The 72,089-nt window shown below is 45.5% G+C and overlaps 1 long non-coding RNA gene across 1 annotated transcript; it reads right to left on the reverse strand.

The window, feature by feature from the left end:
• Window positions 1-22,202: 22,202 nt before the first annotated feature.
• Window positions 22,203-57,790, reverse strand: LOC144681372 (uncharacterized). Its single transcript, XR_013576773.1, has 3 exons — window positions 57,732-57,790; window positions 28,378-28,461; window positions 22,203-22,546 (listed from the first exon to the last, which is right to left on the reverse strand). It is a non-coding gene; the product is annotated as an uncharacterized LOC144681372 (long non-coding RNA).
• Window positions 57,791-72,089: the final 14,299 nt, after the last annotated feature.

Consider the following 72,089-nt stretch of genomic DNA (forward strand, 5'->3'; position numbering starts at 1 on the left):
GGATTAATATCATTCCCTCTAAGTGGACATTTCCTCCAGAACCCAAAGACACTCTTGTATACATCTCTGTGTTCCAACCTCCCAAAATTACCCACGATCATGTACCCTACACCCTAGAGATTTGTGCCAAAAAATTGACTTCATACTCAATCACACCCTGTTTTTATTGGATCCTTTCACATGGGTTCATTTTGCAATGTTGGCCTTAATGCACGCGCCCTTCAGATCACAGATCTGAGAACAGATAGGCAACAAATATCTATAGGGAACCAAAGGATCGGTATTTTTTTTTGACAGCATCCATAGGATAAACAGCAGAGCTGGAGGCATTCCGGCTACTGCTTTTGGATAACAGCTAGAAGACTCTGAAATCCATTGCCATTATTGTTCCCGTAGGCTTCTGTGGCCTGCAGTAGTGGTACAATTTCTTGCTCCTATTTTTGGGCATAGGTCCTTTCCTGTACTGGAGGAGCACTGGGGCCTTTAAGGCAATCCGAACATTTAGACATGGGCAGACTCTGATCTCATCAGGCAAAATGCACTACAAGTGTGCTCTGTCCATCCTGTGCTCAAGCAGGCAGGGAAGGGGAGTGGGAAACCAACCTTATTCAATTTACATTTTGTGTACGTCACATTTGATGGGCTTATCTCCAAAGAGCTAATTTTCTTGTATTTCCAACATCTATTATGTGCTATCCATTACAGAGTCAGCCATGGCTCAGCTGGCAGCATGCCAGGTTCTGGGTTCAAGTCCCACGCCACGGGTTGAGTACAAAAAGTCTAGGCTGATACTCCAGTGCAGTACTGAAGGAGTGTGGCACTGTTGGAGGTGCTGTCTTGCAGATGAAATACTAAAAGAGGCCATGTCTGCCCTCTCAGATGGACATGAAGGATTACACCTCATTTAAGAAGAGCAGCGGAGCTGTCCTAGCCAATATTTATCCCTTTATCGACATCATAAAAAATTATCTGATTGTTATTGCTTTGGGTTTATCCTGTGGCCTTCTTCCAAAATCTTGCCATGGGTGTTCTGTTGATGGCACCAATTCATTGTTAGGTTGGCATCACCAATGCTGCTACTATGTTTGTGGTTTATTTTGTGGCCTAATCTATACTGGGAAGGTTTCCTTCAACTTATGAGTGACTAGGGTCTGACTCAGGTAGGTTTCTTCCAAATTACTTTATTTACACTATATACATGATAAGCTACTACCTAAGTGCATCTCTCTGGTATACAGACTTTTCCATCTTTCTAACGAAGTCCCTAGGCATGATTACTGATGTACTTGTTACATCATAGTACACATCACTAATCACTATTACCATAACTATTATCCCATTATGCAACAGCTATCACATTGCTGTTTGTGGGAACTTACTTTGCTGAAATTGACTGCCTCATTTCTCACATTGCAATAATACTAAAGGAGCTTTTCATTGGATGAAAAGCACTTTGAGATGTCCAGTGGTCATGAAAGGCACCATATAAATGCAAGGCTTTCTTTTTTTATTGTGACTGGACAAGTAGGTCGACCATGTAGAATGGGATACAGGTAAATTGGTGGGAAATGACTGAATGCCTCTGCTGTGAAACTTTCAAAACTTTGTTCATTAATCAGCATGAAACCAGCATAGTCCTAGCACTGGACTTCATTGGGGATGCAAGGTGTAAAAGAGATGATGGTAAATCAAATCGTTGTGAATAGGTGAGGGTAAGATTTAAAAGCCGGCCAATTGTGGAAGGAAGGCAAGCCTATGGTAGATCAAAAATTCAACATATTTGACATCCTGGTGAAGAAAAATAGGTTAGAATAGCCTTGAAGAATCTTGAGTTCAACATGTGAGGATATAGGGAAGAGGATCATCATGTAGGATGGTGTTTTGGTGCTACAAAGGAACAAGGATAAAAGTGAAAGGACCACTCACCATATCAGATTCATAAATAAAATAAATAAAGGCAAGAAAGGCTGCATGGAGAGCAAGAAATGAAGGACAGATAAAGCTTTTCTTGTATCCTGCCCAGAAGCTGAAAGAGCCTCTCCAGATATAGTGAGAAAAGAAGTTGAGCTTTGTAGAGAATTAAAAGTTTTCAGGGAGAAATAAAGTTTATTATAATTTAGGGGTTTCTTACTTTTATTTTACTCAAAATATTTTTGCCATCCATGTTCAGACTTCCCCTGTAGGCGAGCCCCCTGTCACTGTTTCCCAACAAGTGTCTTCACTTGCCTAGAAAGCTTGGTAAATTTGAAGCATGTCCATGGAATGAACAGAAAAAATCTTCATTTTAATTTAGTTATTGTTTTTTTTATGGGACTTAATGCGATTCAACTTGTCTTCAGAAAGTGATAGAGTAACCTAACTTTGGCAGACTTGACTGCCAAAAGATTATATGAAATGGTGGATAAGAACTGAATAGTAGCAGAAACATGGGGCAGAATTTTGAGGTTGGCGTGTGGCCTTGATCAGCGGGCCCGAGAGCGGCCGGGGAACGGACCACTAACCACGATCGGTACCCGACCACGATTTCACGCTGGCTAGCCAATTAAAGGCCAGCCAGCGTGAAAGGCGCACCGAAAGGCTCAGCACTGCCGGGGTGGAGACGGGAGGAGGGCGAGTGCTGAAGTCAGCGCGGGCGTGGGGGAGCGCGGAAGGAAAGCTCCCGGAAGGCAGAGAGCTGCCTCAGGAAGCTGACGAATTTAAAATCAATAAAAACAGAATGTAAAATGGAGAGAAAATGTCCACGCATCTGAATGAGACACCTGAACAGACAGATGATGAAAGTTTTCTCAAAACATTTTAATCTTTATTTAATTAATCACGGAACCTCATCCTGCCCTTGGATGAGGTTTCCTCAAAAATGCAAAGGCCACCTGGCCGATTCGCCCACCCGTCCACCGTAACTTGGACAGGCAGTGAAAAATCACCATCAATTACTACTTTAATGGCTTTAATATGCCTCTTAATTGTCGGCGGGCATGCTGCCGACTCTCGCGCAAGCCCACCAACTGAAATATCGCGCAAGTGTGCAATGGCGTTGGGACGCTCGCCCGACGTGATCGTGCACTATTTCATGCTTGAGCGTGTCCAGCATGCAGGTGGAAAATTCTACCCATGATCTATATTAAACAATAGTTGTTATGCTGAGCCAGCAGTTTGTGTAGTTAAAAAAAAATAGATAGTTTGAAACCACTATGCCAAACTATGATATTGCACTGTGTGTGCAGATTTCATATGATATTGCACTTTTCCCTGGAAGCTACCAGAAGTATCTAGTCTATTTTCCTCTTGTCAAAGGCTAGACTATAATCAAAAACAAAACGTTCGCACACTGGACAAACTGACAATCCTTACTGGGCAAATTGAAAAATCTTATCGTACAGAGAATATGCTTGGTGTGGGCAAATGTAATGGGCACAACATTTGGTTGTGTAGCACTATGTGGTCATTTCAGGACTGAAATGGCATCCACACATGTACACACACTTCAGACGCAGGCCATTATTTGCTCTCCCATTGCACCAAGTGTAATTAATAGCACGTTAAAAAATGTGTGACAGTTGCCAACTCAAGCCAAAACTGGCAGAAGGAAGGATATATTGGCCTTGGAAGTGGTACAGCACAGATTCACCAGGATAATACCAGGGCTTAAAGGGTTAAATTATGAAGACAGGCTGCATAAACTGGCTTGTAATACCTTGAGCATAGAAGACTGAATGGCGACCTAAATGAGGTGTATAAAATGGTAAAAGGATTTAAGGGTAGATATCAATAGGGTTCAACTGAAGCTTTCAAAATTGAGGTCAATAGATTTTTGTCTGGTAAAGTTATCAAGGGATGTGGATCAAAGTCAGGTAAATAGTGCTGAGGTGCAGATCAGCCATGAGCTAATTGAATGGTGGAATAAGTGTGAGGGCCTGAATGGTCTACTTCAGTTCTATGTTTCAATTGGAACCTTCCTGGTCTATATGGTTAAGTATCATACCTTGCAGTGTATTTACCTACTGATCTACTGGGAGAGTTCTTTGTTTTTCTTCTTAATAAGTAGTTAATCTTTTTATGTAAGGCCTTACATTATGATGTTGTTCTTTCTTATATTTTATAATTCTAGACCTTAATCAGTGTCTGATTAGACACTCCATTTACTTAGAGAGAAGCTACAAATCTTCAAGCAAACAGTGGTTATAAAGGAACCAGCTGAGATGTGTTATCTGCACTCTATATAGAATCCCCCAAAGATGTAGAAAGGAAGGAAGGGAAAACCTTCATGCAAGAAAGATGTTGCTTGTGAACAGTTTTGCATCCTATGAATGATGAACCTTTCTCGTCTTTAGCACCTGTAAGGTACATCCACAGGACATAATCACTTTTGGGGCAATTTCCTTTAATTGGAATTAAAATTAGCAAATTATCTTGAAAGCTCTTTAACATAAAATTGAGGAATAACTGTACAAAGAACCTGCCGATTTTCTTTCGGTGATTCGAATATTTTGAATTTTTCTCCCAGATAGTCACTGAGGAATGCCGGAGCCTGGACCCACAAGACTGCAAATAATAACAAGACAGTAAAACCAGCTGGGATTTCCACCGATGAGCTCAACACCATCTTTCAATCTTTGAGTGACTCAGTGCAGAAGATGTATCCCTTTGCACTGTTCAGAATAACCAATTTCATATCATAATACCTTTTGAAATTGTTCCCACGGGGCATCAAATGACTTCTTCAGAATGTTAAATGAATATAACTGATAGGAAAGAGCCATTGAACAGATTCACCACATTATTCATCTCCACCTTCCTTCATATTACTCAGTTAAGGAAAACCCTATTAATCCCACCAGCTGCATTATCCATACAGGAGACTGTATATCGAGAGCTAAACTGAGTTGCCTGTCAGTTTGCTTATTTAATGAAAGACTGCATGAACAGTTTGCAAAATTAGATTTAGTGATGATATCAAGGTAATTTTCTTTCCTAGCAGCACCAGCTTTAAAAGACTGGGATGGGCCAAAGGCTTCTTGACAAAAAGCCACACTGGAATATGAAATTAGAAGGGAGACACTGGCAATGGATCAGCAGTCTATACTGAAAGATAAAATAAAAGATCCAGGGACCTGGGTTTCTCAGACTTTAAACTTCTTTATGAGGAAAGGCCTTGGCTTCCCATAAAGGCAAATATATTTCTGAACATCATTTCGGTATTGTGCCAGTCATCAGTCGTTCTGGAGGGAACTCTGTGCAGATACAGAAGCTATGAGTGCACTGGTCAATCACAAGGTCCAACCCTATACGTATTCAATGAATACTGTTAGTGAATAGAAAAAGAGCAGATGCAGTCTATACAATAAGAATGCTGGTGACTAGAGAGAGAACAATGTGTGTAGTGAGAGCTGTTGGTGAATGAGGAGAGATTATATGCAAGTGGTAGATGGTGAACAGGAATATATATACATATACATAATACATATATATATATAGTATGCATAATGAGGCTGTGAGTGAACAGAGACCTTGTTTTTCTTTGTATTCCTATGTTCTTACTTATAAATATTACGTGTTTTTAAATTTGCATTGATACAATTAATTAATATTAAAATAATTTAAAGGTAATTACCAAGCTAATTACATTGTTTCACCCAAAGAATGCCAACAATAAGGAATCTCAGTAATCTCACCTCACACCCATTATGTTGAGAGACCCTGATCCTCAGCAGCAATTGGCTAGGTTAGGCCGTCCCCCTCAGAGGGGGAAGGGGAAGAAACAGAGGAATAGGAATTCAGGTCAATCCAAAACTACCTAGGCCTGTCAGAGGCAGAAAAGCCTGTGAGAAGGCTGGAATGCAAGAGATAAGTTAAGCATTATCTTGTTTTAATCAAGTCAGATAACCCAGCATATGGGGAAGCATGGTATATTCATTATTTTGTATTAACTGGAATAATTGAATTATTTGAGTCTGACTATCACTGTTGCTCTGTATGTTCACTAAATATGAAATAGAACAGCTTAACAGTTTGTATCTGACCTCACTATCTTACTAACCATTTTCTTGGTCTGCTTCCAAGAGATTGTGCTAAACACACAAGTATCTGGTTCAGATCACAAGGGGATGTAGTTGCACCCCGGGGTTATGCTATTATATATTTAGATATTGGGCAGATTGAGCATACCCCTAAATGCAAGATACTCAAAGCACTTGCAGGTCTGACTAGCATTGTTGTATCTCAGAGACACTATCTGTGAACGTGTAATATTATAAAATTTGTTTCAGTACAGTGACTGGAAACTCTCCTCTCGCAACCTCCCACCCACACTGACGGCACCCCGCCCCCCATCCCAACTCCCACTCCCCACAGAATCTGAGACAGTTTCCACAAATATTTTTGAAAACCTTATAGAAGAAGTGGAGCCAAGTACTGAAATGAGCCTTTTTAACATAAAATCTGACTTTTTCCCTATTTTTTTGATTGCCTTAAAATCTATAAATAACAATTTAAGGTTTACTGCTGGGTTGGATCAAACCGTAGATAGGTCACATTACTAATAAAATAATCCAAATAACTAATCAAAGGTGTACATTTTGATTCATTAGGTAGATAATGGAAGCTACAAAAGTGTACTTTAATTTGATTAGGAGCCACTGGATTCTATCTATTCAAGCCCCTTACTATCAATTCTTTTTTCCAGTAAATGTATTTGAGAACAACAAATTCAAGGCTACTAGTTAACAATATAATGTTAAAAGCTTTTTTAAATTATTTTTAAAACTGTTCAATACAAGAGCACCATATGAGGGAACATATTTTGTCCCTTTAATTTAAACTTAACCCCCATCTTTCCTGTTTCATCATTTTCATTTGTTCTTTACACACTGCATTGGAATTTGCATTGAGGTATAGCCTGGGCCATATCCACAAGGTGGAGATGCTAACCTTGGGAGTATGATTAATCTATTAAAATTTCTTTGACTCTTTCTGAATATACCGCAAAATATCTGGATCCTCACTAATGAATCATTCAAAAAGCATATTTTCAACCTCTGGACTGCAGGGTTAATTAGCCATTCCAACTGCATTACATGCTAAGCCAACAGAACAATGTCTATCTGTGACCACAGCAATCCAGTGTGAACTCCTTGGAGACAGGTGCAGCATCAAGTGATGACAAGACATCGTGGTCTGGAATTTCCGGTGGGGTCATAATCACCCATTCAAAGACTGATTTTACCCATGCCAATTTATGCTGAGATTTCCAGTGGAACTGATTAGGCTACACCAGGGTGATAAAACAAAAGCTTAATTGAAACATAATGAAGAAATGTCCTCAGTTTCCATGATATATCAGATGATCCAATGTTGTCTCAATTCTCTGAAATTACATTTAAATTGGTTACCAAATCATATCGCTTTACTTGGTTCAGTACCAATTAATAGCATTTTTAAAACAAGTAGTGTATTATGGGCTGCTTGAGTTAATAGCTATGCTAATGTCTATCTGTTGAATTCCAATTATTAATTTCAAGTTTTTTTTACTTTAACACTTTGCATTCTTAAGCTAATGGGAACTCCAATCCATAACCTCTTATAAAAACCCTAGGGATGGTGAATATCTATGCTGCAAGGGATAGTTTCCTTGGAAGCTTTAATGTCCAAACTAAATAGTCACACTTGGAATCAGATAGATTGTAGCATTTAGGACCTGAGTGACTGTCAAATTTAAAGAAAAGTCTAATACAATACCAAAGGCGAAAGAATATTCCATTCAGCAAACAGATTTTGTACCATAATTTGGGGAGTGATGTTTCTCCAATTTCTTCCAAAAGACAATGGTTTTTATTTTTTATGCACTTGGTGTTCACCATAATTTAAATTCAAACCCCAACCCATTCATATTCTTCATCTTTCTCAAGTGAATTGAAGATTCCAAAACTTGCGTATTAGCTTTAGTATATTTAGACACAAATTGCAGCTGGTCACATTAACCCACCGATACCTCTTATGTTGACTGGTTTAATAATTTTGTGCCTTTAATAAAATAAGGCTGACATTTTTTTTTGCAGTGAATTTCTTGTATTTTTTACTCTGGGTGGAATTTCGTGATCCACACCACCCAATAATCTATTACGACTAAAGATTTGAAGGAATGGAATTGGCAAATGATTTAGAATCCAGTTTATCATTTGAGTTTTTCGGAAACCATTGCCATATAAACCATTATATTTTCTCTTAACTTGATTGGAATTCTTTGAATATGCAACACCGATGACTGTTGCATTTGGTGTTGTTTCATGAAAAACTGAAAACTGAGATTTCCAAACCTGCTTAACACAGCTATAGATGAAAAGCTGTACTAATATTTCTTCAATTAACCTATGAACTGAACTGTATCAAAGTTAAATGTACATGTCATCTTTACAGATCATAGTCATGATTTTTCTCTTCTAACGTGCTGCTTTACTGCCATTTTGGCAAGTATCATTTGCCTAGTCTGTTCCCGATTTGCTGAAGGTGAATTCTAATTGTTAGTTCATGCAGTGAGGCCCAGTACTGCCATGGTTCTGCTTTGCAGTAATTGCGTGCCAACTATCTTGACTAACTCAATGCAGGCTTTTATTTCTATGATATTGTTGTTTCATATATTTTAATTTGTTAACTACCTGTTTTATTAAACATGTAAATCTGCTATTTTGTCAAAGTGCATTCCAGAACTGGCATTGCTTTTACCAATCACTTGCATAAATTCAATGGAAGTCTGTGAGCCTAAAATTTTTACACCCATTTTGAACCCACATTAATGCGGGGAAATTACACTGTATCCTCTTTCAGATGTGGGCAGGTCAATGCTAATGACCAAGTGTGGTAACAAGAAGTCCCAGTAAAATTAAAGGCAATATGAGTTGGGGGAAACTCTCCAGTGGCTAGGGTTATACCTAGCCCTAGCACAAAGGAAGACAGTTGTGGTTGTTGGAGGACAATCGTTTCAACCCCAGAACATTGTTGCAGGAGTTCCTCAGGGTGGTATCCTAGGCCCAAACGTATTCAGCTGCCTCATCAATGATCTTCCTCCCATCATGTGGGGATGTGCATTGAGGATTACACTGGCTGGGATTTTCCGCGCCCATTCATGACGGGCATGTTCGGTGGTAAGACTGGGGAATCTCGCGAGAAGGCCCGAGGCGTGTTTCCCGGTGGTGTGAATCCAGGAGGCGTCTGTCCGCTCCCCCCATCAATGGCGGGCTGCGTTTTCCGCCGTCGAAAGTCGGGAACTTAATTTGAATGTATTTGCATCTCATTATTGTGGCCATGTGCCGGAATCTTCATGCGCACTAAACACTGGGCATCCATGTGGTGGCTTGGAATCTCCGACATGCATTAAGAGGCCTTGAGAGGCAGCCACAGGCGATGACTTAACCAAGAGTGGTCCTTAGGAGATAATTGCTAACCCTTGTGTTTCTCTGCTTGATACTGCAGTGAGGAAACCATCAGGAACATGGAGCCTGGAACATGGTGATCTCGCTGGCTGCCTGATTGCTTACAGGCAGAGGAGAAGGAGAAGAATGTGATGGAGGTGCCTGGCTTGTCAAAGGGAGGGGCAGAACCCTGAAGACCAAGGGGCAGCACGGCCTCCTCCGCACACAGAGGGTGAACCCCATAGAGCCGTCGTTTGTAGGCAAATCGCTAGAGACAGGGTCTACAGACGGCGCATGTGTCACCAGCAGATGAGTGAGAACCAGTGTCGCCGGTGCCTGCATATGTTAAGGGAACTAGTCACACACGTATGCCACCTTCTGCAGGATTTGGCACCACGGGGACTCAGAGGGCATCCGCTGCCATTGGCAGTAAAAGTTACCATCACACTCAATTTCTACAGCAGGGGCTCCTTCCAGGGCCCCATCGGGGACCTTTGCGGAACTTGCAAACCTCCACCCACCAATGTATTCAGGAGGTCACGGATGCCCTTTTTGCCAAGACACACAACTTTGTCAACTTTGACAGAGATCAGGCGAGCCAGGAAGCAAGCGTGCTGGGATTTGCTGAGATTTCCGGATTCCCACTGGCCATCGACTGCACTCATGTGACTCTTAAATCTCCCTGGCAACAAGCAGTCCAGTGTGTGAACCGCAAAGGCCCCCACTCTCTCAATATTCAGCTGGTCTGTGACCATAACAAACAGATCATGCAGGTTTGTGCAAGATACCCCTGAAGCGTCCATGACTCGTACCTCCTCAGCAGGTCTCTGACCCCTGACACCTTCCAGGGACCACACAGAATGCAGGGTTGCTCCTTGGGAAACTAGGGCTACCCACAAAGGGTGTGGCTGATGACGCCCGTGTGGTGGCCTCACACTCCTGGTAAAAGAAGGTACGACGAGGCTCATGACACAACCCTGAGTTTGGTTGAGCACAGCATTGGCATCCTGAAAATGAGGTTCTGGAGCCTGGACAGATCTGGTGAAGCACTGCAGTACACTCTCCAGAGGGTGCCACATATCATAGTGGCTTGCTGCATGCTACACAACCTGGTGATGCAAAGCGAGGAGGATCTGGATGATGAGGAGATGCAAAAGCTGCATGTCTCCTCCAATGAGGAGGAAGTTGAGAGAGATGAGGGTTATGAGGTCCTAGAAGGTGAGGGTGCAGGGTGATGAGACCATTGCACTGGCCAGACAAGGCAGGCGTACACATGAGGCCCTCATTGTCACAATATTCCAGGAGGATGATGATGAGATGCAGTGAGGACACTCCTGAGATGTTCACATTGCATCTGGGAACATCTGACACTGTCTGGTTGAGGGCAGTGCACATACGCTCTGTGAAGAGGCTCATATCATGGAGATGCTGCTGAGAAATAGCAGGCACATGGACTTTCAGACAACTTGATCCTTTGGCAGGCTTCAACATCTGTTCCCTTCAACACCACACCTTCAGCTGTCAGGAACGGTGTTGAGATGGTGGGGGGGGGCAGCCCTGTCTCTAAGGTGCTGACAGCACGCAGAGAACATTACAGAACCCAGTGATGCTTGTGTATGAGATTCTTGCAGCAAACGGCCACATGGAGGTGCACGCATCACTAATCTGGACAGTGACTTTAAAGCCGGACAATCACTGTGCTCAAAAGGTTGCACTCTGCACAGGAGAGAGTCCCTGGACAGCGACACTAGCCTTCATTTTGTGCAGGAAGCGAGGTTTCCCATCTGATTGACTACTCATCTTAACAAAGGAGCCATAGACAAGGAGACATTCTTGGGAATTTATTTACAATGGGTCAACATGAAGTACAAGTGATTAACACCCATGCCCATGTTATGCAGCTACATCTTCTTGCTGGCGCATCACGCGTCAATGGACGTCCATCTCACGGCCAATGCCATCCATGACCTTAGGATGGTCGTGCTCAGCCCCAAAGTGGCGCAGGTACGCGGTGGTCTTCCGTCTGAGCCTACCCCTGTTCGGATGGAATTCCACATTGGCCCCAAACCCCAAACCGTCCCTCAGGAGCCAGTGCCCTGCAACCTGAGTTACCTCGCAGAAATGTTCTCTGTGTCCCTTTGCATGGCGCGGAGGGGTTTCCTGTATGGGCTGCTGCTGCACACCCTTCACTTCCTTGCCCTCGCACGCTGCCTGCACACGCCCTGGCGTGCCTTGTTGCCGTCTGGCAGCAGAAATCCCCAGTGGAGGGCCCTCTACGGGGGTGTCCTCCCCTTTTCCATCGGGGGCCTGGGGTGGAGGGTGGTACATGCGGCAGTCCCATACAAGCATAGGTTGTGTCGGTTCACGGACTCCCAAGACGTCTGCCTTTTTTGCGGCCTAGTGGAGCCCATGGACCATGTGTATGTTGGTTGTTGTAGGCTGCACCCACTTTTTAGTTATTTGAAAAACCTTTTACTGCTGTTTTGTTTGCACTTCAGTCCCACGCTCCTGATCTATGGGCACCCGGTGCAGAGGGGGGAGCTGGGAGGGAGGAGGACCTCCTTGTGAACCTGCTCCTGGGCCTGGCCAAGTTGGCCATTAACAGGTCCAGGCAGCGGGCGATCGAGGGGGTCATCTGACCCAACTTTCTGCCCTCTTCCGTGGCTACGTTCGTGGCCGGGTGTCCCTGGAGAGGGAGCATGTGGTGTCTGCCGGCACCCTCGAGGCCTTCCATGCTCAGTGGGCTCTGTGTGGGCTGGGGTGTTTTATTGACCCTGTTAATCACATTTTGACTTAATGTTTATAGGTTTCCTTCAAATTTTGTCTCGTGTTTTTGCAGTTTTCCTTTCAGGAGCTGCCTTTTACTTTGTCCCTAATTTTAATTTAGTTTATTTGCTTGTAACACAAAAGAGTTACATCATCTTGACCTTTATAACCCTGCTGCAAAGTCTTGGTGCTCCCCCGACATCCATAGCGGAGTTGGAGGCAGCCTGCTGACTGCTATGCCCTCAGTTTGGTGATCTTGGCGGGTGTCCTCTGGAGGGCCGAGAGCTGGGCCCCAGCCTGCTTTCAGGGTCCTGCTGTGTGGCAGTGGCATCCTCCTCGGCCTGTGGAGCTGGAGCTGCTGGAGTCACAGGAAGAGGGGATTTGGATGGGCCGGAGTCACCTGGGTGGATGGCCCCGGGTGTGCACCCACTGATCCTCCTCCCTATGGATGCCTGTAGGCCCCTGGCTGACTCATTGAGAAGAATGGGCAGCTGGAGTGAGCTCAAGATGCCCCACCTCCCTCTCATTTGACACTGATGGATGCCTTCAAGTGCCTCAGTGATGGACTGCAGCTCTTGCAGCAGTAAATGACCAATGTCCAAGGTCTCCATGGCGGCTGCCATCCTACCAGTGATCACCTCTGTGCGTTAGTATGCCAGTGGACTATCGTCTCAGACTGAAGGCAGACGGACTCCTGAATCATGCTTTGCAATCTGAGGAGTGTAGCGGGCATCCCTTCCTGATGTTCCTGAGCTTGCCTTTGCAGCTCCAGCAACTGAGGCATCACCAAGTGCAGAGGCTCCTCATCTGACTCGGGCTCAGCAGATTTCTGGCCTCCAGTAGTCGCCTGAGTGCTGGAAACCTGGGATGTCCCTACCTCTTCCTGCTGTGGTTCACACAGTGTGATGTGCTCACCAGATTGTGACCCCGAGGTTACTCAAAAGCTAGGTCCCTCCGAGGTGTGTGTCCCTGCGCTGGTGGAGGGTGCGGGTGAATGCTGTGATGGGACTTCAGTTTCGGTGTCTGTGTATTCCTCTTCCATGGTGTCCTCGGGGCTGCATTCAAGGACCTGGCTCATGGACTCCCTCAGCTGCTTCCCAGATGGGCCTGCAAAAGCAAGGAAAGATAATTAATGCATAGCATGGGACTGCAGAACAGAGGAACTCACTCACAGCATGGTTATCTGATCGATGTTGCACTCCTGGATCCTCACTTCATTGAGCACCACCCACCCCATTGTCAGCACAGGAACAGCCCACATCATTGCCGGTCGGGCATTCCTCCACCAGTCTGTGACCTTTCCCTTTTGTTGTGTGCCAGCTTGTCCTGCATGAATACAGATGGAGAGAGTGTAAGCAGAACACTTACCAGGCCACGTGAGAAGGATGCCTGGCACATGTGTGGGTGCTGAGTGGTGCCATGGATGGGGTGAGGACACAATCCACAGTGCAGATGAAGGTGTGTGTGAAGAGTGAATGGTGATGTCCCTTCAACTGGCAGTGAGTGAGATCCCTGCGGATGTGTGATGGGCTTGTGAGTGTGAGTTGAGAGTGATGAGAAGAGTGACTTACCCTGGCAGAACAGAGGACATCATTCATCCTCTTGCAGCACTTGGTGGCTGTCCTCTTTTGGAGGACATTGGCGCTGACCACTGCTGCCACTGCCTCCCATGCTGGATTTGTGACTTTGAATGAGGTTCTTCGCCCAGAGCAGGGGTACAGGATATCACAGCGGCTCTCCACTGCGTCCAGTAGGTGCTCAAGGGAGGCATTGCTAAATCTGGGGGGTAGCATGTTTCTTCCCTTTGGTAGCCATGACTTTGCAGCAGCTTCGTCTCCCTTGATGAGTGCTATTTCTTTGCAAGTACGGCCTTTAAATATGGTGCTTGGTTAATGAAGGTCTGAGTTGATGGTAAGGTGGGCAAATCAGAGGCTGCCCTGCCAACAACCTGATGTAAAACCTGTGCCGCTCAATTTTTTAAACAAAGTGTTGCACGATACAGTGGAAAAAGCCACCAATGCCATTGGCGGGTCAGATGCCGATTTTCCTGCCCGATATCGGACTTTGCCGATTTCTGGGACAACTCTGCCCACAGTACTAAGCTTCATTTGCAAACTGGCAGTGAAGCAATACATGTTAGCATGCAACAAGACCCAGACAGCATTCAGGCTTGGGCTGATAATTTACAAGTAACAATCCTGCCACAAAAAGGCCAGTATTCAGCATCTCCAACAATGGAGAGTCTAACCACCACCTCTTGACATTCAGTGGCATTGCCATCATTGAAATACCCACCATCAACATCTTGGGGAGCTTATCATTGACCAGAAATTTAACTAAACCAGCCATTAAATACTGTGCTCAAGTTCAGCTCAGAGGCTGGAAATTCTGCAGTGAGTGGCTCATTTCCTGACTCCCCATAGCCTGTCCACCATTCACAAGGCACAAGTCAGGAGTGTGATGAAATGCCCTCCACCTGCTTGGATGTGTAGCTCCAACAACACGCAGCATGTTTGACATCATCCAAGACAATGCAGCCTGCTTGATTGGCATCCACCTTAAACATTCTCTCCCTTCACCATCAGCACACATCATTGTCGTAGAATGTGCCATCTACAAGATGCGCTGCAGCAACTTTACAAGGCTTCCTCAACAGTACCTCCCAAACCAGCAATCTCTACAGCCTAAAAAACCAAAGAATGTAAGCTCATGGGACCAACCCCACTTGTAAGTTCTCTTCCAAGTCACATATCATCCTGACTTGGAAATGCATTTCTGTTCCTTCACCATCGCTGGGTGACAATCCCTGAACTCCATCCCGAACAGCACTGTGGGAGTACCTTCACCACATGGACTGCAGGCATTCAGGTTAGCAGCTCACTACCGCCTTCTCAATGTCAAAATGAGATGGGCACCCATGTACTGTGAATGAATTAAAAAGAAAAATGCTGATGAATTGTGATGAGTCTTGGCAAAGGTCTTGTTAAGCTGGTGCAAAAGCCAGAGCAAATTTGTTTGTGTCCAAATTTCCTTGATATTTTTTGCACCAGAAATCGATACTGTGTTGAATTTAGAAGGCACAAATTAATAGGAAATTCCAGGCACATATGCAGTAGAATATCAAAAACCATATCTAAAGACATTAATCAGATTGTATACATCAGGCACATCTTTCTTTAGCTAGTTTAGAGGCATGAATAATTATTGCAAAAGGAAAGGGTATGTGGGGCCCATCCAACACTGTCAGAGACTCATATCGCCCTTTGCTTAATAGGTACATGTACACACATAGCAAGGTTCTTCAGCTAACCAGGACACTGTGAGGCAAAAAAAACTGTACTATATTTTATAAGATTACACCAAAATTGGACATGACACATATAGTAACATTAAAAGTGTTCATTTTTGGTTGCACATATGTGCAATCAAAAGCAGTGTGTGTTTCCCTCGGTATCAATCTGACAGAGCATTTAGTACATACTGAAGGCTAAGTCAAGTATAGCATCAGGGCCAGGCCCCCAGGCTTTGCTTGATATCCTGTTCATCCATCATCCGTTGTCAAATGATTTTTCTGGCATAGAATTACAATAGTTTTTACTTTCACAGAACATAAATATAGTCATGAAGGAAATGGATCATGTTTTACCTATTGTTGGCATGAAATATTAGTTATTTAGAACTGGAGCATTGCTGTAAAAAATAAACATTCCCTCAGCGTGTTCTGGAAATAAGCTTTACAATTTTTAAATAACAATGCAAAGTCCATCAAAACAAATACTGTAATATGTAAAAGTCAGAGCACAAAGAAAGTTTGGTTAACGATATGTAAATAATTGTATCAAATTTATCAAATATTAACATAGACAATGAAGTTACTAAAAGAAGACTTTATGTAATATGTGCGTGTTTCACAGAGACCTTTGCTCACAATGATGTGAAGTAGAAATGCTTTGAAGTAACCAAAAAGTACAAATCCCCCATTAAATGCAAAAATCACAAAGTCACAAAGTATCAAAAAGGCAGGTAAATGTTTAATTGAAAATGAAAAGTGACTGGATCAAAAAGAAAAGAAAACAGCCTTCCTGAACATCTCTTGCCTACAAAAAGGAAGTAGGAAAATGTGTTCTCAATCAAAGTTTAATGCGTGACATTGGTGATCACTTCCTCACATGTCTCACCACTGGCATCCAGCTCCACTTCCTTCTGTATCTGACCCTGAAGAAAAGTTCTCCCCTCAAATCATTTCCAAAAGCACTTTCAAACTCCCAATTGCCTATCATTTATCCCTCCTTTCACCATGACACTTCTGCAGCTGTCAATCTGCTCGATTATTCCCTCATTTAGACACCTTTGAAGCCCTTGCCCAAAGTAAAACTCATACACTCTCTCTCACCATGGTTGTTCCTCCTGTATGATCCCCATTTTCAATCCTTCAAGACCAACGGCATGGAATTGAATATATCTGGCGCACAACTTGTTTAACCATGCATCACCAGATCTGGCTGGATCACAGCATGGTCTTGCTCTCTTCTGCCAGACTTCTCACCACTCCAGAGTTATTCTGAAATCTAAAGATTGCTCACAGCTTCTTTGTCCCACCAACAACCATCTCAGTGGCTCTTCCATCTTGACACCTACAACAAGTGCAAGAAGGTCATGTTTTGTTGGGGTCATGAACTTCTTTATCACTAAGTTTGAGACGATGGCCAGATTTTCGCTCCCTGGTCAGATGTGCAGAGATGGGAGAATTCCCGGCTCTGTGAAGCCAACCTTTAAAAATGGCTGCTCGGACTTCAAACTTTTGGTCTGGGGGTTTTGGGTGGATTAGAAGTTGGGGCGAGCGACCTGGGAAGATTGAGGAGGCTGCCAAGTGCGGAGGTGGGCTGGGCAAAAGGCCTGTCTTGGGGCTCTGGCACCATGTCCAAAATTTAAAAATAAAGATTAAAACATGAAACACCCTTCCAGCCGTCTCCCTCACCCTCACCCCCACAGGCTCCCCATGCCCTATCCATAACAACCCGTGTGATCTCATGCCCCCACCCCATAACCCCTCATACCCTCTATGCCAGTCTATGCCCCCCACTCACCAATCATTGCCCTTTATAACCCCTATGCCAGCCTATAAACCACCACCCAGCCCTCATGGCCCATTATAGCCCCTATACCAAACTATGCCCTTCTACTCGCCCCCATGGACCTTTATTGCCCCTGTGCCAACTTAGTGCAAATGAAATCCCAACTCATGCCCTCCCACCCACCACCCTTTGCCCTTATACCTATCATGCCAATTTACCTGGTATCCAGCATGGTCAGACCTCATAACCCTTGCAGAAATGAGATAAAATAAAGTTCTATGAAATAAATTTGGTGTCTCTTGCAGACTTCATTATATTGAAAAAAAAACTCTCATTCATAAAAACCATTTACTACATTTACATTCCTTCAACTAAATAAAGCTTTATAACAAACATTTCATTCCACTGCACAATCCCTTACAACAACAAGCATTGGAACTCATATACCCATATCAAAGAGTCTATAACCACTTGTAGCTATCAATTAAACTGTGAAATAACAGGCACCCTACAATGGATGGTTGTGAATTCATTCATGCAGCACTAATCCAGTAATGGAAACCCTCCGCTTATGTCAGCAGACAGACTGAAATAGCAAACCATGATTTTGAAACTCCAGACAGTTTTAAAAAGATTCAAAGGGCAAGGCATTTAAATGCCTTGTCAGCTTGACAGCTCCCCTTGACAGGTGCTTCTGACAGCTTTGTCAGTTGATTTTTTGACGGTTCCAATGAGCTCAATAGTAATGAGTTTATGTACTTTTTATGCACATATATGCCTACTTTTAAGAATTCCAAAGGGTACCTGACCTACCCAAAAGATCACCTGACATCCACCAAAGGGCTTCTTATCTCTGGGACCAGATCCAAAGGGGTACCTTACCTCTCCAAATGGCTAGCTGACTATCTAAACAAACCCACAAAGTTGAGACCTCTTACCTGGTCGAATCTGCACACTTTGGGTTTCGCACTCCTGCCTTACTAAAATCCTGCTTCAGTGGAGGCAGCTGGTGATTTAAATCACCAGATACCCCTGTAAACTGCTCATGCGTGAAACACGCCCCGCCCTAATCATGCCTCCCTTTAAAATGGAGCGGGACTTAGGATTTTCGAGCACTTCTATAATTTTCACCATTGTCTGTTGTGGCAAAAATCGGGGCCATTATGTCCAATTGCCTATGTTTCATTTCCCACTTCCCTTTTTCTTGTCACCAAGTTAAACTCCCCCCAAGCTTCCATATACCCAAGACCTGAACCGTGCCTTTCTCTAATTTCTCGCTATCTCTCTTATGACATGATTGAGCTTATTTTGTACACCTCAAGCTCTTTTGGTCCCACTTCAAATAAACTTCTGACCATCATATTTCTTCTCTGGCTCCCATTCCATCTGACATTGTAAATTTTCTCTCTCAGGCCATCTTAAGTGCTGCCTTGTTTGCACTGGGGTGCTGCTTTCTGCTGCATTAGAGTTCTTAAGTTGATGTTTGGTGAGTGAGGAAGTTTGGTGAAGAGGGAAGGCCTTGTTTTTCTTTCCTCTTTCTTCAGCCTCCTGTAGCTCTTACTCTGCTACAGGGGAAGAAACTGGTGAGTAACTGGTAAGTATTCTACTTATCCTAATTGTAATGAATAGTTTTTAAAGTTACAGTATGGCAGGTCAGCTCGGCTGAGTGGAATGTGCATCATGTGGTATGTGGGAAGTTATCCTAGATGAACACATTTGCAAAAAGTGTCACTGACTGCTGAAGCTTGAGCTCTGGGTTTCAGAACTTGAGCAATGGCTAGAGTCACTGTTGTGCATCCACGAGGCAGAGAACTAAATAATAGCACATTTAGGGAGGTGGTTGCACCACAGGTTAAGAGCATGCAGGCAGAGAGGGAATGAGTGACCACCAGGCAGTCTAAGAGATCCAGCAGGCAATGCAGGAGTCCCCTGAGTCTATTATGCTTGCTAATCGGTTTTCCATTTTGGATATTGGTAAGGGCGATGGTTCCTCAGGGGAACACAGCCAGAGCCAAGTCTGTGGCACCATGGGTGGCTCAGCTGTACAGGAGGGGAGGAAGAAGAGTGGGAGATAAATAGTGATAGGAGATTCCATAGTCAGGGGATCAGGCAGGTGTTTCTGTGGCAGTAAACGTGACTCCAAGGTGGTGTATTGCCTCCCTCATGCCAGGGCCAAGGATGTCACAGAGTGGCTGCAGGACACCCTCTGAGGAAGGGTGAACAGCCAGAGGTCATAATCCACATTGGTATCAATGACATAGGTAGGAGGAGGGATGAGGTCCTGAAAGCAGATTTTAGGAAGTTAGGAAGAAAATTAAAAAGCAAGACCTCAAGAGCAGTGATCTCAGGATTACTCCCAGTGCCAAGTGCTAGTGAGTAAAGAAATAGGAGGACTGAGCAATTGAACATGTGGCTGGAGAATTTGTGCAGGAGGGAGGGCATCAGATTTATGAGGCTTTAGGACCAGTTCTGGGGCAGGTGGGTCCTGTACAAGCAGAACAAAACCAGGACTGATATCCTCACAGGGGGATTTGCTAGTGCTGTTGAGAAGGGTTTAAACTAGCTTGGCAGGGGGGTGGAAACCTGAGGGGCGGCTGAAATTGTGAGGAAGTAAAGCTGGTAGCTGGAAGTAGAAAAATGGAAAGTGAAATTAGAAGGAAGGCAAAATGAAGGTGAATGTATACAGCATTTGCATCAGGGTAGATGATTTAAAGGCACAAATAGAAGTAATTGGGTATAATCTAATTGCCATTACTGAAATGTGGCTGCAGGGTGACCAAGACTAGGAACTGAATATTCAAGGATATTAAACATTTAGGAAGGACAGGAAAAAAGGAAAAGGAGGTAGTATTGTTTTGATAATGAGGAGTGGGATCAGTACGTAAGTAAGGGAGGATCTCAGATTGGAAGAACAAAATGTGGAATCTGTTTGGGTGGAGCTAAGACACAGCAAAGGGCAGCAAACAATGGTAGGAGTTATTTATAGGCCACCAGACAGAAGTGATAGTGTGGGGCATGGTATCAAGCAGGAGATCAGAGAAGCATGTAGCATGGGTAAGCATGTAGCATGGACTGCAGCAGTTCAAATGGAGTGTAAAATCTTCTATAGGTATGTAAAAAAAAAATGTTTGGCTAAGACAAATGTGGGTCCATTACAGGCAGAGTCAGGAGAATTTATAATGGGAAAGCGAGAAATAGCAGAGAAGCTAAATGATTACTTTGTGTCTGAGGGAGATACAAGGAATCTCCCAGAATTAGAGATCCAAGGGAATGGGGAGAATGAGGAATTGAAGGAAATTTGTATTAGTAAGAAGGTTGTATTGGAGAAATTAATTGGACAGGAGGTTGATAAGTCCCCGGAACATGATGACCTACATTCCAGAGTGTTGAAAGAAATGGCTATAGATATAGTGAATGCATTGACGATCATCTTCCAAAATTTTATAGATTCTGGAATGGTTCCTGAAGATTGGAAGGTAGCAAATATCACCTCACTATATACAAAGGGAGGGAGAGAGATAACAGGGAACAACAGACCTGCTAGCCTTACATCAGTAGTAGGGAAAATACTGGATCTATTATAAAGGATGTGATAAATGGACATTTGGATAATAATGATCTGACTGGGCATAGTCAACATGGATTTGTGAATGGGAAATCACATTTGATGATCAAGTTGGAGTTTTTTTGAGGATGTTACTGACATAATTGATAAAAGGGCAGGCCTTCTAACCTGTCCACCTCGGTATCCACCCGCCTCTGTTTTTGCCTCAGGCCTGCTTTGCGAAGCAGACACCCTGACCCCAGCTCACCTGCTAGCCCACAATAAAAATAGGCACTGCTGGGCATGGGCAGGACTGCAACATTGGGAAATGTCTCGACTCACAATATCACCTCATAGGTGAAAATCAGGACCCAACTATCTTGGCCCAAGCCTCAGCCCATCTGCTGCTGAACTGCTGACACCCTCTTCCATGTCTTTGATGCCTCCAGCCTTGACCAATGCTCTCTTGGCTGACCTCCCCATCCTCCACATTCTGCTGCACATGCCCTAACATACATTGAGTTCCATTTATTGATCCCACCTGAATTTATTGAACTACATCAGCTCCCAGTTGCCCACAACCTCCAAATAGAAATTCTTGTCCTTGTGTTAAAGACCTTCATAGTCTTTCCTCCCTAACTCTAGAATCTCTTCCTGTTTTACATCTCGGACAATTGTGTATTCCTCCAGCTCTGACCTCTTGTGTATCCCCTACACCCAATGAGGCCTTTGGTCCTTTGGTCATCTAGATCCTAAGCTCTGAAATTCCCTTACTAAACAACCCTGCTTTGGAACATCTGTTTTCTCCTTAAAATATCCCTCTTTGACGAGGATTTCAGTCACCCCTCCTTCCTTCTTCAGCAGTTGAATTTTTGGCAGATTATGTTTATGTAAAGCACCTTGGGACATTTTCCTATGTTAAACGTGCTGTATAAATACAAGTTGTCATCTTTGAAGAGCTGTCAGTTTTGAAACATGACAACACTCACAGAAATATGTGCCGTTAGCACTCCTTGAAACAGTAACTGTACCAGGCACCAGCACAGGCATGATGGGTAGAATGACTCCATTCCATGTTGTATAACCCTAAAGAGTAGAAGTGAATCCACAATCACTGCTGATTTGATTCATGCATAGCTGGAAACTTAATGCAGATCCATAATGAATTCAGATTAAAGAATGTACTTTAATCAAGAAACAACTAATAAATATTTAAGCTGAGATGATTGAATGTGCTTTTTGTAGTGGTGGCTTTATTAGCAATAGCAGGATGAATTAATTAACTACATAGACATGTTAAAGTAATAAGTGACATTCATTAAACAAAATAATAATTACATGTGGCATATTCAGGGTTGAAAGATGCGCAATTAGCAGTTGACACTCTCATAACATTAAGCACTCACACCAAGACTATACATTTTAGTAAAGCTGACTGTTAGTTTGACTCATATATTTCAGGCTGTACTGAGGCCTTCTCTATTGCCAAAGGAGCTGTTTTTTAGATGAGATATTAAACAGTCTCCCTGTATAGATGGGTGCAAATAATTCAATCACAATATTTGAAAAAGACTAGGGAGCTCTCCTGGTGTCCTGGAAACAATTTAACCAATATCATCAAATCGAGTTAACTGGTCATTCATCTTGTTTGCTATTTGTGGCACCTTCTGTACAAATTGGCTTCCACATTTATCTACAGAACAGCAGTAATTACACTTCAAAAGTAATTCATTGGAGGCGAATTGCTTTGAGACGTTCTGAGGACACAATAAAGAAATACATAGTGTAAGTTCATTCTTTTTGAATTCCGTCTACACCATGCATGCAAAGGCCGATTTGGCCGATGACTAGCTAGGAGTTCATCGCCTTCACAAACCATGAGATTGACAAAGTTGATGAAAGATGTATGTATGTATGTATGAAAGATGTGTAAGGATCAGGGGTCAAATATCCAATATTTCCAAATTTGTGCATTTTATTCACCCTTAGCAGGGAAATGATTAATTAACTTATCATTTCATACACTAACTGATGGAGATTGACTACATTTTGGAAACTTCAAACTACAATTGCGAGGAATGCAGAATGCTTAAAATCAGATTTTGTTTTTCTAATAGATAAATAATAATTATTTATTTTTAGAAATGGACTTATTCATTCACAGAATGGGGGCATTGCTTACAAGGGCAACATTTATTGCCCTTTAGAAGGGCTTCTTGAACCATTGCGTTCCATGTGGTGAAAGTACTCTCACAGTGCTGTTAGTATTCATGTAGTTGATCCAGTTACATTTCTGGTCAATAGTAGCTCCCAGAATGTTGATGATGGGGGATTCAATGTTGATTCAATATTGAGCCATTGAATGTCATGGGGAGGTGGGTTCTCTCTTATTCAGGATTGCCATTTGCAGGTACTTGTGTGGTGTGAATGCTACTTGCCACTTGTCAGCATGCAACTTGGATGTCGGGACACCTAACAGGAAGACTTGCTGGTGGGGAAGTTGTGTTCACATATTGAACAGGTACCACAATGGTAAAATAGCTGAAATGTGGAAGATTTCAAGAAAATGCATAATTATTAATAATTCTACCAAAGATACCTTCCACTCTGGGTTATAAATAAGTCAAAGATTGTTACAATAGAATTGGAGGTACACCATGTTTTCTGACCTCAATCAGATTCCTAATATATTTACATAAATAATCCAGAACCAAAGTTGTTTCAGATTTCTGCCTAAAGACCTTTTACATCTGTTAAAATGAAAGCATTAATTTTGAAAAATATCTGCTGGGTATGGAAGTGCTCAGCGTTTTCAAAGAAAGAAATTGCAGCTTGGAAACAGTGAACAAAACAGAAGGGAGAAAGTCAAATAAATGAGGTATGATGCCGTTAAGTGTAAGTTAAGCCTACTACAGAGGTCTGATCCTATGTACAACATCATATGGTATCCATTGTGATCTGAAGAAATTCCAAAGGAAATGAAGTCATATAATATTGGAACTAATAGTCAGATTACATATTTTTACCATTTCAGCATACAAATGCTTTGCGCCAAAAATTCTCTAAACAAATTCGCTAGAAATGAGTTCTTCAAAAAATCTTCTGACTCTGGCCTACAGAATATTCCTGCTTCACCAATGGCGGCAGAGGCTGCAGCCATCTTAACGTTATACACTCTTATCAAACTCCTCTACATTGCTATGTCCCACCCCACCTTTTAGAGACTCGTCAAAGCCGATCCCTTTGCCATGATTTTGGCTGCCCCCACTATTTCTTATTTAGTACATGTCATCTGTTTCTTCTCCATCAGTTAGCCTTGAATATTTATTCTATTAGCAGTCCATTCTTGATCTGAACCTAGGTCTTAGAGGTGAAAGGATACAGCATCACTCATGTCCTTCAGTAATCAGAAAATATTATTAATAAATCCAAATTTGAACAGCTTAAATAAAAATATTTACCTCTTTAAAAAATGGAATTAATGCAGTAAGCTATATGATTCTAATCATTATACCCTTCACATTCCTTTGATTTGGACTCTCTGCATGTGAAAGACTTTTCAATAGCATTAATTTAACAATAGTTTGGTTGCCACAAATAGTGAAGATTTGGTAAAATAGTTATGTAGGCTTTACAACTTTGCCCCCATTTTGCTTATATTGGATGTTAATCAGTACACCGCTACATCACAACTGAGTTTCCAAACATCTTCCTGAAAAGTCCCACGCATATTGTTTCAATATTTCTATTTGCTTGTTGAATTTGACATTTGGATCCTTTGTGACTTTGTAAAAGTTATTACCGTTGTCTGCATTGCTTAACCTAATTTACTTTTGGAGAAGTTTACTCTAGTCTGTTTATCAATAGACTTACTTCTGAATTAATCTGACTAAACAGAGGTAATTAATTTGGAAATTACAAAATTGACAAGTAGAAAATTGGAAAAATATATCCTGGATTTAATAGAATATTTTGTGCACTAATCTGAATACCACATATTCATATGATTCAATACACCAATTGTTTATCAATGGCCGAATACGTTAATGGAAACTTAAAATGTTGATTAAATGTTCTCTTTTATTGACATTCCTTTCTGTAGCTTTATTTCAGAGCAGTTTTTATGAAGAATTACTTGGGGGATAATGAAAGATATAATTGTTGCAATATGCCTTTAAGGGATATCAGCATGACATCACTAGAAGGGAAATGTGTCATGTGATCCAGTCTTAGTTTTACATTTGCTTTGAGCAAAGCACACACACACAGCTCTGATATCTTCAAACATTATACCTATTCTCATGTGCCTAGTCTTAATAAATGAACCCACAACATGTTTACCCAAACCCTTATGAGTGATTGGTGTCTATTATATCATTATAATAACATAACATTGGTCAGACAAGATTGTGCTACGTGGCATGAGAAGACTCTTGAGATTTTGATCAGCGTTAGAGAGTGTTGAACACATATCGTGCTGACAGCAGCGAAGAGCTTTGAAGACACAGTGCCGAAATAGTGCGGTTTTATAAATAAAGCGCTGGTAAGCAGACGGATCCTGCATGGTGAGTTTGCAGCACATGGCCTGTCAGTTCAATGAGTGGGACAGTGCGTCAAGAAGACCAGCACCAGCTTAGTTCAGCAGGGAAAGAGGTGTGGGTTGGATCGACAGTTAGCAAGGGAGAGTCAAACAAAAAAAAGTATAACTCGTCTTTCTGGGTGGAACTTCGGAAAATTGCATGAAAGCGGCTGCAGTGACATTCCTCTTAGGTCCTATAGCAGATGGAAGGTCAATATTGTTGGAATGTCCACAAAATTCCCCAGTTTGAATTGAGATGCAGCTGTCCGACTATCCAAATTCAAAATGTTTAAACATCATACAGATCTATGGTTTCTTGATTCAGGTGTGTATGAACCAGACAAGCAAGCCATAAGAAAACACTTAGCAATTGGAATGAACACGGGCTGAACACATCAGGATTAACAGAAGAGCTAAAGGATCGCCAAAAGATATGGACTGTATTGGAAGGCGAATTCAGAACCAGGCTAAGCTTCCATATTCATGGACTAGAGTTCATGCCATTTTGACAACAGCCTACAGAATCCATAGACCACTTCGATGCAGATGCAGGAAAAAGGGTACGTATGGTGATTTTTCAAATGCAGAGCTAGCAGACAGAATTGTTGGATTGGTGATCACACCTACTCCCATGGAAGCATTCCAGAAATATCTGCTGACAAGCTGAAAACATACAGAACCGAAGAGCTATTCAAGGATGGACATAAGTGCAAAGTGATCCTCACTGGTTGATGAAGCTTACAGGTCCTAAGCACAATCCCTAATTCTCAAATGTAGACAGACCAAGCAGGATCTACACATTGCAATATTACATCTGAGAACAACACCTTTAAGTGAAACTATTCCATCACTGGCAGAGCTCATGTTTGGCAGACCAGTGCATACCAATTTACCTATTCTTACTCATTCTGCTCTCCCTGAAACTAAAGAGCAACTTTTAAAACTGCAAGAGAAGATGACTAATGCGCACGATAAAAATGCATGTACAGAATTGTCAAGTTTACAGTTGGGACAACAAGTTCACATCCAGGATCCCACAGAAGATACATGGCAACCAGCTGAGGTGACAAGGATTTGTTCAGAACCAAGAACCCATGAAGCCATTACTCACAAAGGTGAAGTGTAACCGAGAACAAATCAGATCCATTACAGCTCCTCAACCACTGTACAGTCCTTTGCATCTTGGACAAGGCCCCAAATGCAACCAGGAACAACATCCAAGAATGACAATCGCACAGATCACTGTGAGTAATTAAATATACCCCCAGACAAGGTTACCATTACAAGACCTGGGCATACCAACAGATTACCTTTAACTTTACAGAGTCATAGGTTCATCAGTTCCATACATTTATGTAATGGTAATTAAACATGAACATGTATTGTAAATAGGTTTAATTCTTTGGAAGGGGATGTTGTAATATGCCTTTAAGGGGTATCAGCATGACATCGCTATAAGTGACATCGTTATAAGTGACATGTCATGTGATCCAGTCTTCATTTCACTTTTGCTTTCAGCAAAGCACACACACACAGCTCTGATGTCTTCAAGCTTTATATCTATGTCTAACTGTTCTCTTGTGCCTAGAATTAATAAGTTAACCCACAATGTGTTTACCCAATGCCTTATGAGTGATTGGTGACTACTATATCTTTATAAAGACACAAGAATACTTTGATCATTATTGATAGAAAGGGTGTCTGATTCATGTACAAAAGTGAGTGGTGGGAAGAGAAGGTTGTGTTATGCGTTTGTAAGTTACTGCCCTTTCTGGCATGCTAGTCTTTTAAGACTATTTTTAAAAAGAACACAGTGTATAATTTCTGATATCAAGAAATACTATTAAAGATGAAACCGTTTGCTGTTTGAGAATTACTGACAGTCATTTAGAACTGGAAGTAAAGGTTTGACAAAAGTTCAATGTAAAACAAACTTCAATTGATTCATCTTCTATAATTAGAAGGATATCGTAAATACAATGATCATTTTAATGCTTTGCGCATTTATTGACACTTTCGGAGGTAGTCTTAAATATTGTTTGAGTTATAATGCCCACGGAATAATAACCCTTCATTTGTCTATAGGATTTGAGATTACACTGCCATTATTTTATTATTATGTAAGATCACCACTGAATCAGTTTTTAATTGCCAAAACAGGTTCCTGAGATGAATACAGTTAAAAGTCACCAGGCTGAGTTTCATAGGCTTTCTTCAGATGCAGCAATAAGCCACGCTTACCAGCTACCCACTTGGAAAAGGTTAAAGCAACACAAACAATGCACTAAGCCTCTCAAAGCAAACAATTTCCATTCAAATAAATTGAAGACAACAACTACTTCTATCCTATACTTTCAGCCATTTTCATTCCAGTCCAGTGGAACAGAATCCTTTGCCGCACTTGAGAGATCACATCATTTGTCACTGTGGAATTACTCCACCAGCCATTGAAGTGAGTCCCACTACATTTTGTTCAGTTATGAAAACATTAGCCAAAACTAGATAGTTACTACAAGAAATTCATGCAAATGTACAGCATACTTGATCCCTGACGGTGGCTTATGAACAGGTATACCATTTATGGATTCAAGTGCCATTGCCAGCTTGTGACTGGATAACCAACATTTGACCAAACCTTATATAACTCATGATTAACAGCCACTAGCAGGGCACATGTATCCTCTGTGCATATGCCATGCACCAATGTCCCCTCATCTCCTTGCAACTTGCTGTGTGGATACAGTGTAATGTTCATTTACACATTACATATTTTTGGGCAACAGTTTCAAATTTGGTAATTCACCCATTCATTTCCTGGGCAATATAAATATGTCTGTGTATATGATGTGTGGTACCCATATTATAAATATGAACTTCAAAGAATTTAGATCTGGATGATCCTTTGAATGAAACGACATTTGAAAACACTGCTGCTGAAGTGAGAATCATGAGTGTGATTAGTGACAGATGTCAAGAAAAAGAGGCAGGATGCTGGATCAGCCTTATTACCTGCACACGTTATCATGGCTGACAGAACCATATGGGAGTTGCACATGCTAACACTTCCTTCGATACTTGGTAACCACCCATCTTCTGTAGTAAAAACATACAAAACAAATACAAATATTAACTTTAACTCAAATCAAAATATTTAATATTTTACATATGTTTAAACTTAATATTCCTACTTTTGTAACTCGGTTACATGACTGACATTTCTGAACTGACATGCAATAGAGTAGATTTTTGTCTTTAATGTATCTGTAACATCTTTATTTCATAGAATACTGACTTTCTATTTTTTAAATTATTTATATTTTCTATCTTATGTCTGTAGTAGTATTTTCCATAAATGTCTAATGATGTTAGGTAATGCTGTTAAGGACTTTAGGGTTGAAGATCTTTTACTGTCAAGCTATAGGTACAATAATTTGTGAATTCATTAATATTTGACCTACATTTATGTACACATATAGAGTGTATGCATCTACAGATATATATATATATATATATCTTGCAATCATGTAACAATCATATAAATATTTGACTGCAAGCACAGAGTATTAAAACACACCTTAAAGGCACTGGCTGTATAATATTACTTAGTCCTGCAGCCTTTTCTGACAGTCTACCAAAGATGACAGGAAGGAAAGCAGACGGTATGCAAGACAACAAAGGAATGAAACAGTGTCTTACTAACTATAATACTTCCTGAAAACATGTTATTGATGTATGTGCAAAACCTAAAAGACACTTTACAAGTGCATCCAAAACATTCCCCGGTGTCTACTCAAATGTAGACTTTTAAGAATTTATTCCAAAAAGGAAAGTAAAATAGCTTCTGCACATGTTGTTGAACATTGCAATCTGATGAGAAATTTAATAGTAGAGAGACATTTTGTTTAACATGTGACACCACTGTAGTGTCAAGTAACTTAAGATCAAGTAAAAGGTGCAATGATTACCAAAGCTTCTAGTTGTTAAAAAAACATTTCTCTTTTTTATAATTCATTGAATTGACTTTGTCTGATTTTTGACTTGCTTCTCTACATCTTTTCAGCATTTCTTTTGTCTTCTGCCTCATGTCAATGTTTGGGCATTCTTTGCTCATTTACTTATTTCACCTTAGCTGTCATGTTATATATTTTATTGCAAAGAGTTGGGCGTGTTCACATAAATTGCTCAGGCCTCCTTCATGTAGTTTACTTTTTCAAAAGAATGATGTTGAGGAATGGGATTCATATAAGGAGATGGGTGCAGTAGTATGCAATCCGTTTGGAGTACAACATGATAGGGAGAATGGGCACAGGTAACATAGAACAGGGTAAGTTGTTGGAAGAGGGAGGAGAAGGAGGGAGGGAAGGGCTCACGACATAGGTGCTGAGGGACCAATTCTCCAACTTGGACCTCAGCAAAGTAGAGTGTATTAGATGCCTCTGCTTCACAAAAGAGATCCTCACTGAAATTGGCGAGGACGGCATTGCCAGAGGCTATGAAGGTGACTGTGGCCATGAACATTTATGAACATATTTCTTCTTCCAGACTAGAGCAGGCAATATATGTAACATCTCCCAGTTTGATTCCACAATTTCATAAGGGAGGTCACTGAGCCACTGTATTGCAAGCGAGCTGAATGCTTTTCTCTCTCTCCTGCCAGCGAGAAGCAGATGGAGCAAGCTTATGGCTTTGCTAGGATTGCAGATTTCTCCATGGTACAGGGTACCATTGACTGCACATACATCACTTTGCAGGTGCCACACACCAATTCTGAGATGTAATGTAACTGAAAAGGATTCCACTCCTTCAAGCTCCACCTGGTGTGTGAAAATGCACAGGGCATCATGCAGGTCAATGTCTGGTATCCTGGCAGTGTTCATGATGCTTTCATTCCATGGTAGTCCCCTGTGCCAACTGTATTTGAGCTACCACTGCAAACCAAAGTGTGATTATTAGGTGGTAAGGGCTATCAACTGAGCACAGGCTCATGAGTCTGGTGTGCAACCCACTCACTAAATGTGATAGAGCAGAACAATGCTTCTGCTGCCTGGGCTGCTCTAGAGCAGCCGTGCAGTACTTGTCGGAGCATGTGTCAAGATTCATGGGGGTCCGTTGCATGCTGCGCAAACCTCTCCATTATGAAGGCATAGCCCTTGCCTCAAGCTCCATAGTGACAGATGGAGCAGGAGGATGAGGAGGAAGAAGAGACGGTGGAGGAAAGGACGAGGCAGCATAGATAGTCCCATCTGGCTGGGCTGATTGTGATTGACTCACCTGACTGGAATATCAGTAAACTCAACACCAATTCCCCATTCACCAACAGTCCCACACCTTCCCCCTGTTACTGACCATTGGCCACAGTTCAAAAATAGTAGCCGTCATAAAATAAACATTACAAACAAAATTTATGAATGAAATCATGTCAAATTGCATACAAATGTCAACTAATCATTTCCTCACTGATTGTCTTCCATGCACCTTCACCTGTCCTAGTGCTCCTATGGAGTGCTGTCCCAGTGGCTGCAGCATGGCTGATGGAAGGCTGCTGACTTTTGGTGCTGGAGACAGTGGATATCTTTGCAGAACAACCTCTAACAGTTCTGGCCCTTAAAAGCTCGGCTTCAGAATGCACCATTTCAGCATGGAAGGCAGCAGTCTAGGCTGGCTCTCTTACAGGCAACAGCAAAAGTACTGGTGCAGTGGCAGTGGGCGGAGGGCAAAAGCTGTTATCCTCGGAGAAGATAGCAGATTCAAGCTACATGGAACCAAGCCATCCCAGCCCCCCAACCTTTCCCCTCCCTCCTCCTGGGTGCCTCGGTAATCCTAGTAATCTGATGGAGGACAGGTTGCTAAACTGCTGTGAGACCCTGCAAGCCCCTTTGAACTTTGGTACCCGCAGCCATGATGGCAATAGTTTGAGCTTGTATAACAGCATGCTGAGCTTACATGACTTCAGCCTAAGCTTCCACTGCAGCACCCAGACTTTGGCTGGCTTCTGCATGTACTGCAAAGGAAGCTGAGACATAAGATGTCAGACGCTACATCATGTTGCGTCCACAAGTGTGCTAATAGAGTTGGCCACCACTTCCACACTGGTGAGGACGGGCTCCAAGCTCTTTCTGAAGCCCTGTGCCAAGTTGGTGCCTGACTCCTCCATGCTCCTTGACATTGGTCACAGGCTTTCTGGCAGGTTTCAGAATGCACCCAGCATTCCCATTGGTGTTCTTATGTACACTGCCCCATTGAGGTGCCCATGAATCCTTTGCAGCAGAATGCTTGTGAAACCTTGCTCTCCAGTGAGCTGGCAGCTGGCTGCAGGTCACTCATGCCCACTGTTCCACCATGTGCAGATCCCACCTTGAATCAATGCCCTAAAGCACAAATAGAGCTAGTACATGGTCTGGTGGCTGCGATTGTGAAACAAGTGATGGTGGGGGAAGAATTCATTTGTGTAGCCCACATAACATTCTTCCATGACATCACTAAGGGTGCTGCATGGGCTGCAGGTAGCAGCCCATGGCAGCACCTGGCCTTGGATCAACATAAGTCTGTGTAACACTGCTTGAAGTGGGCAAAATCCCCCACTGTTTTTTCTTTGTCATTGCCTTCCTGCTTCTCCACTGCTTGCTGTTTTACCATTGTCTGGCCATGTTTTAATTCTTGCATATCTGAAATGAGAAAAGCACAAGGCTAGGGTTGTGATGAAGGGAGAGGGGAAAGCAATGAGCTTACGCCAGCTACAGCTTGCAAACTGGAAGAAATCCTTGGATGAGGGGAAGTGGATGTGACAAGGAGGGTTAGCTGTAAAGATACCGTATTCTTCAACTGTTTCAGCTGTGCTACTTCCTGCAGTCACGGCTGCTCAAATGATGGCAACCACCAACTCCATGGGACCAGGACATGCAGATGTGCCTGTTCCCTGCTGGTTAGGTGTGGCTACCTCTGGTTATGTACCACCTTGCCCTGCAAGGGACAGGAAAGTGTGTCAGTGAATGTGATGCAATGTGTTTGGATGGCATGGTTGAAGAGCTGGCACTGTGTGCAAGCTGTGAGATGAGGGTGCGAGGCTTGCAGCAGTGCTAAGTGTATGAGGGTGAGTTGAAGCAATTAATGTTAGGTCTGAATCATGTTTGATTATTGATAGGTGAGTGAAGGGTGTGTGATGCATTAAGCAGCATATGAGGCTAGTTGGTGGGATATAGCATTGGAGGATACATTCACAAAATTTAACTACTTTGTGAGGTTATTGAGCTTCTTCTGTCACTGCATCCAGGTCCTCAGAACTGGACTCCAAGCATTGAATGCCACAGCTATCTAGTTCCACTGACTTCACAAAGTTTGTCTGAAGGACCTCCTGGCCCCATTGTAGACAGATGAAATCTCTTCACCTGCTGTACATAGGCCTGCAGGAAATCTTGGATCTTGCTCTCTGCTATGTTGTGCCATTCTTCTGCCTTTCCCAGGTTAGAACTAGTTGTAGAATGACTCCGAGCACTTGCTCCAGCTACAATGCACTTTCCCTTTAAGAGCTGCAGGCTGATTTAAGTGGCGCATGCTAGCTTGAACTCATGTTAGCCTCTCACAATTTTGTGTCCCTAGCTCAAGCATGCAGTCAATAAACATCACACTTAGTGCTGGCTGCAGACTAAATCACTTAACGTGGCTGGCAGCTTGAGGTTTGTGGGCAGCCTGCATTGGAAGCAACTGGTGCAGGGTAATCCCAAAACACGATCCCAGCACTCGTTTACGGGCACTGTCCAATTTTGTGCCAAGTTTCCAGTATAAATCACAAATATCTCAGTATTGCTTAGGGGGCTCATCTGTGTATAAGAACCTTAAGGAAAATAGTACGCAGCTTTATTATCTAAGCTTTCAATTTCAAATCAAAAAATGGCATGAGCACAATTTCAACTGATATTTTTGTTGTGCTAAACCTATTAAAGAAAATCTAATATATTTTACAAGAAATATATGAAAGTGTATTACAAAATATTTTTTTCTGTATCAAACAAGCCCTTGGGCATGTTGAAAAGAAATCATTGCACAATATCAGATTGCCAACAAAGTTCCTGCTAAACAATTCTGATATTGTGTGACAGCAATCGGCTCTTATTGCTTCAGCTTGTTGACCTGTTGGAAACGCAGACTAATCTATAATGATATTTCAAAGGTCCCTGTAAGAAAAAAAAGACAGAATAATGTGATCAAAATCTTTGAATGACCAGCAGTTTATTGAATACATCACATTCACAGAACAAAATGCATTTAAGAGGGAGTCTATCCTCTTCAATAATACTCAATTTTATTTTGCTTTCAAAAATTGTAGTGCTGAGAAGAAGGAAGTCTTGTTGTCTGGCATGGTGGGTAACATCCCTACCTCTGAGCCAGAAATTCCAGGTTCAAATCCCACTCTGGGACTTGACGATCAAGGAAGGTGCGTTCATAACGCAGCCAAATAGGCTGAGAATTGACTTGTAAATTCTTCCAATATGCCAATGGCAGGTGGTAAGTGGGAGAGATTCCTGGTCAGCCCTCTGATGGAAAGAAATTGGAGCCTCTACCATCATTGCTCATAGATCCAGGACTACAACATGCATGTAAAAGTGCCTGTTGTCACAGAAACACCAACTGTTTGGGGGAGCATGGGTGGGGGTGCAGTTGGCTGGATGGCCGGTGTGGACAGATTGGTGCCAATAGCATGGGGTTTGGTCCCTGTTCTGGCTGGGCTGGATTCGGAACCTGCCTCTTTGCCCTACTTGCGGTAGCGGTTGTGGCGCTGTGGGTCTGACCTGCTGGCAAAGAAATAAACCAGTCTTGAGAAATCCTGCTTCAGATGGATCAACTTCTTAACAGCAAGAAGCAGCCATTGGTACTGTATTATGCAATGCATTATTGAAGAAAACATTTGGGAGGGATTTTCTGCTCCTCCCTGCGGCGGGCGTCATGGTGGACAAGAGCAGATAATGTGACGAGATGGAAAAAAATCTGTTTCCTGCCATCGTAAAAGCATCTGTGATCATCCGCTCCAGGGTTCAATGGTGGGTCGCATTGCACATCATGAACGTCATCTTAATACATTTCTTTTATTCATTTTTAAAAATTCATTCATGGGATGTGGGCTTCGCTGGCTGGGTCACCATTTCTTACCCATCCCTAGTTGCCCTTGAGAAGTTGGTGCTGAGCTGCCTTCTTGAACAGCTGCAGTCCATGTGGTGTGGGTACACCCACAGTGCTGTTAGTGAAGCAGTTCCAGGATTTTGACCCAGCGACAGTGAAGGAACAGCAATATATTTCCAAGTCAGGATGGTGAGTGACTTGTAGGGGAACTTCCAGGTGGTGGTGTTCCCATCTATCTGCTATCCTTGTCCTCTATAGATGGTAGTGGTCGTGGGTTTGGAAGGTGCTGTCAAAGGAGCCTTAGTGAATTCCTGCAGTGCATCTTTTAGATGGTACACACTGCTGCTACTGTGCGTCAGTGGTGGAGGGAGTGAATGTTTGTGGATGTGGTGCCCATCAAGCAGGCTGCTTTGTCCTGGATGGTGTCAAGCTTCTTAAGTGTTGTGGGACATGAGTTTGTGCACTCATCCAGGCAAGTGGGGAGTATTCTTTCACACTCCTGACTTGTGCCTTGTAGATGGTGGACAGACTTTGGGGAGTCAGGAGGTGAGTTACACGTCACAGGATTTCTAGCTTCTGATCTGCTCTTGTAGCCATAGTATTTATATGACTAGTCCAGTTCAGTTTCTGGTCAATGGTAACCACCCAGGATGTTGATAGTGGGGGATTCAGTGATGGTAATGCCATTGAACATCAAGGGGTGATGGTTGGATTCACTCTTGTTGGAGATGGTCATTGCCTGACACTTGTGTGGCGTGAATGTTACTTGCCACTTGTCAGCCCAAGCCTGGATATTGTCCAGGTCTTGTTGCATTTGGACATGTACTGCTTCAGCGCCTGAGGAGTCGTGAATGGCGCTGAACATTGTGCAATCATCAGCGAACATTCCCATTTCTGACCTTATGATGGAAGGAAGGTGATTGATGAAGCAGCTGAAGATGGTTGGGCCGAGGACACTACCCTGAGGAACTCCTGCAGTAATGTCCTGGAGCTGAAATGACTGACTCCGACAACCACAAAAATCTTCCTTTGTGCTAGGTATGACTCCAGTCAGCAGAGTTTTCCCCCTGATTCCCATTGACTCCAGCTTTGCTAGGGCTCCTTGATGCCACACTCGGTCAAATGCGGCCTTGATGTCAAGGGCAGTCACTCCCACCTCACTTTGAGAGTTCAGCACTTTTGCCATTGTTTGAACCAAAGCTGTAATGAGGTCAGGAGCTGAGTGACCCTGGCGGAACACAAACTGGGCATCAGTGAGCAGGTTATTGCTAAGCAAGTGCCACTTGATAGCTCTGTTGATGACCCCTTCCATTATTTTACTGATGATTGAGAGTAGACTGATGGGGCGGTAATTGGCCGGGTTGGATTTGCCCTGCTTTTTGTGTACAGGACATACCTGGGCATTTTTCCACATAACCGGGTAAATGTCAATGTTGTAGCTGTACTGGAACAGCTTGGCTAGGAGTGCGGCAAGTTCTGGAGCACAAGTCTTCAATACTATTGCCGAAATATTGTCGGGGCCCATAGACTTTACACTATCCAGTGCCTTCAGCCGTTTCCTGATAGCATGTGGAGTGCATCGAATTGGCTGAAGACTGGCATCTGTGATGCTGGGGACCTCTGGAGGAGGCCGAGATGGATCATCTATTCGGCACTTCTGGCTGAAGATTGTTGCGAATGCTTCAGCCTTATCTTTTGCACTGATGTGCTGGGCTCCTCCATCATTGAGGATGGGGATATTTGTGAAGCCTCCTCCTCCAGTGAGTTATTTAATTGTCCACCACCACGGCTGGATGTGGCAGAACTGCAGAGTTTAGATCTGATCCATTGGTTGTGGGATTGCTTAGCTCTGTCTATCACTTGCTGCTTATGCTGCTTAGCACGCAAGTAGTCCTTCACCAGGTCGATATCTCATTTTTGGGTATGCTTGGTGCTGCTCCTGGGATGCCCTCCTGCACTCTTCATTGAACCAGCGTCAATCCTGTGGCTTGATGGTAATGGTAGTGGGGGATATGCCAGGCCAAGAGGTTACAAATTGTGTTCTAGTACAATTCTGCTGCTGCTGATGGCCCACAGCAACTCATGGATGCCCAACCTTGAGTTGCTAAATCTGTTTGAAATCTATCCCATTTAGCATGGTGGCATTGCCACACAACATGACGGAGGGTATTCTCAATGTGAAGGTGGGACTTCGTCTCCACAACTGTCCGGCGGTCACTCCTACCGACACTGTCATGGACAAATGCATCTGTGGCAGGCAGGTTGGCGAGGATGAGGCCAAGTATGTTTTCCCCTCTTGCTCATTCCCTCACCATCTGCCACAGACCCAGTCTAGCAGCTGTCATTTAGGGCTCAGCCAGCTCGGTCAGTATTGGCTACTGAGCCACTCTTGGCGATGGACATTGAAGTCCCCAGAGTATATTCTGCGCTCTTGCCACCCTTAGTGCTTCTTCCAAGTGGTGTTCAACATGGAGGAGCACTGATTCATCAGCTGAGGGAGGGTGGTACGTAGTAATCAGCAGGAGGTTTCCTTGCCCACGTTTGACCTGGTGCCGAGAGACTTTATGGGTTCCGGAGTCAATGTTGAGGACTCCCAGGACAACTCCCTCCTAACTGTATACCACTGTGCTGCCACCTCTCCTGGGAGGACAGGACATACCCACGGATGGTGATGGTGGTGTCTGGGACATTATATGTAAGATATGATTCCGTGAGGATGACTATCAGACTTTTGCTTGACTAGTCTGTGAGACAGCTCTCCAAATTTTGGCACTAGCCCTCAGATGTCAGTAAGGAGGACTTTGCAGGGTTGACAGGGCTGAGATTGCCGTTGTCATTTCCGGTGCCTCGGTCGATGCCAGGTGGTCCATCCGGTTTCATTCTTTTTTGTGACTTGGTAGCAGTTTGATACAACTGAACAGCTTGCTAGGCCATTTCAAAGGGGATTTAAGAATCATAGCTGTGGGTCTGGAGTCACATGTAGACCAAACCAGGTAAGGACGACAGATTTCCCTACCTAAAGGGCATTAGTGAACCAGATGTGTTTTTACAACAATCATTTCATGGTCATCATAAGGTTTTTAATTCCAGATTTTTATTGAATTCAAATTCCACCATCTGCCATGGCAGGATTCAAACCCGGGTTCCCAGAGCATTACCCTGGGTTTCTGGATTACTAGTCCAGCGACAATACCACTATGCCATTGCTGGCTAGGCTAGCATTTATTGCCCATCCCTAATTGCCCTTGAAAATGTGGTGGTGAGCTGCCTTCTTGAACAGCACCCACAGTGCTGTTAGTGAGGGAGTTCCAGGATTTTGACCCAGTGACAGTGAAGGAACGGCGATATGTTTCCAAGTCAGGATAGTGAATGGCTTGGAGGGGAACTTCTAGGTGGTGATGTTCCAGGTGATACATCACATTATAAGGGATGCTTGCTGGAATCATCCCCCCACACTGGATCACCAGGCCACATTAGGCGTGCAATATTTCACAACGGTGTATAAGCAAGTGCACCCGATGACCTGCACTTCACTCGTGACTTCGAGGTTCATTGGCCTACCTTGCATTGTGCAGCATTTGTGGGAATCAGTGCCAGGCTTTGCCGGCACCACCACATCACTTTCAGTGGGGTATCAGAGGCAAGTCTCTACTGACCAGACCAGCAGTAAGGCGGGGGTGGCTTTTGATAGGCTGCAGGGCTAGGGCTGTACTGGGGGGTATGAGTGGGGGAGATTGCACTCAGTCACATGACTGGGGGGAGGGTGCTGGGTGTTAGCCTCCTCAGCGCCAGGATGGGGAGAGATTATACTACAGGATAACATAAGTCACTTGGGGCCAGAATGGGAGGAGCGCTGAGTGAAGAAGTGTTTCAGTTTACATTGTTGAGTTTGCAAAGGCCGTTCTTGTCCCAGTCCAGGGAGGGGGAGGGCCTGTCAGTCCAGTCTCAGTCGTCCCCAGCATGTTGTGCATAGGGCGTTGTCCTGATATCATGTGCCTCGGTCCTTGGGGTTCCTGGCATCAGACTGCACCACAGATGGCACGCTCAGGGGAGGCATCTGCAACCTACAGATGGGGAGAGGGCATTGTGAGGGTATCCGAGGGTGTGTGGGGGGTGTATGTGTTTAACTGAGCAAGTGGCCTCAAATTGGGGAGGGGTGAGGTCCAAATGTGGTGTAGGCACATCCACCTGAAAATGTTCAGAGACTAACAAACGGATATCCACAACAATCACAATGGGATGAAGGAATACGAGGGTAGGATTGAGAGGCCTGTGAGGGAGGGAAACCTGACGATGGGAGGGGTTTCCATACTCACACACAGAGGGTTAAGCTGGTCTGGCAGTTAGACTTCTGCACCACCATCTTCCAAACTGTGGTGATTGCACAGCACAAAATTAAAATGAGGCGAAGCTCTGCTGATGAGGGTTCTGCCAGCGGATTGGAGGGCAGGTGTATGCTCTGGGGCGGTGGGGTGGGGGTGGGGGTGCAATTAAAGGGGCACCCAACTGAACTGTACATTGCCAAATGAGGGGAGAGGCACATCTGAAACATGTTAGGAAGACATGCAGGGAATCAGGAAAGTGAAGCAACACCGCCCATTCATGTGAGACTAATCCCGCAAAGTGGCACTAATCCATTTAACCCCTTGCTCACAGTGTGGAAATTCTCCAGAGTGACAACAAACTCAAGAGCAATTGGGCGACTGGACAAGCTTCAGAAATGTGTTAGGATGTGGTGCTGGAAGGTTCACAGAAGAGAAGCCTCAGCCCTCCTCAAATAATCTAATTTCCTGACTAAACGTTTACCCTTAAGTTTATTCCTGAGTGTGCAGTATTAGAGTGCATTGCATGAGGACCCCAGTGCCTGGGCTGAAAGCAGCATTTCCAAGCACCTGGCAAAGTAATGTCACAGCAGTCAGTCATGTAAAGGGTCTTGGGGGGAGGATCTTGATACGCATCCTGCACTGGCCATCAGTTCAGGGGCCAGTACTCTCGACATGGGAACAAAGCCCTTGAACCGTTCACTGACGAGTCATTGACAGAAAGAGGACCTTTGGAGACTAATGTTGACACTTGTCTCTTTCTCATTAATGCTGCAGAGAGGAGACCATCAAGAAGATGGAGGATGGATTTACTGTTGCAGGCATAATCACATACAGGCAGGAGAGAAGAAGGAGAAGATTGCGATGGAGGTGTCTGGCTCACCAAAAGGAGAGCAAAAACCTCAAGACCAAGGGCCAGCAGTACCCCCTCTGGACGCAGAGGATGAGGCTCACAAAAACGTTGTGTGTTGGGGCTCACAAGACTGAGGGTGTACAGAGCTCACATGTCTTATCTGTAGAAGGGCCAGTGTCGCCGACGCCTCCACATGTCCAGGGACTCACATTTGCCACCGTCTCCAGGAATTGGTGCCAAAGGGACTGAGAGGGCATCCATTGCCGGTGGATGTAGTAATTATGCTTTTGTTTAGTGTGCAATGTACCTTTGAGAATAACACTTGTTAAGGAAGATCACATGATCTATAGCACCCAATAGGAGAGTAGCGCAGGCTACCTCATCAGTCAGTGGAGAGATGGAGTTGGAATTGAAAGCACATATGTAGTTGCTGCTGAGTATACTGTAAATAAACTAATGTTTCCACCCAAGAAGTGTCTGCAGATCAACTCTATCATTAATAGCACAACTCGGCTACCCTACAACAAGCTGGCGATGAGGATAAAACAAGATTGAACAGAAGAAATCAAATGAAAAAGAAAGGAAAATATATTCACCAGCTATGCTGTCGCTTTAAATTAAAGAAGAAATGGGTCCCGATCTAGATGGCTGAGTAACCTCCCGGAGCACTCCCGATATTAAAAAAAACAAAATTGCAAGATCCCTGACTGAGAATCCACAGGACGGGTGAGCAAAGCATGGGGAAAGGAAGAAAATCTGTACTTACATTGTAGGATGGGCAGCAGCCCCTCAGGCTCTGTGGGTTGGAGAGGCTGGCACACAGCTTGCAAGTTAAAGGAAGGGGGGCATTCAGAACAGAAAGCAATGCTGCAGTTTTAAATTTTTAAATAAAGGAGAAAAAACCCTGCAGAAGTGCCCAGAAATCTCTGCTGTTTTTTTTCCTGAAGGGAATGAAGTTTTACAGGCCTAAAGGAGAAAGGGGCTCATGACCGCAGATCCCACCAAAACTCAAAAAGTGCGGGAAACACAGTGCAGAAAAGTCAACATCTGCAGAGACAGCCCGAGTAAAAAAAGGTGACTGCTCTTAAAGCGGCAATACATTTAAAGGGGTAAACACAAGAAAAATGGCTATGGACAGAAAATTAGAAGACTCCAGGGAGGAAGTAGCAGAAGGCAACAAGAGACCCCAAAGAAGTGGCAACCTCTGCTGAAGGGAATAAGGGACCCCAGAGAGGAGGCAACCCTGCAGAAGGCAACAGAAACCCCAAAGGAAAGGCAATAAGAAATTAAACTGTTGAAAGGACAGTTGATTATCCTTCAAGATCAAATGCAAAAGGAATGTGTAACCATTCAGCAACATGAAGAAAGGAAGGCAGTCTCAAACAGTAGAATGGAAGCACAGCAGAAGGAACGTGAACAGGGCTCAGGAGAAGCCCTGGTAATCAGAGATGGCTTGGGGAAGCCCTGGTAATTGGTGAGGGCTCAGGGAAGCCCTGGTAATTGAAGAGGGCTCAGGGAAACCCTGGTAATCAGAGAGGGCTTGGGGAAGCACTGGTAATTGGAGTGGGCTCAAGGGAAACCCTGGTAATTGAAGAGGCCTCAGGGAAGCCCTGGTAATCAGAGAGGGCTTGGGGAAGCCCTGGTAATTGGAGAGGGCTCAAGGGAAACCCTGGCAATCTGAGGTGGCTCACAAGAAGCCCTGGGACTGGTGTAAAGCTGGATACGGCCAGGAGACCGGAGTTTGGATAAACTCCAAGGCAGTGTCAGCTCAATGAACAAGCTAAAGAATCAGCTAAATGAAGCCAAAGAGGCTTTGGAAGCAATGTCACAGAATTTCCCAAGATGCAGACAGATAATGAAATTTTGGGAGACTGAGTCACTGAGCTCAGACAGGTTGAGTTTGCACCTGAGAGAAGTCTGGCCAACAGCGATGTTAAAAAGAAGACTGAGATTAAAGTCTATGCTAGAAAGAAGTAGAAATAAGATCAGAAATACTAATAGGGGCTCCACCTGGTTGAGGAGAAAGTGAGAGGCACCTGCGCCAAAGAACATCTCGGAGCTCAAATCATTCCAACTATTATGGGCAGTTCTTACCCAATTTGTCTACAGTGCTGCCCCCCTGCATTCTCTACTCAAAAAGAACCAGCGTTGGTTTTAAGAGGCGCCCCAGAAAGAAGCTTTCATAAAGGTGAAACAATTGTTGCACTCGTCCAATCCAATATGGCATTTTGACCAGATGAAAGAATTAGTGCTGACATGTGACACATCTTCCTACAGAGTAGGAGCAGTGCTCTCTTGTTGGATGGATGATGGCATGGAACGGCCAATAGGTTGCGTATCAAGAACGCTCACCACAGCGGAAAAGGAATACTCGCAGATAGAAAAAGAAGGCCTGTCCATCATCTTTGGTGTCAAGAAATTTCACCAGAACGTACACGGCTGCCATTTTACAATCATTTCAGACCACAAACCATTGCTAGGATTGTTTAGTGAGAACAAGGCTATACCATCCATAGCCTCAGCAAGAATACAACGATGAGCTTTACTTCTGGCAGCATACAAATACACTTTCGTACACAGGCCTGGCAATCAAATCGCAAATGCCGACGCCCTTAGTCATTTGCCTTTACAAGGAAATGATGAGCACATCCCAGTTCCACAGGAACTTGTTTTACTGGTAAATTTCTTAAATTCCTCGCCGGTATGTGCTCGACAGATCAGAGACTGGACAAGTTGGGACCCAGTCCTATCTCAAGTATGAGAACAAGTGCTACATGGTTGGCCACAGGAGCCTGTATCTAATGAAATGAAACTGTACTTCAACAGAAGACATGAAGACAGAAGACATGCCAGGGTTGGCATCTTATTATGGGGAGCACAAGTGATAGTTCCTCCAAAGGGAAGGGAACCAATTTTAATTGAACTACACAGTGCCCATCCAGGAATTTCCCGAATGAGGACCATAGCACGCAGCTACTTATGGTGGCCTCGGATGAATGGCAAAATAGAAACTTTAGTAAAGCACTGGGTGCAATGTCAGCAAGTGCAAAAGTTGCCAATGACAGCTCTGTCACACCCATGGGAGTGGCCAGGTAGACCCTGGGTGCAGTTACACATAGACTATGTTGGACCTTTCCTGGGAACAATGTTTCTGCTCATTGTTGATGCCCATTCAAAATGGTTGGATATATATAAGGTGAGGTCACCAATGTTGGCCGCTACAATTGAGAAACTACGTCAGAATTTTTCCATTCACGGGCAATCAGAAGTAGTCGTTTCTGATAACAGCATGGCATTTATGAGTGCTGAGTTTCAACGGTTTATCAGTCTCAACAGCATCACTCATGTAAAAACTGCACCATACCACCCTTCCTCAAACGGGCTGGCCGAAAGGGTGGTTCAAACATTCAAGGCGGGCATGACAGGAAGCTAAAACAAAAACAAAAATACCTGGAAAAACTCAGCAGGTCTGGCAGCAGCTGCGGAGAGGAGCACAGTTAACGTTTCGAGTCCGAATGACCCTTCAACAGAACTAAGTAAAAATATTTTTACTTAGTTCTGTTGAAGGGTCATTCGGACTCGAAACGCTAACTGTGCTCCTCTCCGCAGCTGCTGCCAGACCTGCTGAGTTTTTCCAGGTATTTTTGTTTTTGTTTTGGATTTCCAGCATCTGCAGTTTTTTGCTTTTATGAAAGGAAGCTAACTGGTGATTCCTTGGCAACCAAGCTAGCACACTTTCTTTTTCATTACAGGACTACCCCTCACACAACAACAGGTGTCACACCTACTGAGTTATTGTTGAAACGCCATCTCAGGACGAGATTGAGCTTAATAATGCAGAATTTGGAGGAGAAGGTGGAAAGGAGTCAGGGAAGCCAGAAAACTAGACACGACCGGTTTAGTCATGAGAGGGAATTTACCATCGGAAAGCCAGTACATGTGAAGAACTTTGGGGTAGGACCAAAATGGTTACCAGGTGGAATAAGTGCAGTGACTGGACCCCTATCTTACCACGTGGAGGTGGAAGGTCGGATAATACGTAAACATGTGGATCATTTAAGGAAGAGAGAGACAAATCACCAAGATTTGGCTCCACCAGTGATCATGACCGGGTCTACGTTTCCTATTGAGAATACTCAACCCAGGACTGACATGTCTGATGATCCTGCAAAAGTTGGGGATACAGAACTGCAAGCGTTCACTGAAGCACCTGATGTTCAGGCAACTCTGGAAAAGGAGGTTCCTGACAAAGAATCTGAAATTGTGGAGCTGCGACATTCCACACACACCAGGAAACCACCTGAAAGACTGGACTTTTAAATTCCTTACCCAGTGTAAATATTATGTTGCCTTGAAAAATATGTACTTATCAATATAATATGTATAACTGAGTTAAAGGGGGAGGAGTATAGTAATCATGGTTTTGTTTAGTGTGCAATGTACCTTTAAGAATAATACTTGTTAAGGAAGATCACATGATCTGCAGTAACCAAAAGGAGAGTAGCACGGGCTACCTAATCAGTCAGTGCAGAGATGGAGTTGGAGTGGAAAGTAGTTGCTGCTGGATATATTGTAAATAAGCTTAACGTTTCCACCCAAGAAGTATCTGCATATCAACTCTATCATTAATAGTACAACTTGGCCACCTCACAACAGTGGCTGTGAAAGTAACCGCCACACTGAACCTCTACACGATTGGCTCCTTCCAGGGCTCAACTGGGGACTTCTGTGCATCCACTCACAAATGCACACATGAGATGACAGGCATCCTTTATGCTAACGCACACACTTACGTCAACTTCAACAGAGATCAAGCAAGCCAGGAAGCCAGAGCACTGGGCTTTGCAGCGATATTCAGATTTCCAAAGATGCAGGGTGCCATCGACTGCACTCATGTGGCTATAAAAGCTCCATGGCAACAGCCACCACAATACATAAAAGGAAAGGCTTCCACTCACTCAATGTACAGCTGGCCTGCGACCATAACAGGCTTATCATGCGGGTTTGCGCCAGATACCCGAGAAGCTGCCACGACTCATACACCTTGAGCAGATCACAGATCCCGAACATCTTCAAGGGACCACACAGGATCCAGGATTGGCTTCTCAGTGACAAGGGGTACTCGCAAAGGACGTGGCTAATGATGCCCATGTGGCAGCTACAGAATGTAGCTGAGAGTAAGTACAATGATGCCCATGCCGCTACCTGAACATTGATGAAGCACACCATAGGCATGTTTATGATGAGATTCTGATGCATGGACAGGTCTGTTGGGGCACTTCAGTACACTTCCCAGTGTGTCTCAAGGATCATCGTGACCTGCTGCACGCTGCTCAACCTGGCGCTGCCAAGGGAGGGGGACCTTGCCAGATGACGGGATGTAGGAGCTACATGTCTCCTCCAACGAGGGGGACCTCAAAGGGGATGAGGGTTATGAGTTTGATGAAGGCAAGGCTGCAGGGAAAGTGACCATAGCACATACCAGGTGAGGCAGGCGTGAGGCCCTCATTGGCACCAGATTCCACGAGGAGGGTGACAAGTTGCAGTGAGTACCCTTTTGGACAGATACCCTCCATCATGGGCCAACATGAGCACCAGCATTGCTATTCCTTTTATTTAAACCATGTACCTCAATATGAGAGTGAATAGTTACATATCAGGCTCACATTCTCCTAAACGTTTGAACGATGAAGCCTCGGGATCATGTGTCTTCGCTAACTTGAGGGGCTAACTGGAGGAGGGCATCCTGACATCAGATGCCAGAAGGTGCTGTGTCTTCAAGCGCATCTCCAGCATCCCAGTCACAACAAGAGACAGGAGCTGTTGTACAATCTTTGTAGCTGCATGCCTTCAATCTGCCAAGGATCTTCAAGGAGATCCAACTCAAGAGGTGCGACAACGCAATCTGCGTAACAACGATGGCGAATCTGATAATGCACACTTGGGACAAGGCAGTCGATGATGTTCAGCTGCTGTGAATCCATTTAGAGATGACTCAGCTGCCTGTGGTGCATTCTTCCAAATCACACTGACATCCAGCACTCTCAGTTAGGGATCCTGGGCTGCATTTTTCTTTAGCTTAATATGGAAGTGGACCACATGAGGATGACCACATCAAACACTTGCTTCCCAGACATTAAAATGCCTCCTCTTTAACACAGGCATTTTGCCCTCATGGCCAGCCCTGGCCCTTGGAAATGCTCAGACACCATGATGCCCTCAAGGTCATGCGTCATTGCTAATAAAGAGCAGACTTCAGCTTCAGTACATCCTTGTTCCCATCCCATTGCTTCCCTCAACATTGTCTAAAGCAACCATGTGCGCCTCCAGAGCATGCTCAAAGGCTCTGTTGCCCACCAGAAATCACTATTTGGAATTAGCATCAGTGACCTCGGCAAGTGCTCAGGAGATTGGATGCACAGCGCTGTATTTGTGATGTGAGCTTTGTTCCCACAATACACACAACTACAGGGTGGGAGATGCTCAAGGTTGTACGTTTGAGCACCAGGAGAAAAATGTGACTGAGAGGGGAAGAGCTTCGTCACCTTGAGGTGGCAAGATGCTCCCGCTTATTGGTAAGCTTAGTACATGTACACTCGGAGAATGGGAAAGCAGTTGGCAGACAGAAGCGCACACAAGCTCTGAGTATGGGCTCATAGCATCAAACCACTGCCGGATGACAGAATACATGAAGTTGCTGGATCTATGACCCTTGTCCATGCATTGACACATCTGTCGCTCTGCACTACACCTTCACATTTCCAGAATGCAAATGAGATGGGAGAGCACCTGTGGCTCAATCTTACACAGCCAATAATGACCACGACATGACAGTGCAAAGCTTGTGAAGGACGTCCTTTCCACAAGCATACTTAAAATTAAAACCGAGTCTTCACTGATCTTGGGAATGAGCTGAGAATGGGCGCACACTGTAGTGAAACGGAAGCAGAATACTTAGGCGAGAGGCCCATGATAGCGACATCTGTGAGAAGGTGGGGGGAGGGACCATAGTGTGACACCAGATCAACTGCAACACAGCTCATCACAAAAAGAAGGCATATACAAGAGATGTGAAATGGGTGCGATTGTATTTACAGTTGTGAACACTATTCACATGTGTTGAACACTGTTGCCACTGTTGTGCTCCTAATATTTTTGACATTTCCTGACCCTACCACTACATCTGGCTGTTCGTACGTTCGTATGGCTGAGCTGGATAGATTCTTGGTAAGCAAGGGGGTGATAGGTTATCGGCGGTAGGTGGGATGCAGATTTCAGGTTACTATCAGATTAGCCATGATCTTATTAAATAGCGGAGCAGGCTCGAGGGGCTGAATGGCCTACTGCTGCTCCTTGTTTGTATGTTTGTATCCCCGACATCCACAGTGGAGGTGCGCTGACTGCCATGTCCAGTTGTCTGTGATGACTCTGGCGGGTGTCCTCTGGACGGCCGGGACCTGGAGGGCCCCAGCCTGCTTTGGGCATCCTGCTGTGGGGAAGATGTACTTTCCTCGGCCTATGAAACTGGAGGTTGTGGAGTCACAGGAAGAGGGGACTGGGATTACCTGGACATTGCTAGAGTCACCTGGGTGGATGGCCCCAGGGTGTCCAGCTACTAGTCCTCCTTCCTATAGGTGCCTGAGGGCCCCTGGCTGACTCATTGATGTGAGGGTGTGTGAGAGAATGAGTGATGTTGTCCCTTGAGCTGGCAGTATGTGAGATTAATGTGAATGTGTAAGGGGCTTGTGAATGTGTGAGTTAAGAGTTATGAGATGGTTGACTTGCCCTGGCGGCACGGATGAGGTCATTCATCTTCGTTCTGCACTGGGTGTCTGACTTCTTCTGTACCACGCTGGCACTGACCATCACTGCCAACGCCTCCCAAGCCAGATTGGTCACCTTGCTGGAGCTCCTGCGGCCAGAGATGGGGTAGAGGACATTGCGGAAGGCTTCTACTGCGTCAAGCAGGCATCCCAGAGAGGCATCACTGGTATGTTCTGCACACAAAAAGCAGGACAAATCCAACCCAGCCAATTACCGCCCCATTAGTCTTCTCTTGATCATGAGTAAAGTAATGGAAGGGGTCATCAACAATCAAGCGGCACTTGCTTAGCAATAACCTGCTTGCCAGGGCCACTCAGCTCCTGACCTCATTAGACCCTTGGTTCAAACCTGGACAAAAGAGCTGAACTCCCGAGGTGAGAGCGACTGCCCTTGACATCAAGGCCGCATTTCACTGAGTGTGCCATTAAGGAGCCCTAGCATAACTTGAATCAATGGGAGTCAGGGGGAAAACTCTCCAATGGTTGGAGTCATACCTAGCACAAAGGAAGCTTTTTGTGGTTTTTGGAGGTCAGTCATCTCAGCTCCAGGACATCACTGCAAGAGTTCCTCAGGGTAGTGTCCTCAACCCAACCATCTTCAGCTGCTTCATCAATGACCTTCCTTCCATCATAAGGTCAGAAATGGGGACGTTGGCTGATGATCACACAATGTTCACCCTTCATGACTCCTCAGACACTGAAGCAGCCCATGTCCAAATGCAGCAAGACCTGGAAAATACCCAGGCTTGGACTGACAAGTGGCAAATAACATTCACGCCACACAAGTGCCAGGCAATGATCACATCCAACAAGGGAAAATCTAACCATCATCCCTTGATGTTCAATGGCATTACCATCACTGAATCCCGCACTATCAACATTCTGGGGGTTACCATTGACCAGAAACTGAACTGGCCATGTAAATACTGTGGCTACAAGAGCAGGTCAGAGGCTAGGAATCCTGCGATGAGTAACTCGCCTCCTGACTCCCCAGTGCCTGTCCACCATCTACAAGTCACAAGTCAGGAGCGTGATAGAATACTCCCCACTTGCCTGGATGAATGCAGCTCCCACAACACTCAAGAATCTTGACACCGTCCTTCTCAAGGGCAACTAGGGATGGGCAATAAATGCTGGCCGCGCCAGCGAAGCCCACATTCCGTGAATGAATAAAAAAAACTAAATTTGGGGGCCGCTGTCTTCCTGCCTTTGGAAGGCATTTCTTCGATGAGGCAGTCCTGGGCTGCAGACATTAAGAAGGCTGTGCGAAGCTGCAATTTAAATATGGCACCCGGAGTGATGAAGTGCTGAGCTCATGGCAGGACAGACAAATCAGAGGCATGTTTCGCATGTATGCATAATTTATGTGGTGGGGAGCGGACGATACGGCATGAAAATCCGCCATTCCGGCCTGCGGGAAAAACGACCATTTTTGCGCTCTCCAACACAGTGCATGGAAGGGAAAATTCCACCCATTGTTGCATTAAGCTCATATGCACCACTAGACTTTCCAAATAATTCTGGTGATTTGTTTTCTCCAATGAAAGTGAGACAAATCTTAATGGGGGTGGGCGTACAGGAGTACAGTACTCAAAGCTTAAGGAACACCAGTCTGATTGCGTGGTGGAGACAAATCATGACTTTCAAAAGGGTGTAGGATAATTATCTGAAGAGGAAAAGTTAGGGAAGTGGGATTAGCTGAATTGCTCTTGCAGAGGGCTGGCATGGGCATGATGGACTGAATGGCCTTTTGTGCTGCAACCATTCTAAGTCACTTGAGGCTTCTGGTTGGGAGTAAATGCCAAAAATGTGCAGTCTGTTAAACAACGTAAACATCTCCTGTTCAGTAAAGGGAATAGATTCACAATGTTAACATGCACTGAAATGACAAAAGATCAAATACATGTGATCTGAATGCTGAAATTCATTAATTTCAAGAGTATGATTTTTAAAAATGGTTTAAATTAAGGAGATCAGAATGACTGAACTTTTTATGTAAGGTATAAAAATTGTATTATTTATCAAGAAATAGAGAATTCGCCATTGTTTCGAGCTACTTTTGCCATTACAATAGACCCTGACGTCATCATCGTAGAACTAGAAAAATAGAAAGTTTTTCTTTCCTGTTAGACATATTCTCACATTTCTGATATCATCCTTGTAAATCTTGTTTGCACCATCTCCAGTGTCTCTATAGCTTTTTCATAAATTGGTGACCAGGATTGTATGAAGTTCTCCAGTTGCAGTCTAACCAAGGTTGGGTACAAATTCAGCATAACTTATTTACTTTTTAATTCAATCTCTCTAGCAAAAATTCCTCTAGCTTTACTTGCTTTTTTTTAATGGCCTTGTTAACCCATGTTGCTACTTTTCCTGACTTGTGTATTTGTATTTCCAAGTCCCTTTGTTCCTCTACGCCATTTAGATTCTTATTTTCTAAATAATATATAACTCACTTACTTTTCTTGTGAATTATTTCTATGTTGAAATTAACCTGTCAAATAATGTTCTCATTCTGCCAGTTTATTAATATCTTCTTGTAATTTTCTGCAGTCCTCCTCGATACTGATTATCACTCCAATACTCACCTCCACCTACTCACCAGCAAGTTAGTGTACTCCGTAACTTCTCAACTTCTCAACTCTAAATCGTTATTATAAATTGTGAGCAACAGTGGTCCCGGCACTGATCCTTGTGGAACACTGCTTTCCACTCTGAATAGCTACCCTTTATTCCTACTGTCTGCTTTCTGTCTTGTGCCAAGTGGCAACCCATTCTGCTACTTCTGCTACCTGCGCTTTGACCTCACATTCTCTGACTTTATTCATTAGTCTACTGTGTCATACCTTATCAAAGGCTTTTTGAAAATCCACAAAACTTACATCTAATGCTTTACCCTCATCTGCTCTCTCTGTTACCTCTTCAAAAAAATTCAGCGAGGTTAGTCAAGCAAGTTTTTTCCCTTTTAAAACCCATGCTGAGTTTTCATTATTATATTTTTGATTTTTAGATGTTCTTTTATTTTCTCTTTTAGTCCGGACTCCATGAGCAGAATTTTACAACCCTATTGCAACGGGGGTGAGGCCATAAAATGCGGCGAGCCATTCAAAAGTCCACTGACTGCAGTGGGACTGGAAAATCCCACCTCCGTAAAATCCCGCCCCCTTATTTTTCCTACCACTGATCAACTGATCTATAAAAAGAAAGAAAGGCTTGCATTTATATAGCACTTTTCTTGACCATCAGACATCTCAAAGCACTTTGCAGCCCAATGAAGTAATTTGAAGTACGGCCATTGTTGTAAGGTCGGAAATGTGGCAGCCAATCACACACAGCAAACTCCCACAAACAGCAATGTGATCATGAACAGATAGGGGGATAAATATTGGCCAGGACAACAGGAATAATTTCCCTGCTCGTCTTCAAAATAATGCCATGGCATCTGTCACATCCACCCAAGTAAGCAAGATGGGCATCGGTTTGACATCTTATCCAAAAGACAGCACCTCTGACATTGAGGAAGTTATTGAACCTTTTTTTTTGGTAGGTGTAGGTTGTCCAGGTTTCACTACCATCTGAGGATACAGGGCTTGTAGATAAGCACCTTGGTTTTGCAGGTGACTTTTATTTCTCCATGTCCAATTTGGGCCAAAGTTAGTGGCTGCCTTTCTGATGTGTATAAGACACTAGAGTGTCAGCCTTGATTTTTGTGTTGAAGTCCTGGAGGGAGACTTGAACCCAGATCCTCCTGAGTCAGGGATAAGTGTGCTTTCAACTGAGCCAGAGTTGATACACACCCTGGACATGTTCTGTTCCTTTCTTAAATAGTAGTGTAACGTTGGCTGTTGACCAGTCTTCTGGCACAACCCTTTCCTTTAACGATTTATTAAAAATGTTTAGTAATACCTCTGCTACCTCTTCCATAGATTCTCCACCATTAACAGTTTTGAGATCAAGAATGGGGTGAAACGGAAGTGCGTCTTAGCCCCTCCTCTGTCTGGTATCTTTTTCTTTGTCCTACTGACCCATGCTTTCCCTGCTGATACGGAAGGAGTGTGCCTCTGTACACGATCAATGGGAAATTCCTAAACCTATCAAGACTAAAAGCCAAGACATGTCCTGATTAGAAGACTTCTGTATGCTGATGATGCTGCATTAGTTGCCCAGACAGAAAGCCAACTCCAACGGCTCATGGGTTGTCTGTCCCATGCTTGTGTCATGTTCTCCCTCACCATCAGCTTCAAGAAAACTGAAGTTATGGGGCAGGGTGCTCTGTCACTGTCTGTGATCACAGTCAACAACACACCACTGGAAGGAGTCAACAAATTCTGCTACCTTCAATCTCCAGTGACAGACAACCTGTCTCTTGAAGAAGAGCTCAGCACTGGCATCGGAAAGGCAGCCACTAACAAAGTGGGCATGGAGAAACAACAAACTAACCTGCAAAACCAAGATGCTTATCTATAGGGCCTGTATCCTCAGCATAGATAGCAGTGAAGCCTGGACAACCTACAGCTAGCAAGAAAAAACATTCAATAACTTCCAACTCCAGTGCCTACAATGCATCTTTGTCATCACACGGAAAGACAAAGTCACCAATGAAGCCGTCCTTTCTAGGACAAACATGCCAAGCATGCCAACACTGATCAAGCAAAAAAGGCTTCGCTGGCTTGGTCATGTGCACAGGATGGAAGATGGCCATATCCCCAAGGATATGCTATATGGGGAGGTAACCCATGCCAAAAGCAGGGCACCCAAAGCTCTGATTCAAGGATGCTGTCAAAAAAGACATGGATGTCCTCAATGTCAATCATGACAAGTGGGAAACTCTAGGTAATGACTGATGCAAATGGCGACACCAGTTGTGGGCAGCAGTTCGCCACCACGACATGTGGTTTCAGAATATCCAAAGCAGGTGCCTACCCTACAAACAAGGTGTTAGAAGAGATCATCCTGCACCAGTGGCAAGGGACAACCTCACGTGTGGCACTTGTGGCAGACTTTGCCTTTCCAGAATCGGCTTGTTCAGCCATCGAAAGAAGTGCAGCAGATGATCTCTTCTGACCTCACTAAGGTTCTGAGGCTGCATCCCCATTATCTCTCACAGATAGGAGGATGCCAATCATTTCTTCCCTGGGTTGTTTTAAAATGTATGGATGTAATCTGTCCAGACCCGGAGTTTTACCCTCTTTAAGTTTGATTCATTTATTTAATATTTCACCTCTTTTTATTTTAAATACAGTTATCTCATTTCTAATCTCATCACCTGATGTTGTGTCCACCTGTTTCCCTGGTAGATATGAAGCATTAGGACACGTTGTCAAAAGTTTGGGAAAAGAAGTAGGTTTTAAATAGTGTATTAAAAGAGGAGCGATATGTAAAAGGTTTAGAAAGGGAATTCCCAAACTTAGAACCCAGGCAGCTGAAGGCTGAGTGATGAAATTTGGGAATGTGCACGAGGTCAGTATTGGAGGAGCACAGAAGTGTCAGAGAGTTTTAGGGCTGGAGTAAATTTCAGAGATAGGGAGGGTTGAGGCCTTGGAGGGAATTGAAAAGAAGTTGCCAATCCAAGTGCTGAGGTAGGTCAGTAACCATAGGGCTGATGGGTGAACAGGGCTTGGTGCGAGTTCGGTTACAGGCAGCAGAGCTTTGGATGAGCTCAGGTTTATAGAGGCTGCAAAGTGGGAGTTCAGCCAGGAGAGCATTGGAATAGCCAAGTTTGGAGTTCACTGTAGATGTGGATGAAGGTCTTGGCAGCAGATAAGCTGAGGTGGGGGCAGCAGCATGCAGTGTTACAGAGGTGAAAGTAGGCGGCGCCCATGGTGATGAAGAGGATATGGGGTTCGAAGTACAGCTTTATGTAGGAAACCAAGGTTGTGAACAACCTAGATCCTTCTTGGTCAGTTTTCAGGGAGAAAAGTGAAGTTGGTAGCTAGGAAACAAAGTTGTTAATGGGAACTAAGACAGTGTGAAGAATTTTCTAGACCCCTGCAGTGGGTTTAATGGTAGCCAGGTGTATACAATGTGGCGGGAGTTTAAAAATCAGTTTCCCACCAGCGTAAAATGACGGCGGGGTCTTCCCGCTCCCAGTCGTCATGGTGGGCTGCAATTCCCACCAGAGGCATGTGTGAAACTGATTTGCATCCCACTAATGGGATGCAGAGGAAGACCCGGCCGCAATCATCCCCCGCACCCACCTGATCATCCGTGACGTCAGCGGGAAATCACGTCGGTCCAGAAAGCATCTGGATCAACGTGGCATGTAATAGTCAGCACTTTCCTTAAGAAGGCCTGAAGCAGCTCACACAGTTGAGAACAAGATGGAGGCCTCCAGCAAACAGACCCTGGAACACCACGTGCAGCAGTGGGTGGGTGGGGCGTCTTCCACATGGATTTTCTCTGCACAGCAATATCCACAAGGTGGCTGGTCTCGACACAACAACTTCTCCCAGGGTTCGGATCTTCAGCCAACAACTTCTCCCAGAGTTTAGATCTTCTAGCAGCCACTTCTTCCAGGGTATGGATCATCAAGGTGGAAGGCTGCAGGATGTACTGCGGGTGACAAGGGTCTGTGGGGGGGCAAGGGGGCAGAGTAATGAAAGACTGGGAGGAGAGCAATGAAGAGCTGGGGCAGATGTGCAGACCTAGAGGAGGGCGGTGGAGGTTGGGGTGCTAGGGGAAAAAAAGAGATTCAGCAGAGGTCTTGCAATGGGTGAGTTGGTACAGAGCAGGAGGGTGGGAAGGGTCATGTTGCCTTGGGGGTGGGGGGGGTCTTGTGCGGGTGTGAAGGGGCATGGGGGCTTATGCAAAGGTGTGGATGGGTATGGGGAGGCTACTGAGGGGAAAGGGGTTCACAGGGAGGGGGTCAGTGGAGTCCATGTACGACTCCTGGGTGGGGGGCAAACTAAGGGAACAGGTGGTAGGAGGGATGTTGATGGTTAAGGGGGCAATGGGAGCTGGGAGGGTGGGAGGTTGAGGGTGTGACAATGTTGCGTGACAAGGGGCTGGGATTGTTTGTGGGGATGTGGAAAGTGGCTCAGATTTGGGGATTGGGAGGGTGAGGCCGGCATATTTATAGTTATGGAGGTGGGATTTTCAGGAAGGAAGGGGACCTCTACATTATCCTGGATGGGATGGAATGTGATGCAGGAGAGTTGAAGGGTGACGCTGGGAAAGTCGAAAGTGATTCCTTGTGGGGCACAATGGTTATGTGGGAGAGAGTGTGGGTGACAAGAGGAGGGGAAGTGGTGTTAGGTTGCACCTTGAACGTTACTACCACCATGGCTGGTCGCAACTATGCAGAGCCTCATGGTGGAGATCTCAAGATGTTGCATGGGGATTGGGTCATTGGGGGTGGGCGGAGATGCAGGTCAGTTCAACTGGACAACTGCAGGGGAAGCCCAACCTGTAGTATTCACAATGCTAGGGCCCTGGGACAGATGAGGGTGTGAAGGGCAAAGGCTCAGCGTGTGTGGGAAACTTCTTGCACATGGCTCACAAGACCCCTGGCATAAACCTCGCCCCCCTCCCCTACAGATGGCTGATTCCAGGGTACATGGGTAAGAGGTTGTGGGGGGGGCGGGTGCATAAAGGCTTAAGAACTATTGCAAATAAACTACATCAGACATGATTAGAGTGCAAGTGAACAATATTTACAAAAGTGTAATGAGTGTAACAGTCATAGTGCACCCGTGCAACCATTTGTGATTTCAGAACTTCTTAACTTTCCTTTCCCTGCCACTTCTTTTAACTGCTCCCCTGACATTCTCAGCAGTGGTGGAAGCAGCCCGCTAACCTGTTCGCTCTGTTGCCTTCGACGATCTGGCGGCCGTCCTGTGGAGAACCGAGGCCTGGAGGGCCCGGGCTTACTTAGGCTGTCCTGCTGTAGGGCAACTGCAATAAAGTTGAAGGGGTCACAGGCAAAGGGGATTCGGAAGGACTGGACCACCTCAGAGAGTCCTGAGTGGAGGTCCCGGGGTATCCAGCTGCCACTCCTCCTTCCTTTGGGTGCCCGAAGGCCCTAGCCTGACTTCTTGAAGGGAAGGAACACCTGGAGGGAAGTCGAGGTGCCCTGTCCCCCTCTCGCATAGCCACTGCAGAAGCTCACCCATGGCCAATAAGATGGAGTGCAGGTCTGCACGCATCTCCGGCAGAATCTGCTGGACTAGGTTCTCCATGGAATCTGCACCCTCCCCATGGAGACCTCCATTCATGCACAGGTCAGCACTACTTCAACTGCCAGCAGGTGGATGGACTCCTGTACCTTGCATGCTACCCTGTTGAAGGCCACCGACATGTTCACCCCCCTCTTGCTGCCTCTGCAACATCTCTTGGAAGGCCTAATCCAGAGGCTTGTCATTGGACTCAAACCTTGCAGATGCCTTTTCCCCAGCACTCCTCCAAGTGTCAGTGAGCTTGGCTGACCCTGCCTCCTCCTGCTGCGGACATGTGTCTGTGCATTAACCACCATAATGAGAGACCCTTCCTAAACCAGAACAATACCCACCGAGGTGTGGGTCTCTGGGCTGGCGGAGGGTGCAGGTGTTTGCTGTGACGCCTCTACAGGTGCACTTTCTTCATCAGCGATATCCTCGCTCCGGGCTTCTGTTCGAGCTGAAAAGGGCTTCCTGCGCCATGAGCCTTGCCCTCTTCCTGGTGGCACCTGTAAGAGAGAGCAGAGACAGCAAGTGACTGCATGAGCTGCCTCCAGCATTGACACAACCTTGGCTTTGAGGTTTCTATGAGATCCTTACTGAATGGAGGCTGCAAGCCAATCTCTCTATCTCTGATGGATCTGTCCTGCTCCACCCCTGTCAGCTGGACTACCTGTTTCTCAAACTCAGTGAGGGCCGACCCCCTCCAGTCTTCTCCCTCTCTCTACTATTATGGCTTAACTTCTCCTGTGCAAAGAGAGATGGTTGGGTTGAGAGCAATTGTATTTATCATTTAATTGTGTATAACAATTTCATGTACCCTGCTCAAGCTTCCAGTCTTACAGATAACCCACTGGATTGTGTGGCATGTGATTGATGCACTGTGGGTTGTCCAGAAGGTTTCTGGGCCAGCACCCTCTCGAGCTCATGCAGACATAAGGATAAGGCTCACAGAGGCATGTCATCTGCGATGCTGCCCTCAATGCCTGAGCCTCTTCCCCCTCAACCCCACTTCCAGAGAGCCTTTGAGCTCTCTGTGTGGAAGGGTAAGGGGGCCACAGTGGCCTCTCTGCCTGCAAAGTGAATGGACTGCAGTGGGGCTATGAGGCATCACCTTATCACAGTGCCACTGAGGCCCATGTCCCTTGTACCATTCATTGAGGTGAGTGTGAGCAGCTGAGGATTCACTTACCCTGGCGGCACAGATGAGCTCATTCATCCTCTTTCAGCATTGCAGGAGGCCCAGGGCACTGACTGTCCTGGAGACATGTTCCCATGCAAGGTTCATCTCATCCAAATCATAGGTATATATTGAGAATGGCTGGGTCCCAAGCACTGGTCCATGCAGTCACCGCCTGCCACTCCGAAAAAGGCCCATTTGTTCCTACTCTCTGTTTCCTGTCTGCTAACCAATTCTTAATCCATGCCAATATGTTACCCCCAATCCCATGTGCTTTAATTTTACACACTAACCTCTTATGTGGAACTTTATCAAAAGCTTTCTGAAAATTCAAATACACCACATCCACTGATTCTCCCTTATCTATTCTGCTAGTTACGCCCTCAAAGAACTCCAGTCAAACATGACTTCCCCTTCATAAATCCATGTTGACTTTGTCTAATCCTGTTAATATTGGTTTAACATTTCATCTGAAAGACAGCACCTCTGACAGTGCAGTGCTCCCTTAGTAATGCACTGTAGTGTCAGCCTAGACTAGTTCTGGAGAGAGGTTTGAATCCGTTAAGCAGACACAAGAGTGCTACCACTGAGACCAGGCTAACACAAAAGGTATTATTGATTTGTATAAAGAAATTAAGGATTATCACTTTCAAATTCGTGTCACAATTAGCTGCTAGATGCTGTCCAAGAAATTAAGTATACCCAAATGATTTTGTTCTGCATATTGGGTTTGTCTTTGACTGAAAACAGTTTTTGAAATACTAATCAAGCCTAAACTATAAGGCCTGAGAAGATCATTTTTAATGAAATTGTACAATATATTTTTAATAGCTGTAAAATAGTATTTCCGTTAATATTTTTTAAAAATCTTTTGAATTCAATAACAGTGTGGTTATCCAAGAGAAACATAACATTTACCTCAGATCTGTGAGATGTATCAACTCTTTTAATCTCTGGAGTCACATCTTGACATTTCCTTTCCTCATTGTTGAACTCCCAAGTGTTTTTAAAAGCTCCTAGTAGGAGTAAAACTCTAGCCTCCACGTATGTTTCTTTAACTTGTTTTCTTTATACTATTATAATCCCTGACCCATGCAGTTCCTTGTAAACATTCCCTGTGGCCTGCCAGAAGGTTTCCGTTAGCAGCAGCTGTCTAAAGGTTAATTTTGCTTTCCTATGACTGATACTTCCTCTGACGCCCCCTCCTCGGATCTCAGTCAAAACGTGTACATCACAAACATGTCCCACTGGGCTCATGAATGAGACCAGATATTTCATTCAAGTTTTATCCCAGAGTTTAACATTTTTCCCTTGATGTTCAAGCAATCTAATAGAAACACACCAGGGCAAAATAGTCCAAAATAAAGGTTTTCTATTTCCCCTCGTGCTTTTTTTTTCATGTCAAGTAAAGTTGAGTGAGATTTAGCTTCTGCCTCAGAAGGACTGTGGCCTTTTACACTGTAATTACATACAAGAGGCTGAACCCCCACAGCCCTGCGTGGCCAACCTGCCATTAATCTGGGAATCCAACCAGCTCACAGGCATTAATATGCATTGTTACATTTGGAAACAGATGTTGCAGGGCACACCATAAATTACAATCCTGACAGGTGTGAACTTCTACTGTGCTTATTGTAAGGGCTTTTACACTCAAATTCGTGTCACAATTAGTTTTTAGTAAAACCAATTGTGACCCGAATTTGAGAATTCTTAAAAACTCTTAATTTTGTTATCCAAATCAGCAGGAATATTTGCGTCAGCCTTGACTCAGTAGTTGCACTCGTCTCTGATTCATGGGTTCAATAAACACTTTCACCTTCAGTCCCTCGTAAGTACCAATAAAAAAGCTGCAACTGTTTAAAGGCTTCAACATGGTCAGATCACTAACGTTGTCATGGGTAGCATAATGATTTCTGCAGTATATTCTGATCTCTTCTAGCAGGCCCAGAAACTCCCACTGTGGCAAAATTGAAGTACAGTGAGAAGTGCCACTGCTTAGATTGCCCTTGCTTTGTAGCTCTATGCTAGATACTGGGCGGAATCGACCCAGATTGGCACTGAGTGCAGTAATGGGCGGGTAAAATGGCGTTTTACCCGCCGGCCGCAATGGCGGCTTTTCATGCCGTATCGTCCCAAACCCCCACATTAATTATGCATTCCCGGGAAACACGCCATTTCCATGGCAGTCGGGCTCTCATTCACCCTCAACGCCATCAACTCGCTGCTTCATCACGCCGGGTGCCATATTTAAAGTGCAGCCACATGCACACCTCTCAGTACTTCCAGCCCACAACTACTGCAAAGAAAACACAGTCCTGAAAGGCAAAAAGCGCCCAGGTTCAATGACACATCCCTTTTGGATGCAGTGGAGGCTCCCGTGATGTCCTCTACCCCCGCTCTGGCCACAAGATGGGCAGCAATATCGCCAATCCAGCTTGGGAGGTGGTGGCAGCGGTGATCAACGCTGACGGCCTACAAAAGAGGACAGCCACCCAGTGCCACAAGAGGATGATCGATATCCTCTGTTCCGCCAGGGTAAGTCACTCTTCTCATCACTCTCAACTCACACACTCACAAACCCATCACACGTCCACAGGGCCCTCACTCACTGCCAGTTCAAGGGACATCACCATTCACTCTCTGACACGCACCTTCATTGTCCTCATCCGGTCAATGTGACAACTCATCACTCACATGCCAGACATAATTATTATCTGGCCTGGCAGGCATCCTGCTTACACTCTCTCCATCTCTATTCATGCAGGACAAGCTGGTGCACAACAAGAGGGAGAGGTCACAGACCGGTGGAGGAATGCCTGAAATCAAGGTCCTCACGGAATTTGAAAACAGAGCCATCCAGCTGGCCAACAACTATCTGGATCATTCCTGTGCTGATGGCGAGGTCAGCAGTGCTCTACCAAGTGAGGATCCAGCAGTGCAACATCCATCAGACATCCATGCAGTGAGTGATGTGTCCTGTTTCACAGGCCACTGCCATGCACTATATCTCTCCTCGATGTCGCAGGCACATCTGGAAACAGCTGACAGAGTCCACGATCTAGGGCCCCCAATCAAGCCCCGAAGGAACCTCTGAACAGGAATCTGAAGGCACCCTTCCTGAAGTCCTGTCACAGCGCTCACCCACACCCTCCACCAGCACAGACACACACACCTCAGTGGGACCTAGCTTTAGAGTAGCCTCGGGATCACAATTTGGTGACCACATCACACTTTCTGATCCACAGCAGGTGGCGGCAGGGAATTCCCAGGTCCAGGACGTCGCTCCTGCACTGCTGCGTGGGCTCAACTTCATCACCGACACCATAGTTGGCCTCCCATATTGAGTACACGAGAGGGTGCAGGGCAGCCCGATCTCACTCCAGCAACCCCTTCTCCTCAAGGAGTCAGCCAGGGCCTTTCGGAACGCATAGGGAGGAAGATAGCAAGCCTACCCACTGAGGCCATCCATCCAGGTGACTCTGGGAGAGTCCGGCCCATCCAAATCTCCTCTTCCTGTGACCTCAGCAGCTCCAGCTCCACAGGCTGAGGAGGGTGCCACTGACACATAGCAGGACCCCAAAAGCAGGCAGGGGCCCTCCAAGTCTCAGCCCTCCAGAAGACTCACGCCAAGATAGTCAGGATGGGCATGGGTGTTAACCACTTGTACATAGTTCACTATTGTCAATAAACTCCCAAGAATAAAAACAGAATTACCTGGAAAAACTCAGCAGGTCTGGCAGCATCGGTGGAGAAGAAAAGAGTTGACGTTTCGTCCACATTGTGGACTCGAAACGTCAACTCTTTTCTTCTCCACCGATGCTGCCAGACCTGCTGAGTTTTTCCAGCTAATTCTGTTTTTGTTTTGGATTTCCAGCATCCGCAGTAGTTTTTTGTTTTTAACTCCCAAGAATGTTTCCCTGCCTATAGCTCCTTGTTCTGATGAGCAGTGTTCATGTCACTTAAATGTGAAACCTTTCTGCACAAGATAAATGCAGGTGTCTCAGTCCAGGGCCTCTTCTCTGTGCTATGTGCAGCCTTCAGACCAAAGTAATGGTGTTATGGCACAGCTGATGGTAAATGCTGAGTTGTTCAAGTCCCAAAGAGTAACTTGAAACAACTACCACAACTTATTTAGCAGTTTGTATAAATTTCGAGATGTGTGCCTTGAATTCAGTAGAAATAAGACCACCAAATCTTATCGGTTTTTATAAAATTAGATTAGACATTTATTAATAGGAGAAATGATTTTAAATACATACATAGAACTACAAATTGCTACTATGATAACTTCTAAATCCCCTACTTAATCTGACTCCCAGTTACACTTTTGTTAAGGCAACCGTAAGACACATAAATTTTAAAAGACCCAGGCAAAGAAACATGATACCCTGAACAAGTCAAATTCAAAGTGAATTTTCTTAACTTCTGTTCTTTGAAAACAGCAGCTTGGCTTTTCACGCTTGTAAGATCATCAAATGCCTACCCTTACACAGAGCCTTCACTCCTTTATACGTATTTTTCCCTTTGAATGCAAATTCCCATTGTTTCACTACGTCTTTGGACTTTATCTTCCTGATAATAAAAACCTCTCATAGCACTGAGTTTTACCAGTAACCTTTGGGAAAAATAAACACACTGTTTCTAAACTTCACTCGACTAGGTGACACATTTTACCCCTCCTTTGAAAACAATCTAGTCCGGTTTATTTAAAATGCAAATGTCCTTTTACCCCTTACATTCTAAACTTTCCCCATGTTTATATCAAAGCCTTCAGAACAGGTGCCTTTAATCCAGTTAAGTCTCACGCACACAGACACACACAGACACATCCCACTATTACTCTATTTTACAATAATTTCCAAAACCATTATGAGAATTATTATATCTTCCTGACAATGGTCCAGCCTCATACTCCTTGGACACATAACTGATGCCTACATCTCAATGGCGCTCGTCATTGCTGCCAGAATGTCATGGGCAGGCGTCACCAAGCTCGTCATTCTCTCTGTGTGCTCTCAACACATTTAAGGTGAGTGGCCCCCATTTCTTCAGCATCAGTGACCAGTGATGTTGTGCTCCTGGAAGGGTCATGTGAAGGTGGACAAAGAATCAGATGCTTTTAAGATTTCATGGCGGCATCTCTATGATATGACCCTGATCACAGAGCACAAGTGAGTTGCCCTCAGCCAGACAGGAGTCAAACATTCGCAGAGGCTGTGTGAAGATCTATGGAGTGTCCTCACTGCATGTTGTCATCATTCTCCTGCAATCAAGCGATTATTAGGGCCTCCACTGCATCTCCATGACAGGGGCATTATCGCGGAGGGTATGTGCGCTGTCATAAGCCAGACTGGAGTCAAAGGTTCATAGATGCAATGTGAGGATCTATGGTGTCTCCTCACTGTATGTCGTCATCATCCTCCACAAACCTAGCAGCTTTGAGGGCCTCCTGAGCATATTTGCCTCACGTGGCCAGTGCGAGCTTCTCATTACCATCATCATTGCCTTCGAAGAGCTCCTCACCCTCATCACCGTCGATGTCCTCCTCATTGGAGAAGACCTCCAGCTCCTGCATCTCCTCCTCAGCCAGCTCCTCTCCCCGTTGCAGTGCCAGGTTGTAAAGGGCACAGCAGTTGACGATGACGTGTGACACTCTCTGTGGACTATATTGCAGGGCTCCACCAGACTGGTCCAGGCACCAGAACCTCATTTTCAGCATCCTGATGGTTTGTTCCACCAAGTTGCAAGTGTCAGCATGAACCTCATTATATATTTGCTCTGCTTCAGTCTGAGGCCACCGCGTGGATGTCATTAGCCATGTCCTCTGCAGGTAGCCCTTGTCCCTGAGGAGCCATCCCTGCAGCCTCTGTAGACCCTGGAAGACATCAGGGATCTGTGACCAACTGAGAATGTAGGAGTCATGCACACTCCCTGGAAAGTGTGCGCAGACCTGCAGGATGCGTTTGTGGTGGTTGCACACCAGCTGCACATTCAGCGAATGGAATCCCTTGTGGTTGATATAGTTGGTTGTGTGAAGCGATGGAGACTTGAGTGCCACGTGAATGCAGTCAATGGTACCCTGTACCTGTAGGAAACCTGAGATCTGGACAAATCTAATCGCTCTTGCATCCTGGCTCCCGGGTCCCAAGCGAAATGCACAAAGTTGTGTGCCCTCACGAAGATGGCATCTGTGACCTCATGGATGCATTTGTGGGTGGAGGCTTGTGGAATCCCATGGAGGTCACCTGTGGAGCCCTGAAAGGAGCCACTGGCGTAGAAATTGAGAACCACGGTCACTTTCACGGCTACTAGCAATGTATGCCCTCCATGTCCCTGTGGCACCAAATCCTGCAACAGCTGGTAGGTGTGACCGACCACTTACCTAGACATGCACAGTCTTCGGTGGCACTGATTGTCGGTCATCTGCAGGATTGAAAAGCGGCGCCTATAGGCCCTGGGTCTAGCTAGGTGCTGACCAACTCTTCGGCGGCGTGAGCGGAAGCTCCAGCCACCCCTTCTTCCTGAGGGTGTTGCTCCTCCCTCTGTGCAGCTAGGTGCCTCCATCACTCTCTTCCCCATCGTCTTTTCCCTCTGTCCGCCATGAGGCATACAGTTAGGTCACCAGACTCCATGCTCCTGATGTACTCTTCCTGCAGGATGAAAGAGAGAGACACGTGGGTTAGCTTGGGCGTACTTAGAACGCCTCTTGGTTAAGTCTGAAGGCCCCTTAACGCATCCTGGAGTGTGCTGGCTACCACTTGGATGGCCAGAGTTTAGTGCACTGCATGGCTACCCAAAACCCCACCCACCCCTGCCCCACTCCACCTGACCGATTGGCAGCAGCTTTGCCCATTGGGCTGCTTGCTGTGCTCTCAGCTCAGGTGCAGGTATTCTCCTAACCTAATCCAAACTGGGATGATGACACTGCAAGGGGCTGTGAGTGCCTCCACCAGTGACTGCTCTATGGCCAGCTTTAGCAAGGAGATTGTACAACGTGCCCAGTGGTCCAACTGTTCTGCATTCCTCTAAGGCGCTCATTATTTTGCAGTCTGTGCCCAAGGGGTGGAAAACTCTGGGGCACTTGGTGGCACTTTGATATTTCTGCGTTGCTTGAGTGGGCAGAGAATCTAGAGGCCCAACTATAATTATACCAATGTGGCTGCGCCTGAGCTGTCTCAGCCGCAGAGGAATGGTCACTTCATACAAGGTGTCCCTAATTCGTGGCAGCTTCCCTCGCCCACATTACCCGACCCCACCCCTCACGTACATTCAACCGCAGAGCAGCCTTCCCCCACCACCTCCCAAAGTCACCACAACCACAGGTAAGTCACCACAACTGCAGGACAGCCTTTCCCCCCCCACCAATCCCAAAGTTACCACAACTGCAGGGCACACATTTTATACGCTGTTGTGAAACACGTCAGGGTGGGCGGATGATCCAGTGGGGGGCGGGTATGAGTCCTGCGGGCTGGCCTTATAATGATATGCAGATGCATTACAATGAGGTTCCCGATGTCCGATGGTGGGAAACGCGGCCCACTATCGATGGGCTGAGTGGACGATCGCAAACTGATTTCACGACATTATGAAACCGATTGTTGACCTTCTTGCCATATTGTCCGCTCACGCCACCGAACATGCCCGACAGCAGTGGGCACAGACTATTCCGTCCATTGTGTTGGATTTTGGATCGTGTCTTCTGATTATTCCAGGTAGTTCTTCCATGTTCTGTAAGGGAGCCCTCATTTCATGTTAACTGAAATGTAATTTTACATGTGGGCAGTGGCTGGTAATGTAACATTGGCTTGGGGTTAAACAGAAAATCTTGTTCCTGTATGTATTCTACTAGATACAACACAAGTGCATGATCTCAGATTTTAGAAAGATGAATAAACAATTTATCAGCCCATGGTTTTGGTTATAAACTACAGGACAACTGTATTGAAACTCACCAAGTCTCCTTTGACAGCACATTCCAAACCAGCAACCACTACCACCTAGAAGGACAAGGGCAGCAGATGCATAGGAACACCACCAGCTGCAAGTTCCCCTCCAAGCCACACACCATCCTGACTTGAAACTATATCGCCGTCCTCTCACTGGGTAAAAATCCTGGAAAGAATTAATTCTTTCATGGGATGTGGGCATCACTAGCTAGGCCAGCATTTGTTGCCCTATAACTGAGTGGCTTGCCACACCATTTCTGAGGTACATTGCTGTGGGCCTGGAGTCACATGTAGGCCAGGCCAGGCCAGGTAAGGACGGCAGATTTTCTTGCCTAGAGGGCATTAGTGAAACAGATGGGTTTTTAAGATCATTGACATTGGTTTCATGCTCATCATTACAGAGACTGCCTTTTCAGCTCCAGATTATTACTTGAATTCAAATTGCACCCGCTGCCAAGGTAGGATTTGAACCCTTGACTGACCGCCGCCCCCCCCACCCCAAGCCTGGGCCCCTGGATTACTAGTCCATTACTACGAAGCCACCACCTCCTGTCCTAACTGCCCTGTGGGTGTTCCTACACCAGATAGACTGCAGTGGTTCAAGAATGTGGCTCATCATCACTCTCAAGGGCAATTAGGGATGAGCACCAAATGCTGGCCTTGCCAATGACCCTCAAAGCGCATGAAAGATTTTTTAAAAAATGAACAGTAACAGATAAGCAATAGCTACAGACAATGCAACAACTTTCACTGTGGGCAGGATTTTATGGCCCCTCCCACTGGTGGGATTTTCTGTTCCCGCTGAAGTCAATGGACTTTTGCTCGCTGCATTTTACAGCCCCACCCCCGCCACAGTGGGGCCATAAAATTCTGCCCTATACTGTTTAAGAACAATGAACTTGGGCTCTTTCCTTTGCTGTATAAATAACAGAAGGTGCAGCACCAACATGATGTTGGTTAATTAGGCAAAATAAGGGTTCATGGAGTTGGGGGTGATATTTTAGCATGGATGGAGGACTGGTTAACAGATAGAAAACAAAGGGTGGAATTTTCCCAGAATTGAACTAAGTGCGGTCGTGGCTGGGTAAAATGGAGTCCTGCCCGCCGATGAAAATGGCAAGTTTTCACCCGAGCCCACCTCATTATATATTCACTCCTGTGGAACACGGTATTTCCATGGAGGAGGTGCTTTCATTCACCCGCTCGCCATCATCTCGTTGTTGCATCACGCCGGCCGCCATCTTTAAAAGGCAGCCGCCAGCAAAGCGCTCATAGCCACCAGCTCACCACCGCTGCCTGGGAGACATGGCCTGAAAAGGCAAAAAGACTGCAGCCCCCCGCTTCAACGACAGGTCCCTTGATTGACTGTTGGATGGCGTGGAGGCCCACCAGGATGTGTTCTACCCCCGCTTTGACCGCAGGATGGGCAGCAATGTCACCAACCCGGCTTGGGAGATGGTGGCAGCGGTGGTCAGCGCCAATGCCCTTCAGAAAACGACAGCCACTCAATGCCACAAAAGGATGAATGTTCTCCTCAATTCCGCCAGGGTAAGTCACTCTTTTCATCCTCCCAACTCACACACTCACAAACCCATCACACATCCACAGGGCCCTCACTCACTGCCAGTGCAAGGGACATCACCATTCACTCTTTCACACACACCGTCATTGTCCTCATCCTGTCCATGGGACTGCTCACCACCCACACAGGTCAGGCATACTTATTATCTGGCCCGGCAAGCATCCTGATACAGTCTCCCCATCTCTAGCCATACAGGACAAACTGGCTCACAACAGGAGGGAAAGGTCACAGACAGGTGGAGGGATGCCGGAATTCAGAGTTCTCACAGAATTTGAAAACTGAGCCATCCAGCTGTCCGGCGATGACCAGGACTGGTCCTGTGCTGAAGGTGAGGTTGGTGCTGCTCTACCAAGTGAGGATCCAGCAGTGCAACATCCATCAGACAACCATGCTGTGAGTGATGTGTCCTGTTCTACAGCCGCTGCCATGCACTATTTATCTCCCCTTGCTTTCATAGCACTTCTGGGAAGCAGCAGATGGAGTCCACGACCCAGAGCCTCCAAGCAAGCTCCAAAGAAACCTCCAAAGAGGAATCTGAAGGCACCCTCCCTGAGATCCCGTCACAGCGCTCACCCACACCTTCCACCAGCGCAGAGACACACACCTCGGTGGGACCTAGTTTTAGAGTAGCCTCGGAATCACAATCTGGTGAGCACATCGCACTGTCTGATCCAATGCAGGCAGAGGCAGGGACTTCCCAGGCCCCCGGCACTCTGAGGACTGCTGGAGGCCAGAACGTTACTGAGTCCGAGTCAGATGACGAGCCTCTGGACTCAGTCATGTCTCAGTTGCTGGAGCTGCAAAGGCAAACTCGGGAACATCAGGAAGGGATGTCCGCTACACTCCTCAGATTGCAAGGCACAATGGAGGAGTCCGTCCACCTTCAGGCTGAGGCGATAGCGCTGGCATGCCAATGCACCGAGGTCAACACTGGCAGTATGGTGGCTGCCTTGGAGACCTTGGATGCAGCGCCAGGTCAGCACTTGACTCCCCCCCTCCCCTCAGCAGTCGCCTCCGAGGCTGGCCTGCACTTGCCCCCAGCCACCCCCTTCCACCAATCAGCAGTTGCATGCGGGGCCAGGCATCTGTTGCCCCCCCGTTCCTCAGCGCCCCTGAGGCCTGTAAACAATGGGAGAGCTGTGGAGAACGCTGCTGCTCACTCACCTCATTTCCCCAACGTGAAAGCCGCCAAGTACACGTTGTCTGCGTGCTGTTGTGAAACATGTCAGTGTGCTTTCCCGCCGATGTGGACAGATGATACAGCGGGTACCAAGAGCCCGGCGGGATGGCTTTTTAATTATATGTTAATGTATTACAATTAGCTCCCTGCCGACCAATGGTGGGAAACGCGGCCCACCGTTGGCAGGCTGAGCGGAAGATCGCGACCTGCATTCACGCCGTCATGAAGCTGGTCCTGCTGTATTTTCCGCGCATGCTGCCTATCACGCCCATCGCCAGCGGGCTCAGAAAATTCAGCCCAGAGGGTCGGCTTTTACAAGTTGGGAGGCAGTGAATAGTGGAGGGTCACAAGGATCAGTGCTGGGGCCTTAGCTATTTACAATTTATATTATTGACTTAGACGAAGAGACAGAGGGCGGAATCGGACCAGATTTGCACTAAGTGCCGTAGCAGGCAGGTAAAACAACTGCAGCTCCCAAGTTTAGTGCCGCAACCCTCGGTGCCTTTTGGACACTGTGGAGGCCTGCCGTGATGTCCTCTACTCCCGCACTGGCCGCAGGAGGGGTAGTGGCATCACCAATCCCACATGGGAGGCAGTGGCAGCAGTGGTCAGCACCAATGCCCTGCAAAAGAAGACAGCCACCCAGTGCTGCGACAGGATGGTCTCATCCGTTCTACCGAGGTAACTCAGTCTTTTCATCATTCTCACAGGGATCTCACACGTTTTTTTTTTTATTCATTCATGGGATGTGGGCTTCGCTGGCCGGGCCAGCATTTATTGCCCATCCCTAGTTGCCCTTGAGAAGGTGGTGGTGAGCTTCCTTCTTGAACTGCTGCAGTCCATGTGGTGTAGGTACACCCACAGTGTTGTTAGGAAGGGACTTCCAGCAAAAGTGAAGGAACGGCGATATATTTCCAAGTCAGGATGGTGAATAACTTGGAGGAAAACATCACCAATCCAGCATGGGAGGCGATGGCAGAAGTAGTGAGCACCAATGCCCTGCAAAAGAAGAACTTCCAGGTGATGGTGTTCCCATCCACCTGCTGCCCTTGTCCTTCTAGGTGTTAGTGGTCATGGGTTTGGAAGGTTCTGTCTAAGGAGCCTTGGTGAATTCCTGCAGTGCATCTTGTAGATGGTGCACATTGCTACCACTGTGCATTGGTGGTGGAGGGAGTGAATGTTTGTGGATGTGGTGCCAATCAAGTGGGCTGCTTTGTCCTGGATGGTGTCAAGTTTCTTGAGTGTTGTGAGAGCTGCACACATCCAGGCAAGTGGAGAGTTTTCCATCACACTCCTGACTTGTGCCTTGTAGATGGTGGACAGGCTTTGGGGAGTCAGGAGGTGGGTTATTTGCTGCACTATTCCTAGCCTCAAAGGATAACATCATTAACTCTCACACACACCCTCACATCTCCATCAGGCTCATATCCTCTCGAGCTCGTATCCTCACCCTGTCCATGGCTCTGCTCACCACACAAACATTCCACACAGTGCCATGCGTCCTGTTCACACTCTCTCCGTCTCTTTCCACATAGGAGGACCCTGCTCACATCAGCAGGGAGAGGTCTCAGACTGGGGATGGAGTGGCCCACATTAGGCTCCTCACACTTTGAGGAGGATGTCATCGCGCTGACTGGTGAGGACGTGGACCGTGCCTGCGGCGACAGTGTGGTCAGTGGTGAACACCCACATGAGGATCCTGCACCACATCATCCCTCTCTCAACGCAAGTGCGAGTGCTCTCTCCTGCTTTTGACCCTGCTGACATGCACTACTTATCTCTACTTTGGTTTACAGGGAGCTCTACCAAGCAATCGACACCCTCAGCCAGCCAATCCCTCAGCTCCAGCCACATCCTCGCCTCCAGTGAAGAGCACACCTCCTCCATTGAAGAGCTGGAAATAAGCAGCCTGGAAGACCCATCACAGTGCTTACCCACACCCTCCACCAGCACAGAGACACACACCTCGGTGGGACCTAAGTCTAGAGCAGGCTCGGGTTCACAATCTGGTGATCACCGCATGGACACGCGTCCGCAGCAGGAGGAGACAGGTTCAGCCGAGCTCCCCAGCACTCAGAGGACTGCTGGGGAAGAGGCATCTGTGAGTTCTGAGCCAGATGACAAACCTCTGGATTAGGCCCTCCAACTCATCCTGGAGAGTCAGCAAAGATAGGTAGGAAAGTAAGTATGTCACAAAGATAGGTAGGAAAGTAAGTTGTGAAGAGGATAAAGGAGACTACAAAAAGATATAGATAGGTTCAGGGAGTGAGCAAAGATCTGGCAAATGGGCTATAATGTGGGAAAATGTGAAAATGTCCATTTTGGCAAGAAGAATAAAAGAGAAGCATATTATCTAAATGGTGAGAGATTGCAGAGCTCTGAGGTGCAGAGGGATCTGGATGTCCTAGTGCATGAATCACAGAAGGCTAATATGCAAGTACAGCAGGTAATTAGGAAAGTTAATAGAATATTATCATTTATTGCGAGGGGAATTGAATACAAAAGTAGGGAGGTTATACTTCAGTCGTACAGGGCACTAGTGACACCACATTTGGAGTACTGTGTACAGTATTGGTCACCTTATTTAAGGAAGGGTGTAAATGTGTTGGAAGCAGTTCAGAGAAGGTTTACCAGACTAATACCTGGAATGGGTGGGTTGTCTCATGAGGAAAGGTTGGACAGGCTAGGCTTGTATCCACTGGAGGCAACTTGATTGAAACATGTAAGATCCTGAGAGGTCTTGACAGGGTGGATGCGGAGAGGGTGTTTCCTCTTGTGGAAAACTCTAGAACGAGGTCCTGAATTATACCTTTGGCAGGCGCATGTGATCGGCGGGCCCGGGAGCGGCTGGGAAAGGGACCGCTGACCGCGATCGGCCCCCGGCCGTGATTTCACACTGGCTGGCCAATTGGCCAACCAACATGAAACGCACGCTTTAAAGCTCAGTGCTGTGGGGATGGGAAGAGGGCAGGAAGATGACTTCATCGCAGTGCACAGGTGAATGCTGCGAGAGAGCTCCCTGAAGGCAGACAACTGCCTCAAAAAATTGCCTGCAAAAAATTGTCTATGCATCACAATCAAGCACCTGATAATATAGCTCATAAAAATGCTGTTCACAGAAATTTATTTTTATTTTATTTCATAACGGAGATTTCATACCACCCTTGGATGAGGTTTGATGAAAAATGGAAAGGCCGCCTGGTCAATTCGCCTGCCTGCCAATCATAAGGGCCACAAAAAAAAATCGGAGACAATTGCGCCGTTAATGGACTTAATTGCCCTGTTAATTGTCGGTGGGCGTTTCCAACTTTTTACACGTGCCCGCTGAGCGAAATATTTCGTGAGTGTGTGATGACATCAGGGTACTCGCCCGATGTCATCTTGCGTGACTTTACGCCCGATCAGGTCGGGCATGCAACCACCAGCTGGATGTAAAATTCTGCCCTAAGGGTCACTGTTTAAAAATAAGGGGTCACCCATTTAAAACAGAGATGAGCTGAATTTTTTTAATTCAGGGGGTCGTGAGTCTTTCAAACTCTCTTCCTGAAAAGGTGGTGGAACTCGGGTCTTTGAATATTTTTAAGGCAGAGGTGGAAAAGGTTCTTGGTAAGCAAGGGGGTGATAGGTTATTGGGGGTAGGCGGGGTGCAGATTTCAGGTTGCTATCAGATCAGCTATGATCTTATTAAATGGTAGAGCAGGCGCGAGGGGCTGAATGGCTTACACTGGCCCCTTGTTCATGTGTTTGTAAGGCAGGGGATCATCATGCAGAGCTGTTGGAAGCCCTCAGCAGAGTGGCTCATGAGTTAAAGGAGTGCATCTGCCTGCTCTCTGATGAAGTGGTGCCCACATGTACCCATATGGAGATCTCATGGGGAGGATGGCGGTAGGGGGTGGTGGTGTGTGTCAGCTTCACCTCTGACTTCTGAGCGGTCCGAATCGCTCCCACTCCCTGGGTTCTAGACCTTGGACTTATTTGGGGGTTGTGACAAAGTGCAGCAGACAACTGGTTTTGGTGCAAGAAAAAAACTGAGTTTATTGAAGTCATAAATGAATTTATAACATTAGGATTACACTGAGATTATACAGACCTACAAAGTACACTTAGTTAAGAATGGGGAACACACGGCATAATGAGGGAAAATCACGCTACTAATCCCCTTACCCTTGTCCCACCCCCAAAACCTAACTAAATTGAACTAGGAGAGGTCAGGGATCATGCTTACCAACCAGGGTTCCTTGACAGTTTGAAATCCAGTCAGGTAAGCCGGTTGCAGTTTTGGGGTGCACTCTTTGTGTCCTCTGGGGCCTGCGGTCCCCATGTGGTCCTGGTCTGTGGAATCTGCGAAGGTTCTTCAGTTGGGTGGAGGGCACGGTTGTGGGTGGTCGATCTTCGTGGGGGGCTGCGGTTGTGGCCTTGTTGTCTTCGGTTGAGCCTGCCACCCTGTGCCCCTCACTGTGATGTTGCCTGCGGGCCTGCAAACCTCCAGATCTCCTCCCTCCGCTTGGCTCAGCTCCCTGTTTAAACTCTGCTTCAACCACTCCAAAAACTGCTCACCCTCCTGTGTC

The sequence above is a fragment of the Cetorhinus maximus genome, chromosome 6, assembly GCF_964194155.1.
Source record: "Cetorhinus maximus chromosome 6, sCetMax3.hap1.1, whole genome shotgun sequence".
Classification (NCBI taxonomy): domain Eukaryota; kingdom Metazoa; phylum Chordata; class Chondrichthyes; order Lamniformes; family Cetorhinidae; genus Cetorhinus; species Cetorhinus maximus.